This window comes from Adiantum capillus-veneris, chromosome 19 (genome assembly GCF_014529385.1).
Source record: "Adiantum capillus-veneris isolate H3 chromosome 19, ASM1452938v2, whole genome shotgun sequence".
NCBI lineage: Eukaryota > Viridiplantae > Streptophyta > Polypodiopsida > Polypodiales > Pteridaceae > Adiantum > Adiantum capillus-veneris.
The window spans coordinates 34788172-34860260 of record NC_140949.1 but is presented as its reverse complement, the minus strand read 5'-3'; the positions used below and the strand labels follow the sequence as shown (position 1 = coordinate 34860260).

At 43.2% G+C, this 72089-nt stretch overlaps 1 protein-coding gene across 3 annotated transcripts; it reads left to right on the top strand.

The window, feature by feature from the left end:
• Nucleotides 1-14113: 14113 nt before the first annotated feature.
• Nucleotides 14114-59507, top strand: LOC147433814 (uncharacterized). 3 transcript variants are annotated; one of them, XM_086490421.1, is made up of 15 exons: nucleotides 14180-14208; nucleotides 14342-14448; nucleotides 14637-14713; nucleotides 14795-15206; nucleotides 15645-15891; nucleotides 15974-16086; nucleotides 16288-16367; nucleotides 16465-16606; nucleotides 16685-16765; nucleotides 16857-16961; nucleotides 17061-17243; nucleotides 18323-18415; nucleotides 57907-58046; nucleotides 58563-58629; nucleotides 59038-59507. In XM_086490421.1, exons 4-15 carry the CDS (start codon nucleotides 14814-14816, stop codon nucleotides 59152-59154), a joined length of 1761 nt encoding a protein of 586 aa, XP_086346547.1. In that variant the 5' UTR covers nucleotides 14180-14208; nucleotides 14342-14448; nucleotides 14637-14713; nucleotides 14795-14813; the 3' UTR covers nucleotides 59155-59507. The 3 variants fall into 3 exon arrangements, with proteins under 3 accessions (XP_086346545.1, XP_086346547.1, XP_086346544.1); XM_086490419.1 differs by lacking the exon at nucleotides 14342-14448 and having other exon boundaries at nucleotides 14114-14208; XM_086490418.1 differs by lacking the exons at nucleotides 14180-14208; nucleotides 14342-14448 and having other exon boundaries at nucleotides 14618-14713.
• The last annotated feature ends 12582 nt before the right edge of the window (nucleotides 59508-72089 follow it).

The window sequence follows — 72089 nt, the reverse complement described above, 5'->3', positions numbered from 1 at the left end:
CAAAGCCTTGTTAATTCATGTTTTTTACCGAGAGAAGCTCAAGGATGCAGTAAAGCAGGTGTCTTTATTTGGACAGATCCATGCTTCTAGCAGTAATATTTCAGATGTAGATGTCTTCATCAGAAAAGCTATCTCCCCTAGCAAGGATTTGGTACATGATGGAAGGACCCCAAAACGAGCCAGAGGGGATTTTTAAAAAAAAATTGTGGTAGGGGTAGGTTTATTAACTCTAATAGGGGTGCATATTTTGCTCCTCCCCCTATTCAAAACTGGAATGCCACATCACCAGTAGACCCCGCTGGTAGCTGCATGACACCTATAACCTCTAACACCCCCAACTTCCCTGTAAACCTTGGACAACCATCTGCCAACTCCAATGGACGAGTACGACAAGATTTTAATAGAAGCTGCCTCCCGAGTGCTAAATCACTTCTCTAAGCTAATGTTTGATCACTTATGTAGGTTTCAAAGGATGCTACTGGACGTTTATCTCTAGCCCCCTTGCAAAAGAAAAAGGATCGCCTTTTTGTCAACGTTTTGTACTGCAACTCTTTGATGGACTTACCTAGTCTAAGATCTCTTTTTGGGTTGTTCTTTTTTGGATTAAACTTTGAGTTATCCCCTTCATGGGAAAAATGTATGTTCGCACCTGGAGCTTCAAACCTTCCCTAAAGCTTTTACTTTTTAACCAGAAGTGCGGGTTTACTTCCAAAGCTGAACCTTTCTCTTGTAATTGCACCCCTTCTCACCCTAGTTTTGTTCCTAACCTTGGTCATGTTTTGGCTAGTGTGGAGCATCTACTTGTTCCTCAAAAGGTTAAAAGGATACTCATGATGGGGTTAAACCACATACCGTCTTGCCCCCCTGATCTACATGAGGCTTTTAATGAGTTGTATATGGTCTTGTTAAAACTTCTTGCTGACAAGATAGTGGTCTTACCTCCAATTCTAGATTCCAACTCGGTTAAGCAATCTTTTTATGATTATTGTTTGCAATGGTTACCCCAGAAGTTTGGTTATGATGCTGTTGTAGACATGAATGTCATATTCTCCTCTCTTAAACATCGATACCTTATTACATCTGTTGACAAAGCCCCAAACAAACCGCTTTTTGTTTGTAAAGCACTAATACAAGAGCAAATTCAATACAGACTCACCAGTAGTGATTTCTCTTCTTGAACCCTTCTTATGCTATCATAGATATTCTTAAAAGAATGAACTTACCATCCTGGGCTCCTTTACCCTTCTAATGGCATCATTTAAAGTACACAAGAATAGTTTCAGATGGCTAACTTGTGGAGCTTCTAGTATTTATTCAGAAGCCTCGTTGCTTATGGCATGCCTCTTGGAGACTTGCCTACCTATGCTGAAACAAAGAGCTAGGGCACTTAACCAAAAAGCTCTTCTATGCCATAACTCAAGGATACAATCCTGGTGGATTATTGAATCCATGTATGATTGTGTAATTAACCTACCAAAGGGTGCTAGCATATTCTACTCAACAGACATTAAGAAATGTTATGAGAATATCCCCCATAATGGAGATATGGGTCTATCCCCTCTCATTAATTACCTCATTACTTGTGCTTTCCAAAGATCAAATTCTTCCTACATTTCTTTAAGAAACTTCCCTACTTTCTGTCAAGAGGGGACTTGGTCAAAGACCAAATATAAGAACGGTCTCTCCTTCTCCCTTGATGATGTAATTAAGACCAATACTTGGTTGATTAACCATATGTACATTCAATGTTACCAAAAGTTATACCAACAAACTAATGGGATCCCCATGGGGCTTGCATGTTCACCTATATGGTGTAATATTTATTTACATGCTTTGGAGTACAAATACTATGAGAAGATGTTAGTATCTCCAACCACTAGGGCAATGTTAACTGAGTTAGCTACCCCATTTAGATATTTTGATGACATCCTATGGATAGACTGTCAAAGACCAGAATGGTTCATTATTAAGGAAGGCATTTACCCAAAAGAGCTCACCATTCAGGGAAAGAAAGATAAACAAACAACATTCCTAAATCTTTCCCTACCCATAATTGATGGAAAATTCAAATACATCCCTCCAAATAACTCCCATAAAATACATCCATAGAGCTAGCAATAGACCTAGCAATTGGGCACACAAAGTCATCCTTTCACAGCTAAAACCTACTCTGTTTTGCAACTCAAATCCCCTCGATGCATCTATGGACATCCACCAGCTTATAGCTACTTTTTATAGAAATGGTTTTGATAATTCAAAATTTATGGAGATTGATCAGGCAAACCCTACAGGGTTATTGTTACTCCACATTTACTTGTGATCCTAAAGCACTCCTTCACATACTGTCTCTAAATGATGGGCACTAGGACCCCCAGAAGAGAGGGCCTAGTGGCCCCTCTCTATCCCTAGTGCGGGATTGTATGGAGGGATTCACACATCTTGCCTATAAAACATTTGGATTTATAACCTCATGGGCAGGTGCACCAGTAATAAATTATTTGTTACTCTCTTGGTCCATGGGATACTCTCCTTAACACTCTCTCAATTTTTTTTGGAAAAGCCTAGAAGAGGCTTAGTACATAATTATCTCATGCATGCTATTATACGTGTGGGAATACCATCATTTTGGCGTGATGCGTATTTTCTCCCCTCACTTGGCAGATATGCCCTGCGTTTATATGGGGTCTCCTACACATGGTAGCCCCCACAAAAAAATGTTTTTTCTGGCCTGGCTGAGGAGTGGTGCCACTCCCCCACTACCTTATGCATGCTTAGCTATGGCTTTAAAAGAGATGCCTTGTATGGACCCGGTGCAAGAGGAGACGCATTACATTCAAGTGCTAGTGTATGACAATACCACCTTTTGCTTCACAGAGCAGTTGTTGGGCCCCTTTTCATACATACACCACAGTCCAATAGCTATGGAGAGCATTACACAGGTGCCATCCTGCTTTCATGAGGATTTTTCTTTGCATTGCAATTTTTGGTTGACATCTATAACATGTGGGTTTTTCTTTGTGACGCCTGTCTTCCATTTACGAATGGAATTTTTCTTATTGTCTATGATGGTGACAGGTATAGAGGAAATCCTTACCTTAAAAAGCTTCTGCAAGAAAAATCTTTATATGATTTGGAAATGGCATGCTACTGTAGTATGGTCATTTACTGGTGTTTTTATTAATCAGAGATTGTCACCTTTTCTATATCTGTTAATGTGTGATGAGCCTTGGTCTCTTGTAACCTACACACACACACACACACACACACACAGTCTTCTTTTTAGCTGGTTAAAGGGCGGTCCAGATCTCAAGTGTGTATGAGCTTCTGGAATATATGGGTGCAACATGCAGAGAGACTCAAGCCAACACCTCTCTCTCTCTCTCTCTCTCTCTCTCTCTCTCTCTCTCTCTCTCTCTCTCTCTCTCTCTCTCTCTCTCTCTCTCGCCTCCATACCGATGATTACGAAGTCATATGAGACACACAGTGTTTGCATGCATGCGACCTCGAGTATTAAGAACCTGCGTAGAATGATTTGGGTAATCTTTTGAAACTTCTGAAGTTAACATATCGTTTCATTTATTTCCCATGGCCATCAACTTCAAGATTCAGTACAGTCTCTCTCTCTCTCTCTCTCTCTCTCTCTCTCTCTCTCTCTCTCTCTCTCTCTCTCTCTCTCTCTCTCTCTCTCACACACACACACACACACACACACAACACAACACATGCACATGAAGAAACATGCATAAAGTTGTGCTTGGGGAGGCTTGATTGGGAGGGCCGAGGGGAGCACGATGCTGTGGGCACACAATCTATGAAGGTGCCGTTAAAATTTAAATTTATCTTCCTTTCTGAGGCGATGTGAATTGACTCATCATGCGTGATGCCAGAACTTTGAGCGGCTCTCTCTCTGGACGGGTGTTGTCAAACACAGACACACACACACACACATGCACACACTACATAGTAGTTCTCGTGGCACGTGGGTGGTCCTCTCTCTCTCTCTCTCTCTCTCTCTCTCTCTCTCTCTCTCTCTCTCTCTCTCTCTCTCTCTCTCTCTCTCTCTCTCTCTCTCTCTCTCTCTCTCTCTCTCTCTCCCCCCATCAGGTTTGGCTGGATGCGGCCGGAAGTCTGTTGTATGAGTTGGTACCTTAAGCCCTTTGTAATCCCCCTTGGAACAACATGTTTTAGCATGTCACCAGATATATGTAATGTTGCTTCTTTTCTAATACAATCCTCGATCGCCTTTTATGAAAAAACAATAATCATCTCTCTCTCTCTCTCTCTCTCTCTCTCTCTCTCTCACACACACACACACACACACACGCACACGCACACGCACCCACAACACACAACACACAACACACGCACATTAAGAAACGTGCACAAAACTGTGCTTGGGGAGGCTTGATTGGGAGGGCCGAGGGGAGCACGATGCTATGGGCACGCAATCTATGAAGGTGCCATAAAAATTTAAATTTATTTGCCCTTTCTGAGGCGGTGTGAACTGACTCATCATGCGTGATGCCAAAACTCTGAGCGGCTCTCTCTCTGGACGGGTGTTGTTAGACACACGCACCCACTGCACAATAGTTCTTGTGGCATGTGGGTGGTCCTCTCTCTCTCTCTCTCTCTCTCTCTCTCTCTCTCTCTCTCTCTCTCTCTCTCCCCCCATCAGGTTTGGCTGGATGTTGCCGGAAGGCTGTTGTATAAGTTGGTACCTTAAGCCCTTTGTAATCCCCCTAGGAAAAGCATGTTTTAGCCTATCCCCATGTAATGGAAATGGCCTAGGAACTTAGAGAATAGCGGAATTAAGAGATTAGAGTGAGCAACTTTGAGAGCATAGATGGTGAACTTAATTGGTAGTAGCAACTTAATCATAACACTTAATTAACTAGGCATGAGCAATACCTTTGCAAGAGAGAGAGAGAGAGATTTTAGAGAGTATGACAACAATTGAGGACCGGATTTATGTGGAGCTGGTCCCCCCTCCAAAAGGCATTTGTATTATAGATTCTCTCGTTAAGAGAGACTTGGTACAATACAATCTTTGTGTTCCTTGAGACCTCTTTGGCAGTATGGAGATGGAAGCTTCATACACCAAGCTTTTGCATAATATCAACAATCAATCTTAGCTTGAAAACAATCAAGAACTCGTGAACATCATTAGTCTTTGTGTTCCCTAAATCATTTGAGTGCATGAGGATGTATACTTTTATGCATCAACTTGTGCCTAAAGCAACAATTAATCTTCCTTGCAATACAATTAATCTACTTGCATTAAGTAACTAATCTACTTGCAATAAACCATTAGCCTTCTTGAAATAAGCATAACATGCACTTTGTGGAAAGCATTAACTATCCCAAGCTTTAGTCCCAAGACCTCAAACACCTTCGAAGGTGGAGAGAGCTAGCAGGGAATGAGGGTAGGGAAGAGGAAGAAGAAGTATTCCATAGGAGAAAGAAATAATTCCCGAGTTATCATCACTCTTCTTGCTTAGCATACATAATAGCATAGTAATGAAGATAGAGAAGATGGAAAGCTTGAGCATTGAAGCATATCTCTTGGTTGGATTTGCATTCCATAGCCAAGAGTGTTGGTGTAGGCTCTCAACTTCTCAAGGAGCTTGGAGAAGGAGATGGAGCTCTTGCACCTTGCATACCACACAATGAGAGTGTTTGTGAGTGTGTGTGGGTGAGTATACCCCCTAAGCAACCCCCTAGCTTGCTTGGGTCGACCTACCCTTGTAGCTCATGCTTGAAGCTCATTGGACCCCTCCAGGCCTAGCCAATCATAAGTAGGAGGCATTACAAGCAGCAAGGGTAGCCTTGAGACAAGTGTCCCCCTTTCCCCTTTGAGAGAGAGGACTTGATAAATGCAAAATCAATTAATTAAATTCCCTAAATTATCATTGGACCCCTTGGGCGGCCAACCAATAGGCTTTAGGTACACCATGAGGGCAACATGAGGAGGAACTTGACAAGTGTCACTTTTGCTTTCTTTGTACCATGCATGCCTTGTGTGAGTGTGTGGGTGTTCTCTCTCATCCCCCCTCATGTAGGGCTCGCCCCCTCCTTGTAGGGATTGAATCTTTGACTTTTTGACACCTCAACCCCTCATGCATAGGCCCAGTTCCCACCACAAGCTTGGCCCTTAAGCACTTTAAGCTTGGGCTGGGTTCTCACCTCAAGTGCAACCCTAACATCTCAAGCATTTCAAGCACCTCAAGCACCTTAGTCATCAAGCATGACAAGCAGGACAAGCACCTCAAGCTGAGTCGGGTTCCCGCGCCTCAAGCTCAGCCCTAGCTTACCTAAGGTCAAAGGACTTTTACACACATTATTGGAGGTCTTCAATGAAGCTAACCCTAAGGTCTTATGCTCCATTGGTTAGCCTTGCTCTTTGATAGACCATCTCTCATTTGGGCTCCTTTACCAATGGTCCCGTCTTGAGATAGATCTAAAAGCACATGTCTATATCTTAACCCTTGTTCCCGTTTATTCTCCCACATTAAGTGATCAGTTTAATATGAGAAAATCATTTGGGTTGGTTAGATATTAGTTTTTATGACATTACCTCCCTCTTGAAATCATAGTCGTCCTCGACTATGAGGTAGATATGGTAAAGTCTCACCCATTAGTCCATTGGCCTTAGCGGGTAGAGGATCCATTTTTACCCTACGACATCATTCCAGAGTGGATGACTAATCCACTTGGTGCTTGAGAGACATTGTCTGCCGCAAGCATGTCTGCTCTTTTTAGTCCATATCATACTTCTAAAATAGAGTGACAAGTTCTACTTGGTGTTTGGGAGACGTAGTCACCACAAACATGATCCTAAGTATGCATACTTCTTAAAATTTGTGCACGAAACATAAAAAGAAAGTCTTATAAGACAAAAACATGGATCATTTAAAATGCATTTCTTTTACATTTGCTTACTCTTTTGTGTCTTTGTAAGCATCATTAACAAGGTTCATATTATCCTTAAGCTATGTTCTTTGTATGCATTTAGCATCTTTGAAAGGATAATTCTTAACTTAAATAAGATATTGTCAGTAATCTTACCATTTCTTAATACCTTGTGTTCCTGTCGAAGGATGAACTTGGGTTGGAGCTCGTTTGCTTCATCTTCGATCTCTAATGGGTCTACATTTATAGCCTCTATTGGTGGATCTCCTTAATAAGGCTCGAATAGGCTCTCATGAAAAATGATATATATGAGCCAATAGTTGGGAAACTTTAATTGTTTAGTAAGACCCAAAGAAAGATTTCTTTTTCTTGAAAGGATAAGGCTCTTTTATGCCTAATGGCAAGAGCCTCTTTTGCCTAGCTAAAAGATGGATATAGCCTGTTTAATCTTCTAAAAAGATTCGTTTTGATCTCGGCTATACTCCTTTTCAATGAAGATCTTCCAAGGTACCTTAAGCTACAAGGGACTTTTGGATCTTCCGTCTTTAGCCTCGAAAGGTACTTCCCCCTTAGAAGTATGTTCATGTTATTAGAGACATACTGTTGTTAGGGTAAGTACTTCTCCCATTTTGAGCATTGATCTACCTCGAATCACAAGCTTTTAGTAGATCAAGGATCATTAGTTTTGTGATTTTCCTTTTGGCCATCCGTTGGAATAGTAGGCCAACATAGGAGGGTTACTCTAGTTCTGATAGAGATTATAAGAAATTAGTGGTCATGGTAGGATTTCTATCCGACACAATTAGATGTTGGCATGCCATGGTCCTTCTATCATACCTCATCTTTTGGTATACCATACATTTTGAAACAAACTCTTGTATGTCCTTGTTTCTTGGTAAGCCAATACAAGTATGCTTTTATTCCTAAAAGAATAAATTCGAATTCCTCTTTGCCCCGCATATGGGAGGAGCATGGGAAGTGAGGAAGATATAGCCTATTGAGGTATGGAAGATAACCATCCTCTAACGTGAGTGGTTCTTTTTCTTCCATTTGTAAAGGCTATTATTATATCCCTAAAGCCTGGGTTAGAAACATATTTAACTATCATAAAATATAGTTCATTGTAAGTTGCTATTGATATCCTATCTACCCTTGGCCATCGGGAAAGTGCATCGGCTACATGTTTGTGCTTGCCAGCAATGTGAGCAATGTAAAATTTAAATTGCAAAAAGAAATTTGCCCACCTCATTTGATTGTCGAAAAGCTTGGTTTGTATCATGGATGGAGTCCACAAGAAGTACTTCCATGTGTCAACGGCATATAAAACAGTTCGTAGTTCCTTTGGTATATGTCTAGCATTCGCTCATTGGATTTGAGTCTTTGAATCTTGTATTCTATGGTATTCCCTTCTTGAAGCAAATTTTTGCTTGAAGGCATGCATCCAAGCATTACATTGGACCTCAAATAGCTTTGAAAGATCCCGTAGTGTAAGCATAAGTTGAGAGATAAGTTTCTCTTTGAACTTTTCAAAAGTATTTTTCTCTCTTTGTAGTCCATGTACACTTAACGTTCTTTTTTGTTAAGTCATGTATTGGACCTGCTATAAGCATGAATTTTTCCTATGAAGCATCTCTAGTATGCACTCATACCTTTAGAGCTTCGCAACTCATGTAGACTCCTTGGATTAGGCCATCTTTTTATTACCTCTACCTTTTGTGGTTCCATACAAATACCACCTTTAGAGATAATGTGACCTAATTATTGAATCTCTTTTGTAAAAATCCACTTTTCTTTTGGTTAGAGGAAAGCCTAATCTCTCTCAAAACTTACCAGTTCATGCTATTGCCTTTTGAACTCCTCTTGTGGAGCTTATAAAGCTCAATAAGGAGGCTTATTAGGCAGTGAGCTTCGTGGTAAAAGCTCCATTGCATGGTCATTGTCCCCTCATTGTGGAGATAGCTCACGGGGGTATCATCAATAAAAACATTTTGGAATCCATTTAGGAATGTAGAAAATTCTAATTCCTCTTGATTCCATTCTTTTTTTATATTATTGTTAGTGGTTGAAACAGTGAATTCATTTACAGACTTTTCAACAAAAATCATGTATATGAATATATATAGATTTTCATTAACTTACGAAAAGCATGCATATTTACACGGTATAGGATGCTACCCGACTCATAAACATGTATGTACATATCTCCTAGCTTAGGAAAAACAAAAGCCTTTTGCTATGAGCATCCTCTTTTGGAGTTTCTAGCATAGAAACTCAAGGCGGCTTGTTGCATGCATTTCTTTGGGGACAAGCACGATAGACATGCCCTTGTTGTCCACACTTGTAGCATTTGTTATCCTTACGATAACACTCTAGCTCTGTTGGAGAGAGTCTATTCTTACCTTTGTAGACTCCTTTCTCCTTAGCTTTGTTATCGGTGTTGCTAGAGTTGCCTTTGGAGGAAGTTTGAGCATTATTCCTTCCTCTAGGCTCATTTTGATCCTTCACTTCCATGGGCTTAGAGTTTCTCTTAACCCCTTGTTAGAAATTGATTTGAGAGGCGACCATAGTATGGTGTATGACCGCCGATATGGCATTAGGCCTTTGTGAGTTGATATACTTGGCCATCTCGTCAAAAAGACCCGCACAAAATTGTTGCTTTTGCTCCTCAAAGCCTATCTTTTTGTAGACTCTGGCCTTGAGAAGTAAATCCCAAAACTTATCTACATACTTCTGGATAGACTCATAGGGAGAGAGTTTCAAGCTTTGCCATTCTGTGAGGACATTTAGTGTTGCTTGCTAGAAATTGTTTCATGATGGAGGCTCTTAAAGCCTTCCATGTCCTTGGAGCTTTCCTTTGGGCTCGTAGGCTAGCCCACCATTGACGAGCGGAGCTGTGAAAATGCATAGATACCTGACGCAGTTTAGAGGACTCCATGAAGACCTCATCACCAAAGGCCACATCAAACTGTTGGATGAATGCCAAGATCTTGTCCGTAGCACCGAAGGTGCCATCATAGGTAAGAAAAGTGGTGTCCTTTCCTCCCTCCTTGAACTTCTTCAGCTTCTTGGACCTTCTCCATACCGGATAGGACTTGCGATGGCCTTTCCTTTTGGGCTCTTTGAGAGAAGAGCCGCTACCTTCATTGGAATATGAGTGACCTCTTTCTCTCCTTTTCCTTCTTTTGGTACCTCTCTTCCTTTTTGTGATAACGAGGAGGAGGACTTTCCGGCAATCTTTCTCTCTTGGGGGGAGTTGGAGATCGTTGAGGCTGCCGTCTTCTTGGAGCCACATCTTCAGAAGTATTGGGAGACTCACTTCTTTCTCCTTCTCTTGGGGAAGCCTCTACAATAGAGACTTCACCTTTCTTCTTGGATGGAGGTAAGCCCGCTAGTAATCGTTTAAGCGCTTCATATGGGTTCTCCTCTTCTCTCACCGTAGAGAGCCCTCTCTTGGAAATCTCTCGAAGAGACTTCTCAGGTGCTCTCTCTTTTGGGGGAGTTTGGAGAATCCCATAACTATGAAGTTGTTGGAAAACTTCACCTTGTAGGGCTGGGTTTCCCATAGCTTGTTGCAGCTTAGAAACAAGACACTTGATAAACATGGGAGCATCATCATTAGCACCTTCATGTGCAAAATCAAAGTTATCAATACTCGTTCTACTCTCTTGATTATTGTCAGCCATGTTAATAAAATTTATGTATGTACTTATTGTATGATTTGGCAATTCAAAACCTTAGTTGCCACTCCTCTTAGCCTTTGAAAATCGGCTCTTAAATATCTACACCCATGGCTCAAAGTGGTTAATTATAGAGAGTAGAGGAGTAGGTCTAACATAGCAGAGTTGCCGAGGGTTAGCTCCTTTCGGACTTCTTATGGCTCAATAATGGTAAAGCCGTAGGCAAGTCTAAAAAGACTCCATTACTAAGTCCAAAGCTCCCGAGGTATGCACCATATCCCACATAGTGGACTCAACAAAACCGATAATATATCTCAGTTCCACTTACCCTAATATAATTAACAACATCAACTATTTATAGGCTACTTAAGGACCTCTCTTCTTAAGCAAAAAAAGAGAAACCAAATGCTCTGATACCAATGTAATGGAAATGGACTAGGAACTTAGAGAATAGCGAAATTAAGAGAATTAGAGTGAACAACTTTGAGAGCATAGATGGTGAACTTAATTGGTAGTAGCAACTTAATCATAACACTTAATTAACTAGGCATGAGCAATATCTTAGAGAGAGAGAGAGAGAGAGAGAGAGAGAGAGAGAGAGAGAGAGAGAGATTTTAGAGAATATGACAACAGTTGAGGACCGGATTTATGTGGAGCCGGTCCCCCCTCCAAAAGGCATTTGTATTATAGATTCTCTCGTTAAGAGAGACTTGGTACAATACAATCTTTGTGTTCCTTGAGACCTCTTTGGCAGTATGGAGATGGAAGCTTCATACACCAAGCTTTTGCATAATATCAACAATCAATCTTAGCTTGAAAACAATCAAGAACTCACGAACATCATTAGTCTTTGTGTTCCCTAAATCATTTGAGTGCATGAGGATGTATACTTTTATGCATCAACTTGTGCCTAAAGCAACAATTAATCTTCCTTGCAATATAATTAATCTACTTGCATTAAGTAACTAATCTACTTGCAATAAACCATTAGCCTTCTTGCAATAAGCATAACATGCACTTTGTGGAAAGCATTAACTATCCCAAGCCTCAGTCCCAAGACCTCAAACACCTTCGAAGGTGGAGAGAGCTAGCAGGGAATGAGGGCAGGGAAGAAAAAGAAGAAGTATTCCATAGGAGAAAGAAATAATTCCTGAGTTATCATCACTCTTCTTGCTTAGCATACATAATAGCATAGTAATGAAGATAGAGAAGATGGAAAGCTTAAGCATTGAAGCATATCTCTTGGTTGGATTTGCATTCCATAGCCAAGAGTGTTGGTGTAGGCTCTCAACTTCTCAAGGAGCTTGGGGAAGGAGATGGAGCTCTTGCACCTTGCCTAGCACACAATGAAAGTGTTTGTGAGCGTGTGTGGGTGAGTATACCCCCTAAGAAACCCCCTAGCTTGCTTGGGTCGACCCCCCCTTGTAGCTCATGCTTGAAGCTCATTGGACCCCTCCATGCCTAGCCAATCATAAGCAGGAGGCATTACAAGCAGCAAGGGTAGCCTTGAGACAAGTGTCCCCCTTTCCCCTTTGAGAGAGAGGACTTGATAAATGCAAAATCAATTAATTAAATTCCCTAAATTATCATTGGACCCCTTGGGTGGCCAACCAATAGGCTTTAGGCACACCATGAGGGCAACATGAGGAGGAACTTGACAAGTGTCCCTTTGCATTCTTTGTACCATGCATGCCTTGTGTGAGTGTGTGGGTGTTCTCTCTCATCTTCCCTCATGTAGGGCTCGCCCCCTCCTTGTAGGGATTGAATCTTTGACTTTTTGACACCTCAACCCCTCATGCATAGGCCCAGTTCCCACCACAAGCTTGGCCCTTAAGCACTTTAAGCTTGGGTTGGGTTCTCACCTCAAGTGCAACCCTAACATCTCAAGCATGTCAAGCACCTCAAGCATCTCAAGCACCTCAATCATCAAGCACTTCAAGCACCTTAGTCATCAAGCATGACAAGCAGGACAAGCACCTCGAGCTGGGTCGTGTTCTCGCGCCTCAAGCTCAGCCCTAGCTTACCTAAGGTCAAAGGACTTTTACACACATTATTGGAGGTCTTCAATGAAGCTAACCCTAAGGTCTTGTGCTCCATTGGTTAGCCTTGCTCTTTGATAGACCATCTCTCATTTGGGCTCCTTTACCGATGGTCCTGTGTTGAGATAGATCTAAAAGCACATGTCTATATCTTAACCCTTGTTCCCGTTTATTCTCCCACATTAAGTGATCAGTTTAATATGAGAAAATCAATTGGGTTGGTTAGATATTAGTTTTTATGACACCCCATCTTGCCAGATATATGTAATGTTGCTTCTTTTCTGATACAATCCTCAAATCGCCTTTTATGAAAAAATAATAATTAGTACACACACTCTCTCTCTCTCTCTCTCTCTCTCACACACACACACACACACACACAACACACACACAACACACACGCACATTAAGAAACATGCACAAAGCTGTGCTTGGGGAGGCTTGATTGGGAGGACCGAGGGGAGCACGATGCTGTGGGCATGCAATCTATGAAGGTGCCGTTAAAATTTAAATTTATTTGCCCTTTCTGAGGCGGTGTGAACTGATTTATCATGCGTGATGCCAGAACTCTGAGCGGCTCTCTCTCTGGATGGGTATTGTCAGAGACACACACACACACACACACACATTGCACAGTAGTTCTTGTGGCCCGTGGGTAGTCTTCTCTCTCTCGCTCTCTCTCTCTCTCTAATCACTCGTACTTCGCCTCTATACTCTCTTCAATTAACATTGAAGAGCAAGAGAACGTCTCACGTCGCGTTCAATGGCGCTCGTTGTGTGTGTGTGATGTTCGTTGTCTGGCCGGGCCGACTCAGAGCACGCTCGCCGGCTCTGTTGGTATCACCTCACTCAGACGAGTATGGCTAGAAGAAGCCATTTGCAGCCATGTGGCCTCCTGAATTCCTCTCTCCTTCATATATAGTATAGATTTTTTTTTGGGAAAATTCCCAAAATACCCCGAGCATTTTGTCATAAATCCCCAAAATGCCCTTCAAATTTTCCAAAATTTCAAAAATACCCCTGGTTGTGAAATTAAATTTCTACAAAGATTAAAAAATTTGTAGCTTTTCATAAGAGGACTCATTGATTATCAATATAAGATGCTAAATCCAAAATTTGAGTTGATAATGTAGGCTTTGGAGATGAATTGCTTCATTATCTTTAGACATAATTGTCTTTTTTTGCGAGGCAATTTGTGACAAGTTACATGCTAAGCATGCAAAACGGATCTCAATTGTCAAAAAAGAATAAAGATTGAAAAATCTTGAACAATCCAACCAAAATAGATACAAGGATATTTTGAAACTTGAGAGGTATTTTGGGAATTTCCACAAATTAGAGGGTTTTTCCCATTTTTATTTCATGCTAGTGAGACTTGGCTCTACATTACAATTGAGCCTTAGTCGCTTCAGGCAGGCCCTTTCACGAGAGTGTGTTGGTCCTTTTGTAAGCTGGGCTTTTGTATGTCAGGATCTCTTTTGTTCGCCTGTTCATAAGAAGCGCGAACAGGTGATGCGCAGCTCTGCTGGCTTCGACTCCAGGCCCTAATCTCTTTTCGGGTTCCCGCACCTTCGTCAAGCCAGGTATTGGGTTTCTTCCTGCTTGCAGATCTCTGTTGAAAGATCTGCTTTACGGATATATATGTCCCAAAACTTCGTGTTGTCCCGAAGACTACACTGCATTCCAACGACCCATATTGTTTTCTGCTGTGCACAGGCACTCAACTAGTGGGCACCATTTTTCACGCTTGCCTGTCCTTGCCTGTTCAGCTTAATAGCCCTCTTGCTTACTTTCCACATACGAGATTGGACAACGGATGTCAGGTTTGAGGACGTGTTGGATGAATTCCGTGTTATTGCCAGAGAGAGAGAATTTACTCACGAATCTTCTATTTTCTCTTTTTTTAGTGTGGTGCACACATAATGCATTGTGCATTTTGGGCAGCAAAAATTACATACATACATAAGCTTTATGCAACCGTCTATCCACATTGTGAACTTTACTTATGCAGTTTGCTACGTACTGCCCAGCAGCACAGTTTACCCTTCTTTGCAGTGACACGTGGAAGCGAACAGTTGAAGTTTTCAAGTAAGACGCTTCTCTCTTATGAAAGTGTTTTTTGGACTTCATATCTAGCAGGTTGACACGACTATCTGGCTTCGTGATTAGGTGGAGCGCAGAGAGAGTCATGTCTATGGATGATGAGACCCTGTATCCCATAGCAATTCTTATCGATGAGCTTAAGAACGATGACATTCAGCTGCGGCTCAATTCTATTCGACGTTTGTCTACTATTGCCCGAGCTCTTGGGGAGGAACGGACTCGGAAAGAGTTGATTCCGTTCTTGAGTGAGAACAATGATGATGATGACGAAGTCTTATTGGCAATGGCCGAAGAGCTCGGAGCGTTCATCCCATACGTTGGAGGAATAGAGCATGCACATGTTCTACTTCCTCCCCTTGAAACTCTTTGCACTGTGGAAGAGACAGTCGTAAGAGACAAGGCGGTAGAGTCATTGTGTCGAATTGGCACTCAGATGAGAAGTGGTGATTTGGTGGATTGGTTTATTCCTCTTGTGAAGGTAAATTCTTGATGACTATATCTTAGCATTGCCAGGGTGTTTTGGGTTGTAAATGCCTCCAGGTTCAATCTATTCGTTGTTGGTGTGGTGTACATGTTTTTTTCGCAATATCTTGGGTTGTAAACTGAACACTTACAGGTTCAGGCCCTGAATATATGGGTGTGTGGTGTACATGCCATTTGGCTGTGTGTAAATGCAGGCATCTTCATCTCTCTTAATGAATCTTTTGAAGTTTTGATGTTGTTTGCTATGGTATCTTCGTTTGCAAATGAGCATTGAGCCTGCAATATTGGGTGCGTGGTTTGCATGTCCATTAGTGTGTAAGCACATGCACGCATCTTCACCAGGTTTAGTGGACCTTTCAAAGTTTGGATGGTTCTATATGTTTATCGCATGCAATTGTTTTTTCTTTATTGACATTCAGGGTGTTTGGTGCAGAGGCTTGGAGCTGGTGAATGGTTCACTGCCCGTGTATCTGCCTGTGGTCTCTTTCATATTGCATACCCAAGCGCTCCTGATGCACTTCGCACAGAGTTACGTGCAGTTTACAACCAACTTTGTCATGATGATATGCCAATGGTTAGAAGATCTGCAGCTTCCCACCTTGGCAAATTTGCTGCTACAGTGGAGGCCATGTTTTTAAAAACAGAGATAATGTCTTTTTTTAGGGACTTGACATTAGATGGTACGGTTCTGCTGGTGTCACTTTATTTTAAGCCCATCCAATGACTAGTCAGTCAGTTTATTTACTCAGATGGGTGTTTCAGTCCAGGACTCTGTCAGGATTCTTGCTGTTGAAGGATGTGCAGCACTAGGAAAGCTTTTGGAACCCCAAGATTGCGTTGCAAACATTCTCCCCGTCATTATCAATTTTTCGCAGGTCTGCTTCACTTGCGAAATTGTTGTTATTGTGTTTATGTGTGTGAGTTTAATAGCCTATAGTGCATTTTGTGTGAGAAGGTTGGTTGGCAATCCTTTCTCTTGCGACTTGCTGCATGAATTTGTAACTACTTTCTACAGGGGTTCAGCATTTGGAGCCTGAACCATTGCTTATGTCTCTTTCTTTCTCTTTCTTTGGCAGGATAAGTCATGGCGAGTACGGTATATGGTGGCCAACCAGCTGTACGATTTATGTGAAGCTGTAGGTCCAGAATCAACAAGGTGGCAGGAAAATTCTAGATTTGAATTTCAAAGTTTTAGGTGACTTGTGCACCTTAGGTTTCAACAGATTATCATCCAAGCGCCTTGACTTTTACAGAGCCGATTTAGTACCGGCATTTGTGCGGTTATTACGTGACAATGAAGCTGAAGTCAGGACCGCTGCTGCTGGGAAGGTCACCAAGTTCTGCAAGATTGTGAGCCTTCCGCTTGCCGTTCAGTCCATACTCCCTTGTGTCAAGGTAATCGTTGTCACCTTGCAAGTACTCAAGTGTGTGAATATGTTTCTTTTCTAAGGCTGAAGTCGGGGTTTATTGCAGGAGTTATCATCAGACTCATCCCAACATGTGCGGTCTGCCCTTGCATCTGTTATCATGGGCATGGCGCCAATTTTAGGAAAGGTTGGCTACTTGCTGCATCGAAATATCTTTTGGTATCTACTGTGGCAGGACCACTGCATCTAATATTCTTGTGCTACTACTAAATGTGCAGGATGCAACCATTGATCAACTATTGCCCATTTTTCTTGCACTTCTTAAAGATGAATTTCCAGATGTTCGCCTAAATATTATAAGCAAGCTGGACCAAGTCAATCAGGTACCAGATTTTTCTATTACTGTATTCATTCAGTGTCCACTGCTGATATGCAGTAAGATATTGGTCAGTTGATGGTTAGTCTTTTGTTTGCGAGTGCAGGTCATTGGAATTGATTTGCTTTCTCAGTCCCTTTTACCTGCCATTGTTGAACTGGCAGAAGACAAACATTGGCGAGTTCGGCTTGCAATCATTGAGTATATTCCACTCCTTGCAAGTCAGTTGGGTGTGGGCTTCTTTGATGAGAAGCTAGGAGCTTTATGCATGCAGTGGCTCGGTGACCAAGTGAGAATATTTTTTTGTTTCTTGAAGTATTGAGCTTGGGCACTGGTCTGGTTTCTTGTCTCATTCATTCCAGTTGTTTCTCATGTGCCCAAGAGAGCCGTTGGAAGAATTTGTTTTAAACACTGACCTGTAGAATGCAGCATAGGCCAAGCTTTGCACACTTTATCTGTGTGCACATGCATTTCATAAACAGAGTGTGCGCACTTTATGGAATCAGATTTCGGGTTGCTTGTTTTGCATGCATATATGCATAAGTCCAGTGTCCCAAATGGTGTCAGGGAAACTCTACTTTGTTCTTGGAATCCTTCAGATTGTAGTTTTTCAACGCCAGACTAGTCCTGATTTGTCATTCTGGCAAAGTAGTGGCATCGTGAGACTTCAATTGCCTCAGAGAGTTCTTGCGAGTTTTAAAATGAATATCATAGAGCTTATGGATTGCAGAGGTCTTAGTCTATCACACTCCAATAATTTTGTGTGAATTATAAGAGCCAATAAGAAAAGCGATGTTGCGTATGATATATCAATAATTCTTTCTGGCCCTAAACTTCTATGAATGTAAAATGATAGATGATTATGGTGCTGAGCATTATTTTCGGTAACTTCACCTTTGCATTGCCGCACTTCCTTGAATGTGTGATCTTTCGTCTTTGTTATTGATTGAATGTGTGTTGAAGAGTAAGTTGACAAGTTCAGCATCAACTCCTAGGTGCGACGGATCTGGAGGGTGGTAGTTTCTGGAGGAAAGTATGTATGATTTGGCTGGTGTTATAGTCTCGTGACCCAAACATTGTACTGTGTAGGGCAGTGGTACCTAGTGGATATTGTGCATGATTTTGCTGGTGTTACAGTCTCATGACCCTGGCTAAGTCACTTTTTGGCACTTTAAGATTTTACTGTATGGCTCAAAACCAGCCTCTATTCTTTGTCAAACTTGGTTAACAAGCATAATAGAGTTCTCCTGGCTTTGCTTAAATGCATCTGACTCAGCATCAATCATTGGTTGCTTTTAGTTGTTTTAAGTAGAATTTATGATGGTTTTCATTGCAGATTTTACAGTTCTTGCTGTCCAAATACTGCAGGTTTTTTCAATACGGGAAGCTGCAGCCAATAATTTGAAAAGATTAGCAGAGGAATTTGGACCAGAATGGGCCATGCAACACATCATTCCCCAGGTTAATTCCTTGTATACTGCTTTACTTGCATGGTACTTGGCATGAGGGAGGATACACAAAGGGCTCTTGGTGAGTGTCTTTATAGTTTTAGTGAAGCACCTCCGGGGCTATCTGATGCACCAATGAGATCCAACCGATGTGGGCTGCGTATGGCCACCGCAGGGAAGTTCTTTGGGTGGTTTTCACACCTGGTGTGAGGGAACTCGAGGGCTGAAGGCTGGCTGCAAAAAACGCAGACCTGAGGTGTTGAAAGGTATTGCCATGCCCGTATTTCCCAGCCTGATGATGCTTTTGACTTGAGAATGTGGACCTTGTTGCACTTGTTCTCGGCTGAGACATTCTTTGGTAGTAGGCTTATCACGTCCATGTGGCAAAAAGCTAGTGTGCACGCGACAATTAACGTCATGGGCATATTTGCATGGTGTTATTGTCTTTTGATCTATGGTGCTATGTTAGTGTTAAGAGGGGTAACTAATGCCGATTACTCTGGCTACCTAGGTCGGAAATCTACATTTGAGGCAGTTAGTAGATTCAAGAAGCGTGTACGCTTTGCAGATGACCCCAACTCTTCTTCACCTTAGACATCTCGGAGAGTTCCTCTTCCTCCAACTCTAGCGAGGGGGATGGGAAGCACTGGAAGCGGAGAAAGACTCGAAAGAGCAAGAAGAACAAATGAACCAAGAAGAGCAGATCTCGTAAAGGATCGCGGAAGCATCGAAAACATTTTGAGAGTTTCGACGAGGACACGTCGTCCTCGGACAATTCTGATTTGGACGAGTCAATGTTTGGAAAGAGGCGGGGATACGGTTACCTATTGTACCACTTTGACAATCTGGAGAAGGAGAAGACTAAGGATTTTTTTTTTGGGGGGGGGGGGGGGGGGGGGGGGGGGGGGAAGGGGCAAGCACTCAAATTCGACACCTTTGTAGGTTATAAAGACACCCACAGAGCTCTTCCTTATATACAACACTTTGACATTGTTTTTTTGGGAGGACGCTTCTCCAAGCACTCTAAAGTGCGAAGAGCGTCTTCTTACTTAAAAGGGAATGCCCAGACTTGGTGGCTGACCCTACTCCTACACAAGGAAGCACCTACAACGTGGATAAAATTCAATCCTGTTTTTACTTCCACATGGCTCACCGAAGAATATGAAGAGGATGTTATCATAGCCTGGAATCATCTTAGGATGACCAAGGAAGATACCCTAGACGACTTTTCCACCGGTCTCTTCCTTTAAGAAAATTACTTTCAAGCAACAAGTTAGCGGTTTTGTTGTGGTTTGCTTAAGGAGATATGGCAATGCTGTGTGTAGAAGAAGGTGGACTCCATCCAAAGACTTATGAGTCACGCCAAACAGGGATTCGGTATGCACGTCGGCACAATGATGTACCCAATGGACATGGTAGTGTTTGCTCAAAAGGGGCCAACTCTGTTCAATGGTAACAAGAAGAAGGGGAAGCAACAAAAGAAGTCGTCTTACAGGGCATAAGCCATAAAAAAAACCCAAGACATGGCGTTCATGGATTCAATAGAATATTTGCAGTTTCTTCTCGAAGAGCTTCGCAACATTCTTTCGCGGCATCCTCAACAGAATCTTTTGATGCTGCAAAGTTTTCAACAATTTTTGAATTACATGTTTCCCCCTTTGATGCCCCACGTGGTACCTCCTGCTCCGGCACCAGAAAGTACGAGAGCTTTTAATCGGTAACCTTGTCAGCCGTCTATTCCGATCGGGGGAGTCTTCAAAAATATGGTGCAGCTATTTGACCTTGATCTAGTGCAACCGCCGTTGTGAAGATTCTACCGTGACATGGCAGAGATTCACTTCAAAACAGTTCACAGTTCACAATTGATTCGACACGACCTGACGGAGTTCCGTGCCTAGAGATATTGGCCCCAAAGACTGGCGCCCTTTTCGGTATTTCTTTTTGTATTAATCTGCAACTCAAAGTACAAGGAGTGGGAGGGGTCTCACTCTCAGACTCTGCGTCCAGATGCTCTGCAGAGTAGGAGCCCAACCACCTATTTATTGGTTTACAAGGGATGTCAAAAGCAGAGCCCCAAAAGCTTCTTTTTAAAATAAAGCATAGCTTCTAAAAGCTTCTCCAAAAAAAAAAGATTGTGTAGGTTTTTGCGTAGAGAAAAATTGGGCAGTGTGAAAAGCGGAAGTCCGTACGGCCAGCCACGTCAACACTTGCTAGGGCTGCAATTCCCGGAAACTCCGTGCTGCCACGTCAGCATTTCTTCGCGTTTTACGGGACTGTTTTCTCGCCAGCCTGGGTGGGTCCGGTCTGCTACCCACTGGATGTGGTGTGTCTAGGGCTATGCCACGTCATTGGTTTGTGACATACCCCCCTCTTGAAAGCATTGTAATCGCCCTCGATTACGTCTGCAAAACAGACAGAAGCCGTCTTAGCAGACACCGACTGTTAGTACCGACGCACTAGGAACACACATCTAGCATATATAACAATCGGCAGTCACATCACAAGCCATCACTTGATATCACATGACAAATCACATTAAAGATTCATTTGGATCTTAGACCATGATTAATCGGCAACGTATTTAGCAATCGCATCTAGATCCTCTCGAGACCTCATAGATGCCCGATTAACTATTCCTTATTGCAATCACGTCTATTAAGATCTTTCAGAGCGAAATGCTATAGTTCCTGCACTTAGACAAGTCAAGAACAAATCATTATCATTTTCATTATCGGGAATTCCAGTTCATAAAGTCATACAGTAGTATACTGTCAGCTCACAGTATCCCTGGAACTCAAAAGAGACATCAGTGACTTTAGTATCAAAAAATTGGGGCAATCTGTTGACAAAGGAGTGGAGCGACTCCCCTCTTGTGCATACCCGGTGCTTCCGCCCAAGCTGAGTTCAGAGTTCTATTTGGAATAGACTATGCTAAACCAAATGCTTCAAGGTAAAGGTTCACAATCTGAGGAGTATTTGCCAGGTCCTCTTGCTCCATCCACTTCGCATCCAATGCGGGATAGTTCTTGAATTTAACCAAGAACCGTCTTTATCATTTTACCCTTTACCTTTCTATCATATCTGTTATGGAACCAATATCTCCTCGTTTTCCTCCACTTCGGGTTGCTCATTTGGCTTCCCAACATCGGGCACATCGCCTTTAAAAGGCTTCAGGAGACTCACATGAAAAGCATTGTGAATCCTCCAAGTATCGGGCAGCTTCTGTCGAAAAGAGACATCATTTATCTTTTCGAAAATCTGGAAAGGTCCATAGTATCTCATGCTAAGCTTTGGAAAAAGCTGCTCTTTTCCCTTTTTCTTTCTTAGGCGTGCCTTCTCAAAACGTCAGAGCACCCAATTGTTCTCCGTTAATTTCAAGTCGCGATGATATCGATCTGCTAGCAGCCTTTTTGTGTCTTTCTTGAGATTTCTGCAAAGCCTCCTGGACCTTGGCAAAAGCCGTGTCAAAGTTCCGTGTGTATTCGTCGCCTTCAAAAATCTTATCTTTTGCGCTTAGGAAGGGTGGAACCTTCGTAGCACCTTCAATAATCTCAAATGGCGCCTTCCCCGTTGAAGAGTGAATCGTGTTATTGTAGGTAAATTCCACCAAGGGCAAATACTTTTCCCATTGAGTCTTCTGATTCGAGATGTAAGACTTCAATAAATCCAATACGATAGAATTTGCAATTTCCGATTGCCCATCTGTCTGTGGGTGGAAACATGACGAGAACTGCAACCGTGTGCCAATGTTCTCCCAAATAGCCTTCCAAAACAAACTCGTGAATGTGGGGTCTTTGTCGGAGACAATTGTCTTAGGCATGCCATGTAATCTAAAGATCTGGTGTCACTAGGAGGTGTATTTTTCCTGTTGCCTTCCGTAAATAAGTATTAGATATATTTATTTTATTTTTACTTGTTTGTCCCAAAACCCTTGAAAAGGTGCAAGTGGACATTGCATGGCCAGTGTGAAACGGCTGCAGCCAAATGGGTTTCTCACATCGGGGATCTAGGTCGGTCATACAGGGACTGCCCGGGCCAGTTAGCACTGAATTCTGATGAGTATGGAAGCTCGTGTGCGCCAAACTGGAATTTGGGCCACTCGTCAAGTCATTGCAACTTTATAAGTTGAAAGGGGCCAGTAAATTAACCCACATTGTAGATGTTGGTCAAATGGTAGTCTTCAATGATGGTCAGGAGACCGATAGGGACGCCATGGAAGCATTTCCCAAAAAATTTAGGGAACTGCTATTTTTGACCGGAAAATGTGTTCGCGTCATTAGCTCTGGAATGACAAGGGGAACATTTTATTGCTCTGCTGCCAAGTCAACTGACGCACCAATTGAGATATTTTTAGCAGGGAAAGCCCAAAGTCGGAAACTGGGAGACGTGTCAGCCTGTGAGCGATTCTGCCACTCTGGGAGGCAAAAACGAGCTGCATATCAACAAAGGGGGTGCCATTTTCAGCCTCAGGTGGATTGTAGCAGGTACAGAAGCTATGGAATGCTTACCTTGCCCTCTATGCACAGTATGGTGACGGGAGTGATGCCCTGCACGCTACATACTGCTCTCTTTCTCCCCTACGTACAGTATGTTATGCCCCACTAGTGGGCTTCTCATTTGACCTATGTACAGTTATGGTGGTTTATGCGCGTTTGCCAAGGCAAGTGAAACCGGCCTGTTCAATCCAAAAAGGGCGGTAGACTTTACTTTAAACCTTGATTTAGCTTTCACCCATTATTAGTCGTCTATTTTACCTGTACTTTCAAGACACATCAAAGGGGAGAGGGATACAGGCTGCTAAATTGCACCTGTATGAGTAGACAGACACCAGATTGGCCCCTAACTTAGGCGCCCCTTTCGGTATTTCTTTATTATTCAAAAGAGGGAATAAACGCTGTGGTTCCTACAAGCTGCCCCGCACAAACTCGGCTGAATTTCCACTGTTCCAGCCCGATTTCGGCAGCATAACTGTACTAGAACCCTTCACGGTCAGTATTCCCACGCATTGACCGACTTTCCCGACGCATACGGGCACTTTGCAAAACCTGGCGAGAATCTGCAGCACGCTGAATTCTCTGTTTTCAGCCCTGAAAATGCGCCAGATCGCCTGTACAGCGGTCCCCTTGCGTCCCCGAACCTCCTGGGGGTATTAGGGTCCGTTTAGGGCCAAAACCCTAAACCTGCAAAAATACACAGCAGGCTGTAATTCACTGTTTCGGGCTCCGTTTCGCGTGCCGGTCGCATCCCTAGCAAGTCCTCGAGCTCCCGCACCTGTAGGGCTACTTGCCCTTTGAATCGGACGAGATTTCTGGCGTGAAACCTCTCCGAATTCACCTGTACCTGCGGGGGGATTAGCCGCTAGCTAATCCAGTACCTGTGCAAGAGGCTCTTGCCTCGGCAATCGCGCATGAACCCACACAACTGTACATTGGTCAAATGAAGAGCCCACTAGAGGGGCATAACATACTGCCAAAGGGGAGAGAGAGGGCAGTGCGTAGCGTGCAGGGCATCACTCCTGGCACCGCACTGTGCATAAGAGGGAAAGCAAGCACTCCATAGCTCTTAACCTGTGACAGAGACTTGCAAAATGAGCCTCCCAGCTATAAATCACGTTTTTGCCTTCTCTATAAGTAGTAAACTGGCCTCAGAGTGCCAAGTGTCACTCATTTGTGCATTTTCCCGCTTTAGACCCTCGGGTCTAAAAATATCTCACCTGCAGCCTCTGTTGACTTGGCCACAGAGTAACAAAATGATCCCCATGTCAAACTGCACGTAATGACGCGAAGACATTTTCAGGTCCCAAAATAGCAGTTCCCTAAATTTTAGGAGATGCTGCCATTATATCTTTCTAGGTCATCCGACCCTCTTTGTACACTGTGGCCACATCCAAAACTGAAATGTAGCCTCTGTAGCAAAGGATTCCACTTTGGCTAGTCAATGACCCCACTTGGCTAACCATAGTCCTTGTCCAACCTTAGTGCTCTCTTGCCCTCAGGCCTGGACTCCCTCTGGACAGTTCCACACTAGCTATGCAATGCAGGGCAGTTAGATTTCCCGAGGGGTGTTTCCAAAAAGTGAAAGTAAATAGATAATAAGAAAGAAATCAACAAAAAGGATAGATAGTAGTCACACGCTGGTGACATACCCCCCTCTTGAAATCTCAAACGTCCTCGTTTGCATCTATGTCGTCCATGCTTACTGTCAACACTGATGTATTCAACACATGTCGACACATATACGACACATACATGCTCATTGTCAACCCTGGTGTATTCAACACCTCGTCGACTCATGTATTGCCTGCGTGTGAACCCTGTCCCAATGACATAGTGGTAGCTTCGCACTCTGCCATTGCTTTGAGTCACTAACTTTCCAATGACAAAATGGTAGCTGCTCATTTTGCCACTGTCTTATAGTACACGTTGGATCCCGTAACACTTTCGAGCATACCCAAACCGACAGTTTAAGAATGCAGTTACACATGTACTCTTCAATAGAAGCAATCACTGTATCCTTGACAGACTGACAAGAAATACTCACTTCTATAGCACTAACCAAACTTTTGGACATTCCATAAGAGCAATTGCCAAACTGACAATCTGTACAGCTCTAACATTCATGTAACAGGTATTTCATTTGAGCTCACTTTAAATACCATGTACATCATTTGTTTCAGAAGCCATTGTCACACTGACAATCCATGTAGCTTTGAAACTCAAGGGGTCAAGGTAGGTTGCAAATCGAAGGCTTCCAGGTAAAGTGATAACACAGTTGGTGACTCTGCAAGTTCACCTTCTTCCATCCACTTAGCATCCATTGGTGGATAGTTTCTGAACTTTACCAAGTAACGCCTAGCAACCTTGCCTTTCACTTTCCTTTCTTTGTGTGCCAAAATCTGTTCAGGGACCAAGATCTCGTCAAGTTCCTCGACTTCCGGCTGATCTTCAGCTGGAATAGCTTCTGGCACATCACCCACATAGGGTCTGAGAAGACTCACATGAAACGCATTGTGAATCTTCCAACTGTCAGGCAATTTCAGCCTATATGCAACATCACTGATTATGTCGCACACTTGAAAAGGCCCATAGTAACGCATGCTGAGCTTTGGAAACACTCTTTCCTTGCCCTTCATCTTCTTTAACCTTGCCTTTTCAAAGCGTAAAAGCACCCAATCACCAAGTGAATATACCACTTCACGACGGTGACGATCAGCTACTTTCTTTTGCTTTGCCTGAGTCCTTTCTAAGGCCACTTTGACCTTCTTGTACATTTCATCCATGTCCTGAACATACTTATCTGCTTCAAATATCTTGTCCTTTGTATGCAGTATGGGAGGAACTTTCTTGCCACCTTCAACTATCTCAAAAGGTGCCTTGCCAGTTGATGAATGCACTGTATTATTGTATGCATACTCCACCAATGGCAAATACTGCTCCCACTTTCCTTTATGCTCTGACACATAGCACTTCAGCAGATCTAGGACAGTAGAATTTGCCTCTTCTGACTGCCCATCTGTTTGAGGATGAAATGACGAAGAGAATTTGAGCGTGGTGCCCATATTCTCAAACAAGCCTCTCCAGAACAAACTTGTCATGCGTGGATCACGGTCGCTAACAATCGACTGTGGCATGCCATGATACTTGAAAATATTGCTCATAAACAAGCGTGCCATCTGATCTGGCTTTATCTTCTTCCTGACAGGAATAAAATGAGCCTGTTTGCTGAATCTGCAAATAATGGTCCAAATACCATCATTTCCTGTCTGCGTTCTTGGAAGATCAAAGATAAAATCCATAGCAATACTTTCCCATGGTTTATCTGGAATAGGTAGGGGTTGCAATAACCCTGGTGCCTTTTGCCTGTCAAACTTGACCTTTTGGCATATTAGGCATTCTCGCACAAAGGCATCCACATCCCTTCTCAATGTAGGCCAATAGAAGAATGTCTCAACCGCTTTAACTGTAGCATCAATACCACGATGCCCTGCATACGGTGGGACATGACTCTCTTCCATAACTTTGCGTCGCAATGGCTTTGTGACACACAATCTGCCATGCATCATCATGGACCCGTCTTTAAGAAGATAGTGTTCATGACGTTGTCCATCCATTAGTTGCTCGAAGACCCTTGCAAAATCTTCATCATTTGCATACTGTTCTCTCATATCATCAAGTTCATGATGATAAGGAATCGACACAGCTGAAATTTGTGGCTTTCTTGACAAGGCATCAGCCACAATGTTCTTCTTGCCTTCTACATGCACAATCTGAAAATGGAACATGGACAAGATATTTGCCCATCGCATATGCTTCTCAGATAACTTTGTCTGTGTCAAGAAGTATCGCAAGGTCTGATGATCCGTTTGGACAACAAAGTCTGCACCTAGCAGGTAGTGTTTCCAACTTAAGAGCGCATGAATCACAGCCAGTAACTCTTTCTCATAGACCTGCATGGTCATCTCTGGCCCTTGCAAAATTCTGCTCTCATAGGCTACTACCCTGCCATCTTGCATTAGCACAGCACCAATGCTACTACCGCAGGCATCACACTGGACAACAAATGACTTCCTAAGATCTGGCAACACAATGACTGGATCTGAAGTCATCTTTTCCTTTAAGAGATTAAAAGCTGAAATCTCTTTCTGTGTCCATCTAAAGGTGACTGCCTTCTTTTGAAGAGCATGTAAAGGTGAAGCAATCTCAGCGAAATTTCGGATAAACCTTCTGTAATAGGAGCATAGTCCCAAAAAGCTTCGGACATCATGCACCGTCTTCAAATTTGGCCATGACTTGATCGCTTCGACTTTTGCAGGATCCATTCTGACACCATCCTTTGAGACAATGTGTCCCAGAAAGTGAATCTCTTCCAGAAAAAACTCACTTTTCTTTGCATTGATGAGCAACCTATGACTGCGTAGCTCTTTGAACACAATGGCCAAGTGATGCCTATGCTCCTCTTCATTCTTTGAATAGACTATCATGTCATCAAAGAACGTACCAACAAACTGCTGGTGTGGACGGAAAATTCTGTCCATCATCCTATTAAACGTAGCAGGAGCATTTGTGAGACCAAAGGGCATCACTAAAAATTCGTAAAGGCCAAACGTTGTTCTAAAAGCAGTCTTGTGCACATCCTCTGATCTAATGCGGATCTGATGATACCCACTCTTTAGATCTATCCTGCTAAACATAGCTGCTCCTTCTAATTTGTCCATAATATCATCAATTCTAGGTATGGGAAACCTATTCTTGATGGTATTCTTGTTTAGTGCACGGTAGTCGATGCACATACGCCATGAGCCATCCTTTTTCTGCACCAACAACACTGGAGAACAGAATGGAGATGAACTGGGCTGAATCAGCCCCTTTTCTAACAGCTCCTGTACTTGGCCCATTATCTCTTTCTGCTGAGCCGCACTAACCCTGTACGGAGGCTTATTTGGTGGGCTACAGCCTGGCACCAAATCTATCGCATGGTCCTCGGGTCTCTCTGGCGGTAATTGAGACGGTAATGAATCGGAAAAACAGTCACTATACTGTTGTAAAAACATTGACCTTTCTTTATCTAGCACAGATAAATTTGATTCATCACAATCTGACACTTCACGTGCAAAAACCAAGTACGCAGAAAGATGCTTTTTCATTACAGAAGTAATAGCAGAAGCTGATACAGTAGGAATAGACTCCCCTTTAAGCTTTACATCCAGAATGTGAGTCTTTCCCCTGCTCTGTACAGTGATCTTTTTGTTGTAGGCATCCATGATTCCCTGTACACGAAACAACCAAGGAATACCTAACAACACATCACATCCGTCCAGTGGCATGATGTAAAATTCTTCAGCATCTACATAGGACTGGATATGTAGACGCAACTTTCCAATGATGGGTGTCACAGCCTCTGTATGGCCAGGACATGCCAAACCTGCCTCTGCTGTATACCCCATCTCTTCAGGTCTGATTCCCAACTTTGAAGCCAATTCTGGGGAAATAAAGTTGGCTTTGGCACCTGGATCAAAGAAGATAAGCACTGTTTGATCCCTAACCTTTCCCCATGCTCTGCAAAGCTCACTTGCATCTGAATTTGGCTTGTCGCCCACCATATCTGGCACTAGACCAGCCATGGGCTTCTTTCCTTTCTTGTCTTCCTTGTCTTCAGAATCAGCTGGCCTTTTCTTTGTAGGACAGTTGTAAGCGATGTGGCCAGGCTGCTCACATATAAAACATTTGTTCTCTGTCCTCAGGACCTTCTTTTGCTCTTCTGACTTGCGAGGAAAACGTCTTTTCCATTTCTTTGCTGGTCCTTTTTCTGATTCAGCCGTAGCTTTGTCTTTCCCTGTGTTGGCTGACTCCTGAGTCCCTTTAGGAGCCTCATTGGGAACGTGCTTCTTGGCTGAATTTTTCTTGCCTGATCCTGCCTTGACGCCAGTGTTAAATTCACAATCTTCTCCCTTGAGCAAACCATTGCCAGTGTTTGCTACCTCGATGAGCTGCGTCAAAGTAGTGACTTTTGTCTTCGTGCAGTATTTTCTCAATCCTTTGGGTAGGCCACAACAGTATTTTTCTATCTGTTCTGTCAATGGCACAAATCTATAGGAAGTTACTGGAAGTAGAGCTTTCCAAAACTTCCGATTGTAATCATCCAGATTTCTGCAAGTGGCAGCATTAAGCTGGTGCCATTCTGTCATGACATCTGCTTCGAAATCATCAGATAACCATGCTGCTGCAAAAATCTGCTTGAAGTAAATCCATGTGGACGGAGCTTGCCCTTGAAGCAATAAAGTTGTCCACCATTGTCCCGCATTCCCTGTCAAGAAAGTGGCTGCCTTGCGGACCTTTGAAGCCTCTGTAAAGTTTCCCCCTGCATAGGCCTTGTCAAACTGCTGGAGGAATGAAAGAGCCTTCTTCCTGTCATCAAACCCTGTAAAGGTCGTGAATGACACTCCTTTGCCACCTTCTTTGTACGGAGTTGGCCTCTCCAGCGGCGTTAAATTGTCATATGGAAGTGACTGAAACATGGGAACACTATTAAGGTTCATCTGTGTTCCTTGGCCGCTATTAACTTGACCTAGAAATGCCATATTTGGCTGCTGATTTGTAATTCCAGCCATACCAAAATTTGCTTGTGGCATCCCAAATTGTCCCTGAGTGCTTTGAAACCCTGGTAGCATGCCTGTGACACCATACATGGGGTTAGGCATCATCGTTTGAGCACCCCCGAACACTGTTCCTGGCATGTAAAACTGATTTCCAGGTGCATGACCAGCCATGCTCTGAAATACCGATCCACCTCCAAAATAGCCAGGGTGTACTGAAGGTGGTGGGAAGACCTGTTGCATAGCCTGTAGGTTGCTTCCCTGCCCATTAGAACCAGCTATAGGCTGCTGAAAGGTGGCGGGCTGAATTGGTACAGCTTGAAAAACTGGCATCTCAGCCACCTGTTCTTGCACCTTAGGCATACGTTGTGGAGACTGCATGTTCTCCGTCAAGTGTACAGGTGTTTCCATTGACTGTGCGGTATGAATCACCTGTGCTCGAGCCTTAACAGGCTTTTGAATATGATCCAGTGACCCAACTTGCTGAGACGGAACAGGAGGTTGCAGAAAGGCTAAAAACCTCGGATTCTGCATTACTTGTGTAAACATAGCCACAGCAGTAACCAACTGGGTCCTGAATATATCATCATCAGTCTGTGGTGGTCTTGAGGACTCACCCACTTCATGTGTCTGTTGACCCTGTGAAGAGGAAACCTCTTCAGTCACATCATCTGGTCTGTCAGCCATAATTACAATTCCCTGTGTCTCGTCTATGATCCCCTGTGTCTTCAAGCCGAAAACTGACCAAGGCTCACTTCTATGGAAAAAAGTGATTTAATCCCGTCGATGGAACCATGAAACCGGCCTGTTCAATCCAAAAAGGGCGGTAGACTTTACTTTAAACCTTGATTTAGCTTTCACCCATTATTAGTCGTCTATTTTACCTGTACTTTCAAGACACATCAAAGGGGAGAGGGATACAGGCTGCTAAATTGCACCTGTATGAGTAGACAGACACCAGATTGGCCCCTAACTTAGGCGCCCCTTTCGGTATTTCTTTATTATTCAAAAGAGGGAATAAACGCTGTGGTTCCTACAAGCTGCCCCGCACAAACTCGGCTGAATTTCCACTGTTCCAGCCCGATTTCGGCAGCATAACTGTACTAGAACCCTTCACGGTCAGTATTCCCACGCATTGACCGACTTTCCCGACGCATACGGGCACTTTGCAAAACCTGGCGAGAATCTGCAGCACGCTGAATTCTCTGTTTTCAGCCCTGAAAATGCGCCAGATCGCCTGTACAGCGGTCCCCTTGCGTCCCCGAACCTCCTGGGGGTATTAGGGTCCGTTTAGGGCCAAAACCCTAAACCTGCAAAAATACACAGCAGGCTGTAATTCACTGTTTCGGGCTCCGTTTCGCGTGCCGGTCGCATCCCTAGCAAGTCCTCGAGCTCCCGCACCTGTAGGGCTACTTGCCCTTTGAATCGGACGAGATTTCTGGCGTGAAACCTCTCCGAATTCACCTGTACCTGCGGGGGGATTAGCCGCTAGCTAATCCAGTACCTGTGCAAGAGGCTCTTGCCTCGGCAATCGCGCATGAACCCACACAACTGTACATTGGTCAAATGAAGAGCCCACTAGAGGGGCATAACATACTGCCAAAGGGGAGAGAGAGGGCAGTGCGTAGCGTGCAGGGCATCACTCCTGGCACCGCACTGTGCATAAGAGGGAAAGCAAGCACTCCATAGCTCTTAACCTGTGACAGAGACTTGCAAAATGAGCCTCCCAGCTATAAATCACGTTTTTGCCTTCTCTATAAGTAGTAAACTGGCCTCAGAGTGCCAAGTGTCACTCATTTGTGCATTTTCCCGCTTTAGACCCTCGGGTCTAAAAATATCTCACCTGCAGCCTCTGTTGACTTGGCCACAGAGTAACAAAATGATCCCCATGTCAAACTGCACGTAATGACGCGAAGACATTTTCAGGTCCCAAAATAGCAGTTCCCTAAATTTTAGGAGATGCTGCCATTATATCTTTCTAGGTCATCCGACCCTCTTTGTACACTGTGGCCACATCCAAAACTGAAATGTAGCCTCTGTAGCAAAGGATTCCACTTTGGCTAGTCAATGACCCCACTTGGCTAACCATAGTCCTTGTCCAACCTTAGTGCTCTCTTGCCCTCAGGCCTGGACTCCCTCTGGACAGTTCCACACTAGCTATGCAATGCAGGGCAGTTAGATTTCCCGAGGGGTGTTTCCAAAAAGTGAAAGTAAATAGATAATAAGAAAGAAATCAACAAAAAGGATAGATAGTAGTCACACGCTGGTGACAGCAAGAGCCTTCTGAACAGGAACCGGATTAGCTGATTGCTAATCCCCCACAGGTACGCACAATTCCATCACGAAAGATTGCGAGTTTGGAGAGTTTTCTCGCGTGAAAACTCGTCCAATTCACAGGGGAACTGTCCCATTGCGTGCGGGGGCCCTTGGGACACGCGTAGGCGTGTTCGCTCCGCTAAAAACGATCCGAAACAGGGAATTACAGCCTGCTGTGTTTTTCTGCAGGTTTAGGGTTTCGCACCTAAACTGCAAGGGAACATCGGGGGAGCCTCGTGAGAGCCTTGGGATGCGTGTAGAGGCTTTTGGGCTCCCGGCAGTGAAAAACAGAGAATTACAGCCCGCTGAATTTCTGTGACAGCTCATCAGAAAGCTTCCAGATATCGAGGGAATCCCTCCTAGACAGGTGTTTTTGACCTACAGGGGTTTTTGCGCCATTATGCTTTCGAAATCCGGTCGAAAACCCGCGTTTTCAGCCCTCGCCAGGTTTGGACAGCTTTGTGAAAGCTTGTGCTAAGTGGTCGGATCGTCTACCTTAATTTGAATAAAGAAATACCGAAAGGGGCGCCAGTCTTTGGGGCCTATAGGGTGTCGGTCTCGTGTGCGCAATGACATTCTAGTCGCTGGACGCAACTGTGTTCTCTTCCCTTCCCAGTGCTCTGTGTAAAGTTAACAGGTAATTGAAATAGTACCGCCCTCTACGTTGTATAGGCCGGTTATATGGTTCCATCGACGGGATAGTCACTTTTTCTTCAAAAAGTGCAGCGTGGATTGTTGTGGGTGAAAGCAACACAGAGCTTGTCGATATGGCAGAGAAGAGAGACCAAGTACCTGAAGAAGGATCTTCCTCACATGGCACAGAGAAAATTCCTTCAACTCTTCAAGAAGAGGACAGGTTGTTTAGAACTCAACTGCGTTGTTGCATGGAAATGTTTCAGCAGTTGGCTAACAACCCAAGGATGCAGGAATTCTTACAGGCTCCGACACAGGGTTTTCAGCCTCCTACACAGGGCATGACTCAGCCGTTGCAAGAAAAGGAGATTTCCAATGCGCAGAGGACTCATGATGCTCGAGGGAAAGCCCGTGTGGTTGAGCAACTAGCGGTGTCCAATGATCCAAAGCAACTTGCTTTAGCTGGACAGGAACCGTTTGTGAATGGTCAAGGGAGCAATGAACAGGCTATGCGTCAGACCCTTCCATTACCTAATACTTATCCTGGTTATTTTGGAGGTGGTTCAGTCTTTCAAGCTACGGTTGGACCTTCCACAGGTTATATGCCAGGGAATGTGTTCGGGACAATGCAAACAGGCATGGGTAATCCTATGTATGCGAACATGGGTGTCCAACCAGGTTTTCAGGGTGCCTATGGCCAGTTTCGAGTGCCTGGAACACAATTTGGTATGGCTGGTTTTTCGCAGCCATACGTACAAAATGCAGATATGACAGGGAAAACAGTTGATGCGAGTGCTGGAATGAACACTCATGGAGCACCACTGCTAGAGGCACGTGTTTATGATAATGTGGCTCCTTTGAGTCAGCCTAAGGATTACAAGGAAGGTGGGCAGGGAGTGAAGTTTGAAACTTTCAGAGGAAGTGAGGACCAATTAAAGGCTTTGATCTTCATACAGCAGTTCGATGCAGCTTATGCTGGAGGAAACTTCACGGAATCTTCAAAGATACGCAAGGCTGCCACTTTCTTGAAAGGGAATGCGCTCCAATGGTGGACCGCATTGTTGAACCAGGGTCAAGCCCCAACATCGTGGATCCAATTCAAACAACTTTTTGCGCCTGCATGGTTGACAAACACTTTTGAAGTGGATGTAATGACAGAATGGCACGAGTTGAATGCTAAACAGTGTACGGATCTGGAAGAGTACAATAAACGGTTTTGGGCCGCACTGTTGCCAGTCACCTATTACAGGTTTGTGCCTTTGTCAGAACAAATTGAGAAGTACTGTTGCGGATTGCCCAAGAAAATCAGGGACTACTGCACAAAGACTACTGTCATGAATATGTTTCAATTGATAGAGAATGCAAGAGTGGCCAGCAATCTGTCGAAGGGAGATTCCGATGGATTTAATAGCCACAAGAAAGGGGCCCAGGGCAAACAGTTTTCAGCCAAGGGCAATGTTGCAGCAAAGCCTTCTGAGTCTCTTGCAAAGAAGCCCTCCACTGAAGAAGCTGATACGTCCAAGAAGCAGTCTAAATCTTCTTCGGAACGAGGACAAGGACAAAAAAGGCATTTTTCTGGCAAAACTTTTCAAGAAAGGAAAGCTCTTAGGGAGGCCAAGAAATGCTACATTTGTGAACAGGAAGGACACTTTGCAAATGAGTGCCCACAGAAGAAGTCACAGGATAAGGATGACAAGTCAGACCATAAAGGGAAGAAGCCAAAGCCGAGTGCAGGACTTGTTCCAGATTTGGTTGGAGATCAGCCAAACACAGATGCCACGGGGCTGTGCAGGCTTGGGGCAAAGTTAGAGACCAGACAGTGCTGGTTTTCTTTGATCCAGGAGCCCGTGCAAATTTCATATCACCAGAATTGGCATCAAAGTTGGGCATTCGTGCAGAGGAGATGGGTATGACAGGCGAAGCAGGTTTGGCATGCTTAGGACATTCAGAGCCTATTACTCCCATTCTGGGAAAGCTTCGTCTGCACATTCAGAGCTATGTGGATGCGGAAGAATTTCATATTATACCGCGTGAGGGCTGTGATGTGTTATTGGGTATCCCATGGTGTTACAGGTTGCATACTATGGTGGATACTTACAACAAAAAGATTACCCTTGTACATAGAGGAAAGACTCATGTCCTTGATGTAAAGCTTAAAGGCGAGTCTGTTCCAGTTGTTTCTGCTTCTGCTATTTCATCTGTAATAAAGAATCATCTTTCTGCGTACTTGATCTTTGCAAAAGAAGTACCTCAAGTTGTATCTAATTTGTCTACCTTAGATAAAGACTGGTCAACTTTTTTGAGTGGTTTCAGTGATTGTTTTTCGGACTCTTTGCCAGGGGAGTTACCTCCTGAGAGATCTGAGGATCATACTATAGATCTTGTGCCAGGTTCTAGACCACCATACAGGGTTAGTGCAGCCCAACAGAAAGAGATTATGGGTCAGGTCAACGAGCTTTTAGAGAAGGGGCTGATTCAGCCCAGCTCATCCCCTTTTTGTTCGCCTGTACTCTTAGTGCAGAAGAAGGATGGTTCATGGCGCATGTGCATTGACTATCGCGCCTTGAATAAGAATACCATCAAGAACAGGTTCCCCATACCGAGGATAGATGACATTCTTGATCGGCTTGAGGGAGCGTCATTGTTTACAAGAATAGACCTAAAGAGCGGGTATCATCAGATACGCATTAGACCAGAAGATGTCCATAAGATTGCGTTCAAGACAACATTTGGTCTCTATGAGTTTCTTGTCATGCCATTTGGTCGCACAAATGCTCCTGCCACATTTAATAGAATGATGGACAGAATTTTTAGACCACATAGAAACTTCGTGGGTACCTTCTTTGATGACATGATTGTCTACTCAAAGTCTGAAGAGGAGCATAGGGATCACTTGACCGCAGTTTTCAATGAGCTACGCAAGAATAGGCTACTCATTAATGCGAAGAAAAGTGAGTTCTTTTTGCAAGAGATTCACTTGCTTGGGCACATTGTTTCAAAGGATGGGGTACGCATGGATCCCGCTAAAGTGGAAGCAATTAGGTCATGGCCAGACTTGGAAGTCCATACATGACATTCGAAGCTTTCTAGGCTTATGTTCCTATTACAGGAGGTTCATACGAAATTTTGCTGAGATTGCTTCTCCACTCCATGCACTCCAAGGAAAAGGAGTTACTTTCAAGTGGACAGCCAAGGAAATTTTAGCGTTCAAACACTTGAAAGAGAAGCTGACTTCAGATCCGGTAATTATTTTGCCAGATCTTTCTAAACCTTTTGTGGTTCAATGTGATGCGTGTGGCCATAGTCTTGGTGCAGTTCTGATGCAGAATGGCCGAGTAGTCGCATATGAGAGCAGAATTCTTTTGAAGACTGAAAGGAACTTGCAAGTCTATGAGAAAGAATTGCTGGCAGTAATTCATGCTCTCACTAGTTGGAAACACTATTTGCTAGGGGCTGATTTTGTTGTCCAAACGGATCATCAAACCTTGCGATATTTTCTCACACAGACGAAGTTGTCTGAGAAGCACATGCGATGGGCAAACATCTTGTCAATGTTCCATTTTCAGATTGTGCATGTGCAAGGGAAAAAGAACGTGGTGGCTGATGCGTTGTCACGAAAGCCCCAAATTTCAGCAGTGTCAATTCCGTACCATTGTGAACTAGACGAAATGAAGACACAATATGCTGAAGATTCAGATTTTGCAAGGACATATGACCAGCTTGTTGATGGGCAACATCATGAGCACTATATGCTTAAGAATGACTTTCTCATGATGCATGGAAAGTTATGCGTTACTAAACAGTTACGGCCAAAGATTTTGATGGAAAGTCATGCTCCACCTTATGCTGGGCATCGTGGAATTGATGCGACAGTGAAAGTGGTTGAGGCATTCTTCTATTGGCCCGCTTTGCGTCAAGATGTTGACACATTTGTAAGATCATGCTTAGTATGCCAAAAAGTCAAATTTGACAGACAAAAGCAACCGGGACTGTTGCAGCCATTGCCGATCCCTGATAGGCCATGGGAAAGTATAGCAATGGACTTTATCTTTGATCTTCCAAGGACGCAAATAGGAAATGATGGGATTTGGACTATCATTTGTAGGTTCAGTAAGCAGGCCCATTTCATTCCTGTTAGGAAGAAGATAAAGCCAGAACACTTGGTCAAGATATTCATGAGCAATATCTTTAAATATCATGGGATGCCTCAATCAATTGTGAGTGACAGGGATCCACGTATGACGAGTCTTTTCTGGAAGGCATTGTTTGAGAACACGGGCACTACGCTCAAGTTCTCTTCTTCGTTTCATCCGCAAACTGATGGACAGTCAGAAGAGGCAAATTCTACTGTCTTGGACCTACTCAAATGTTATGTCTCAGAGCACAAGGCAACTTGGGAACACCATCTCCCATTGGTTGAATATGCTTACAATAACACTGCATACATCAACAGGTAAGGCACCATTTGAGATAGTGGAAGGAGGAAAGAAAGTCCCACCCATTTTGCAGACTAAGGACAAGATATTTGAGGCAGACAAGTATGTGCAAGATATGGATGAAACATACAGGAAGATAAAGATTGCTCTTGAGAAAACTCAAGCTAAGCAAAAGAAAGCTGCTGATCGTCACCGTCGTGAACTTGTATTTTCACTTGGTGATTGGGTACTTTTGCGCTTTGAAAAGGCCAGGTTAAGGAAAAGGAAAGGCAAGGAACGCTTGTTTCCTAAGCTCAGTATGCGATATTATGGTCCTTTTCAGATTTCAGAAAAGATCAGCGATGTAGCTTACAGGTTAAAGCTACCAGAAGGCTGGAAAATACATAATGCTTTTCATGTCAGCCTTCTAAGGCCCTTTGTTGGTGATGTGCGAGAGAATATGCTTGATGAGGAACAACCCCAAGTGGAAGAATTGGATGAAATCCTTGGTCCTGAACAGACATTGGCACATAAAGAAAGAAAGGTTAGAGGAAAGGTTGCAAGACGCTAGTTGGTGAAGTTCAAGAACTATCCATCATTAGATGCCAAATGGATGGAAGAGTCTGAATTGCTTGATTCACCTCAGCTATTGCAATTGTATCTTGAAGCCTTTCAAATGGAACCCACAGTGACTTGATGCAACCTTTTTGGAGCAAGACAAGAGCATGGTTCATGATGCTCAAGAGAGTAGTTAAGCAATTGTATCTACTCTTTCCATACAGAATTTAGCTAGAGAAGTTTGTGCTCAAGAGTACACTAGAAGACTTCTATGCTTGATATATGTGTCGTAGCCAGGTTGGTGGGATTGTTTAATCGTCCAACGCTACATTTCCGGAAGCATCTTGGATTCCCATCATAGAATATATGTGATATCAAGAGATATCTGTATGTATTATTGGCATGCAAGCGAGGTCGCTTGTAGTATTTCAAGGGTGGGGTGTGTCACCAGGAGGTGTATTTTTCCTGTTGCCTTCCGTAAATAAGTATTAGATATATTTATTTTATTTTTACTTGTTTGTCCCAAAACCCTTGAAAAGGTGCAAGTGGACATTGCATGGCCAGTGTGAAACGGCTGCAGCCAAATGGGTTTCTCACATCGGGGATCTAGGTCGGTCAGACAGGGACTGCCCGGGCCAGTTAGCACTGAATTCTGATGAGTATGGAAGCTCGTGTGCGCCAAACTGGAATTTGGGCCACTCGTCAAGTCATTGCAACTTTATAAGTTGAAAGGGGCCAGTAAATTAACCCACATTGTAGATGTTGGTCAAATGGTAGTCTTCAATGATGGTCAGGAGACCGATAGGGACGCCATGGAAGCATTTCCCAAAAAATTTAGGGAACTGCTATTTTTGACCGGAAAATGTGTTCTCGTCATTAGCTCTGGAATGACAAGGGGAACATTTTATTGCTCTGCTGCCAAGTCAACTGACGCACCAATTGAGATATTTTTAGCAGGGAAAGCCCAAAGTCGGAAACTGGGCGACGTGTCAGCCTGTGAGCGATTCTGCCACTCTGGGAGGCAAAAACGAGCTGCATATCAACAAAGGGGGTGCCATTTTCAGCCTCAGGTGGATTGTAGCAAGTACAGAAGCTATGGAATGCTTACCTTGCCCTCTATGCACAGTATGGTGACGGGAGTGATGCCCCGCACGCTACATACTGCTCTCTTTCTCCCCTACGTACAGTATGTTATGCCCCACTAGTGGGCTTCTCATTTGACCTATGTACAGTTCTGGGGGTTTATGCGCGTTTGCCAAGGCAAGAGCCTTCTGAACAGGAACCGGATTAGCTAATTGCTAATCCCCCACAGGTACGCACAATTCCATCACGAAAGATTGCGAGTTTGGAGAGTTTTCTCGCGTGAAAACTCGTCCAATTCACAGGGGAACTGTCCCATTGCGTGCGGGGGCCCTTGGGACACGCGTAGGCGTGTTCGCTCCGCTAAAAACGATCCGAAACAGGGAGTTACAGCCTGCTGTGTTTTTCTGCAGGTTTAGGGTTTCGCACCTAAACTGCAAGGGAACATCAGGGGAGCCTCGTGAGAGCCTTGGGATGCGTGTAGAGGCTTTTGGGCTCCCGGCAGTGAAAAACAGAGAATTACAGCCCGCTGAATTTCTGTGACAGCTCACCAGAAAGCTTCCAGATATCGAGGGAATCCGTCCTAGACAGGTGTTTTTGACCTACAGGGGTTTTTGCGCCGTTATGCTGTCGAAATCCGGTCGAAAACCCGCGTTTTCAGCCCTCGCCAGGTTTGGACAGCTTTGTGAAAGCTTGTGCTAAGTGGTCGGATCGTCTACCTTAATTTGAATAAAGAAATACCGAAAGGGGCGCCACTCTTTGGGGCCTACAGGGTGTCGGTCTCGTGTGCGCAATGACATTCTAGTCGCTGGACGCAACTGTGTTCTCTTCCCTTCCCAGTGCTCTGTGTAAAGTTAACAGGTAATTGAAATAGTACCGCCCTCTACGTTGTACGGGCCGGTTATACGAGTGGGTATGGGTAAAGGCTGTAACAATCCCTGTGCTTTATGCTTGTCAAACTTGACGTTTTGGCATACCAAGCAACTGCGTACAAAATCGTCCAGGTCCTTCTTGAGTTTCGGCCAAAAGAAGTATCTCTCCACACTTTTCAAGGTGGTAGCAATGCCGCGGTGACCCATAAATGGTGGATAGTGGCATTCGATTAAAACTTTTTCCCTCAACGGTTGTGTAATGCACAACATCGTTTTCTTCATCAAGTAGCCATCCGAATAGAATTTCCTGCTACTACCGCCCAATTCCATATTCGAGTAATAATATCTGCTGTGGCATACTGATTGACCATATCCTCGAAGCTCCTATGATGTATTGCGGAAATAGCTAGAACCAACTGCTTTCAAAACAAAGCATCCGCCACCAAATTCTTCTGTCCTTGCACATGGACAATCTGGAAGTGAAACTGTGACAAAATGTTTGCCCACCGCATCTGCTTTTCCGATACCTACTTCTGTGACAAGAAGTAGCGTAAACTCTGATGATCTGTGAATATCATAAAATCGGCTCCGAGTAGGTAATGTCGCCACTGAGTAAGAGCATGGATAACCGCCAAAAGCTCTTTCTCATATATTTGTGCTGACAATTCCGGCCTTGAGAACAATCGGCTCTCGTAGGCAATGACATGGCCTTCTTGCATTAGGACCGCACCCAGACTACGACCACAAGCATCACAATATACTTCGAATGACTTCTGCAAATCCGGCAAAATCAAAACTGGTCCTGTAGTCAATTTCTCTTTCAATGTCTGAAAGGCAGTCACCTCTTTGGGTCCCCATGAGAAAGGGACTCCTTTTTGTGTCAAAATTTGCAAAGGGGAAGCAACCTTTGCAAACTTTCTAATGAACTGCCGGTAGTACGAACATATGCCCAAGAAGCTTCTAACTTCATGGACATTCTTCAAATCGGGCCAATCACGGATAGTCTCTTGACCATGTCCATCTGCACTCTTGTTGTTGCTGAGACAATGTGTCCCAAAAAGTGCATCTTTGGTAGGAAAATTTAACTCTTCTTTGCATTGATCACTAACTTTAGATCCCCCTATGCCTGAAAGACCTGTATGTAGCAGATGTTCTCTATGTTCTACCCTCATCCTTGGAGAAGACAATAATGTGATCAAAGAAAGTGCCCACAAAAGATCTGTACTCTCTGAAAATTCCGTCCATCATTGGGTTAAAGGTTGCTAGAGCATTGGTAAACCCAAAAGGCATCACCAAAAACTCGAATAAATCGAAGATCGTCCGAAAAGCTGTCTTATAGACATCTCTTGGCACGATTCAAATCTGATGATATCCGCTCTTCAAATCGATCCGGCGGAAACAAGAGGATCCGTGTAGTCGGTCTAGAATATCATCGATCCTAGGAATCGAAAATCTGTTCTTGATGGTGATTTTGTTGAGAGCTCTATAGTCAATGCACATTCTCCAAGATTCGTCTTTCTTCAAAATCAACAACACTGGAGAGCAGTAAGGTGAAGTACTTGGTTGGATAAGACCCTTTCCCAAGAGGTCTTTCACTTGGTTTATAATCTCTTCATTCTGGGCTCGGCTCACTCGGTAAGGTGGCCTGTTCGGTGGTGTGCAGTAGGGATAGACTCGCCCTTAAGTTTCAGATCAAGTACAATGGTTCGGCCCTTTTCTGTAGTTAGTGTCGTTTTCTTTGCCCGATAATCGACCACGGCGTTGTTCTTATGGTACCAAGGGACTCCAAAGAGAACAACACAACCTTCCAAGGGCATTATGTAGAAGTCCTCGTACCCCAAATACCCCTGACAATGCAAGTGAAGTTTGCCAATGATAGGTGTAATATCTACGTCCCTGTCGGGTGCCGCTAGAACTGCCTCTGCTTGTGGCCCCATCCAATCGGGTGTGATCTCGAGCCGCGCCACCAACTCAGGTGAAATGAAGTTGGCCTTGGCTCCTCCATCAAAGAAAATCAGGGCTTCTTGATCTTTCACTTTGCCCCAAGCTCGACGAGATTTTGTACTCTCATCAATCGTGCTTGGGTCAGTACCCCTGCAATCTGGAACCAGTCCTGCTTTTATCTTGCCTTTCCGTCCACATTCCTCAGCTGCTTTTGAACTCTCTGGCATTTCTTCATCTTGTTCTTTCTGTGCCTTTTTAGGGCACTTCACGGAGATGTGTCCTTGTTCCTCGCATCCAAAACACTTCCCCTCTTTAATGTAGTTGGCTCTTTCCAGAGGAGTGAGCTGGGGTTGTGCATCCTTATCTTTATGATCTTGGGGGACTCTTCTTCTTTCTACTTTCATTTTTAGAAGTTTGTTTTGTTTTTTGCGTCCTCATCTGTGGGGTAAGTCAAATTGCTTGAGTGTATCCGTTTCGCATGACTCATCAGTTCTTGAATAGAATTTGACTTTTGCTCTAAGCAGTGATCTCGGATCTTCGTAGGAAATCCCAAGGTAAATTGCTCAATCTGTTCTTTAAACGAGATCTTCTTAAATGAAGAATCAGGCAGAGAAGAGCTCCAAAATCTCTCGCAATATGCGTCCAAGGTATCTTTCTTGGTCATCCGGAGATGGTTCTAAGCAGTTTGTATGTCGCGTTCCTACTCCCGAGTCAACCAAGAAGAAATAAAAAGCCTTTTAAATTTCAGCCATTTAACTGGCGCTTTCTTGTTCAATAGAAGAGTGGACCACCATGTTCGAGCATTTCCCTTGAAGTAAGAGGTAGCCCTCCGAATCTTGGAGTGCTATGAGTAATGCCATCCAGAGAAAGCTATATCAAACTGCTATATGAAGGCCAAAGCCCTCGAAGCATCTCGGAATCCAGAAAAAGTGTCGAATTTAATTGACTGTCCGGACACCTTCTTTAAATTCTCGAACTTTCTTGCTTTTTTAATCCTCCAGAAAGTCATACTGGTTGGCTTTATAGAAATTCTTCTTCTTTGCATAAAATCTGTGATCATGGAAGTCTGAACTATCCGAAGACGAGTCCTCTGTAGAACTGTCAGAAACTGGGCGAAACATAGGCTTCTTTGCCTTTTTCTTGCCCTTTCCGAAGCTTTGCTTTTTGCTTCGCTTTTTCCCTTTCCTATCTTCTTCGCTAGAGTCAAAAGAGTTGTTTTGTGAATGCTAAGAAGAGCGAGTTCTTTCTAAAAGAAATTCACTACTTGGGCCATGTAGTATCTCACAACCAAGTGAGAATGGACCCTGATAAAATTCAAGCAGTTATAGAATGACCTACACCAACTACAGTACATGACGTACGAAGTTTTCTCGGCCTCTGCTCCTATTATCGGCGTTTCATTCGAGCCTTTGCGGCCATAGCGGATCCTGTCTATGATCTGACAAAGAAGCGGATTGTATTCCATTGGGGACCTGGACAAAAACAAGCTTTTGAAAAGCTTAAGTATCTACTTAGTCATTTAGTAAGCAAGCACATTTCCTTCCAGTCAAGAAGATGATCAAAGCTGGCTAGAATATTCCTAGCTCAGATTTTTAAACAACATGGATTGCCAAAGACTATTGTTAGGGATAGAGATCCTCGCATGACTAGTCTATTTTGGCAAGCATTGTTCGAGAACTTAGAAACTAAGCTTGATTTTTCATCAGCTTATCATCCTCAAACAAATGGTCAAAGCGAAATCGCTAATGCCACTGTTTTAGACCTCCTCAAGTGCTATGTTTCGGAAAGACAATCCATTTGGGAACAATACTTAGTGTTAGTTGAGTTTGCGTATAATAATACCATACATTCCTCAACTGGTAAAACTCTCTTCGAAATTATTTATGGGACGACTCGTACTTCCTATTATGGTTACCAAAGGAAACATCTTTGCCGCATATGATTTTGTGCGCAATATTGATACTACCTACTAACAAGTAAAGCAAGCGATTCTTCGTACTCAAGAGTAGTAGAAGAGAAAAGCAGACAAGCACAGAAGGAATTTCAATCTTGAAAAAGGACAATATGTCCTACTTAAGTTTGAGAAAGCTAGATTGAAAGGCGGGTCGGAAAAGGGAAAGTTGTTAAACTTTCCCATAGATTTTACGGCCCTTTAAAAAATACAGATAAAATCAATGAAGTGACTTTTAGATTGGATTTTCCTTTTCATAATTCTTTTCATGTAAGTCTCTTTCGACCATATGTTGGTCCTCCTCCACTGGCGCCAGTATAAGAAGATCCTCCAGAAGTCGAAGAGACTAAGGAAATCCTTCTACCAGAACAGATAATACACCGCTCGGAGAGACAATTAAAGTCCGGGAGCCTACATCGAAAGTATTTAGTCAAGTTAAAGAATTGCACCCCTTTAGATGCAAAGTGGATGACTAAGTGCGATCTCAAAGACTACCCAGACATCTTGCACATTTATGTTGATGCTCTACAGTTGAGGTCAACTGTTTAGAACCAAGAGGGATGTAACAATGTCAGACTTTGTAAATAATTAATTTATTTACGAGAAAATATTTATCTAATTAGTTGTGTGCACATCAGAATAGAACTAGCAATTCTAGGGCCTCAGGTGCGCCCAAACTTGGGCTAGAGCACCTCAGGGAGACCCTAATAGAAAATACCTTGAAGCCCTAGTGATTGGGAAATCGTGTCTTCAATAAGGGGTAGATAGTAGTCTCAGATTTTAGGCTCAAAAAATGACGCGCGTCAGTGCGAGCACAGAATGAGATGGGGTCCTTAGAACAGTAATTCTAAGGCTTGCATTATTTTTAATTAGGATAAGTCAGTTAAACTAATTCAAATTGTTTGTGCCGGACCAAATGGCCGGACAAGTGCGAACAGGTAATGCCAAATCAGTGCCGGTACGGCATTGTGCTGGGAAGTAGCTAACGTTTTCATTAGTAGCATCCTTGTGTGCAGCTGTGAGTTAATTTGCACATTTCATTAATAGCCTAGTAACTTTTAAAATGTGAAAGTTTAATGGTTTTAAAGTTATTAAGTAAGTGTGCCACTTGGCACACTTACCAATGCAAAGTGACTCTCTCACTCTCACTCTCATCCTTCCTTATGCTCTAGCGCCTCCTCTTCTGGTTGGCTATATAGGAGCACCCCCTTACCCTCTTCACAGGTTGGCAGTGCACCTGCCCCCCCTAAAGTGAGCATGTAACAAACTTGGACACCCCAAGTCAAGATTCTACCGCGACACAGCAGAGATTCACTTCAAAATAGTTCACAATTCACACTAGAGTCGACACGGCCCGGCGTAGTTCCGTGCCTAGAGATATTGGCCCCAAAGACTGGCGCCCTTTTCGGTATTTCTTTTTGTATTAATCTGTGTTCAAAGTACAAGAGAGTGGGTAGGTGCTCACTCTCAGACTCTGCGTCTAGATGCTCTGAGAAGCGAGGCCCTGCTGTCACAAGACGGGCACCACGTGCCAATAGAAAAGAACAGACTGAACAGACTTTTAGCACTTCAATAACAACAGAAGAGAGAGAGAGAGAGAGAGAGAGAGAGAGAGAGAGAGAGAGAGAGAGAGAGAGAGAGAGAGAGAGAGACGACACGCGACACGGAGTGGCGGAATTCCACCCCAGAGAGTATTGGCCCCAAACCTTGGCACCCCTTTCGGTATTTCTTTATATGGCATCAACACAGTACAAGCTGGTACTCGAGACTCTGCACCTTCGTACTGAAGCATATGCCAGAGAATGAGCCCTAACCTCATATTTAAAGGCCCTTGGCCTAAAAAGCAGTTTACAGTAAAAAGCCTTCAAACTTAAAAGCTTCTGGTCCAAAAGCAAAGCAAAAAAGTTGCCAACGTAAATCACGGAAATCTGTAAAGCCTGCCACGTCATCAGTCAACACAAAACACAGAAATCTGTACAGTCTGCCACGTCATCATGCCAACGCAATTTTCGGAAATTTGCCACGTTGCCCTTAGGGTTAGGGTTAGGATTTGTGCAATTTTTAGGGTCAGGGTTTCCAGAATTAGGGTTTGCAGGTTTTAGGGTTAGGGTTTCCAAAATTAGGGTTTCAACAGTTAGGGTTTCTGGCAGAAATTAGGGTTTCCATTCTTTAGGCTCTGACACGTCAACAGTTTGTTACATCTCCCCTTGTTGAAAGAGAGTAATCGTTCGCGATTACAGCATATCTACAAAACAACTCAAGTTAGCTCAAAAATTTCCGAGGGTCATTCCGAGGGACATTCTGAGGGACAATCAATTTGCTCTTTTTTATTAAGGAGTTAGCTTCTCCTTTCGGCTGTTTTGATCAAGGAGTTAGCTTCTCCTTTCTGCTCTTTTGATCAAGGAGTTAGCTTCTCCTTTCGGCTGTTTTGATCAAGGAGTTAGCTTCCTCATTCGTGCAGATCGGAACTCTTGATATTCCGGCGTAGTAAAATTAGCCATCACACCCAGACCGTACTGATCTTCCACGGGTGTCTTGATGCACTAAAATTACATACCTTGGCAATCTCATCCAATTAGGAATATTCAGTAATTGACTCATCACAATGCAACACAAATGCTCACATATGCATGCTACAAGACACAACAAACAACGCCGCTGAGCACTCCCCCGAGACAAACGGTCTGCGGTATGAAGCTACTCAACGACTACCTCGTCACTCCCCCCGCAAATAACCTAAAAAGGTCCAGGCCATGAGCTCAGAGGACTATACAACCAAACACTCCCCAGACCGTAGTCTGCGTCGCTTGGAGGATCAAGCATATAACCAAACGCTCCCTAGGCATCGGCCTGCGTCGTTCGGAGGTTTTCTAGCATACAATGAAACGCTCCCCAGGCATCGGCGTGCGTCGTTCCGAGGTTCAAACAATATCAAGACAATATTTCTCACTCCTCCACTCGGGAGTAGAAATCACCAATCAATGAAATCAGTATTGAAACCAAATATTTCAAATCCGCACCAAGACAGGTTTAAAACAGATAGCATCCATTTCAAACAAAGTTCAAACAAGACTTCACATTGTGAAGTTTTCGTCCGAGTTACGACCAATTGATATTGTGCTAATTCTTTCAATCTTTTGCGGTGCGTATGCCCTATCAACTATCTCATTTTTGTGCTAATTTTTTCGATTTAATGCTTCTTTTAGTGCTAGGCTTCATTATGGCTGAGTCTGCCCTTGATCTCTGGAGTCATGACAGAAACTCAGTACGCTGAACTTTGTGTTGATGTATGCTCATGTGTGTGTGTGTGTGTGTGTGTGTGTGTGTGTGGTGTGTGTGGTGTTTGGGAGCATATGTTAGTACTTAGTTCTACACCCACTATTGGGCATTGACGACGTTAGTGGGGATGTCGTGGTATTTAGTCAATACTATGCATGATGGAGCTGATGGTTATATTGTCTTGTGGGTGACTACCATGGGTCTGTACCTTGCACTTTCCTTTTAAGGGTGAATCTGGGCCTATCCTGGATTCATCTAGGTATATTTTTTAGTCGTATAGCGGACATGCAGACTTCACATTGTGAAGTTTTCGTCCGAGTTACGACCAATTGATATTGTGCTAATTCTTTCAATCTTTTGCGGTGCGTATGCCCTATCAACTATCTCATTTTTGTGCTAATTTTTTCGATTTAATGCTTCTTTTAGTGCTAGGCTTCATTATGGCTGAGTCTGCCCTTGATCTCTGGAGTCATGACAGAAACTCAGTACGCTGAACTTTGTGTTGATGTATGCTCATGTGTGTGTGTGTGTGTGTGGTGTGTGTGGTGTCTGGGAGCATATGTTAGTACTTAGTTCTACACCCACTATTGGGCACTGACGACGTTAGTGGGGATGTCGTGGTATTTAGTCAATACTATGCATGATGGAGCTGATGGTTATATTGTCTTGTGGGTGACTACCATGGGTCTGTACCTTGCACTTTCCTTTTAAGGGTGAATCTGGGCCTATCCTGGAATCATCTAGGTATATAATACTTTCTCAAACAATGTTCAAAAGTATCTAAGTAGAAAACAACTAGAGAGGTCATTCGGGGTTTTGTTCGGACAATCGAACTTTGAGGACAACGGGCTTGCCCTTCTGCATCACTGTGATGGTTCGGTTCCGGACCTGGAGAGTTGTATCATTCTTGTCGTGCCAGGGCATGCCCAAGAGAACGTCTCAATTGCCCAACTTCATAATATGGAAATCGGCTTTTCCATGATAATCTTGTATAGTCATTGGAAGTGCACCAATGAGCGGTACCACTTTCTGAGTTTGCCCTGTGGCTAACTCAGCTTTAATTTCTCCATCCTCTGCATCATAATCAAAGTGCATCTGCTTCAAGAATTCTGGATGGATGAAGTTCTCCATAGCTCCGGGGTCAAAGAAAATAAGGGCTTTCAAGCCGTTGACTTTTCTTCATAATTCATTAAAACTCTCGAGGTGTATACCATAAATATCGGATACTAGTCCAATAGCAGGTCTAGGCTTCTTGGCCGGAGGTGGCTGCGGGGTTCTGTCTGTTGTGGGAGCAGAAGGCTGCACTGAGGACGTGGAGGGTCGCTTAGGACATGTATTGAACGTATGCCTTGTTTGGAAACATTTGAAGCATCAGCCTTCTTGTAACAAGGCGTCTCGTTGAAGTTGTGTCAAACGAGGCCGTTGAGGTTGGTTTTCTCGGGATTCTCGAGAATTTGTTCGTTGTTGCCCGGAGTTCTGGTTAGTGGCCGAAGGTTCTTCTATGGTAAACTCCAACTTTCCTTTCATGAGCTTGTAGCCGACCGCAGCATGGTCCATAAGCCCTTGCATGGTAGAGGCTTGCTTGGAGAGACAATATTCCTGCAATGGTGATGGTAGTCCAATGGTGTAGCGCTCGCATTGGTCCTCCAAGGGAATGTCCTTAAAGAAGGACACCGGAAGGTACACGTCGAGAAACCTTTGGTTATAATCGTCCATGGTTTCGGTGGCAAGCATTTTCAAGTTGCCCCACTTTGCCAAAATCCGGACGTCAAACATTGAAGTCATGTAACTACGCGCAAAAACTGTCTTGAAAGCTTGCCAGGTCCTTGGAGCATGCGGTTGTGTCGCGATTGAACTCCACCATTGCATAGCATTATCTCTAAGAGAATCCCGCTGCTCGAGAAATCTTGGATTCTTCTGTATAGTTCCCCAAAGCATAGATGTTGTCGAATTGTTGTAGGAACTGCAATGCTTTCTTGCGATCTTTCACCCCGGAAAAAGTGAAAAATTTGATTGTCGTGCCACCATCTTTGAAATCTTTGGGTTGGTTAGGCGCATGTCCCGGGTATGGATAATAAGGGTATCCATATGGGCTCCAAACATTGTAGCCTATTGGCGGTGGTGGTGGGGGTGGGGGCAATGGCGGTTGCACTGGATCAGGGTCAGATGGCTGCACCATATTCTTGAAGACTCCCACGATCGGAACAGACGGCTTAGAAGGTTGCCGATTGGAAGCTCTCGTACTTTCTGGTGTCGGAGGAGGAGGTACCAACTGGGGCATCAGAGGGGGTAACATGTAGTTCAAAAATTGTTGAAAACTTTGCAGCATCGAAAGATTCTGCTGAGGATGCCGCGAAAGAATGTCGTGAAGGTCGTTGAGCAGAAATTGCAAATATTCTGCTGAATCCATGAATTCCAAGTATTGGGTTCTTAATTGGCTTATGCCTTGTAAGTCACTGCGGTGAAGACGGGAGTGTGCCCGTTGCGCGATGAAGTGAGGGTGGGAGTGGCTAATAAGTCCGGGTTCGAGGGCGAGGATACCTCCCAATAAAATTCCAATAACTCTGTCTCTTCTTTTGTAGGACCGGTATGCTTTTAGAAGTCCGGGTTGGAGGGCGAGGATACCTCCCAATAAAATTCCAATAGCTCTGTCTGCTCTTTTGTAGGACCGGTATGCTTTCAAAAAAGCACACGCCTAATGCTCTGATGCCAGTGTCACAAGACGGGCACCACGTGCCAATAGAAAAGAATAGACTGAACAGACTTTTAGCACTTCAATAACAACAGAACTGAGAGAGAGAGAGAGAGAGAGAGAGAGAGAGAGAGAGAGAGAGAGAGAGAGAGAGAGAGAGACGACAGGTGACACAGAGTGGCGGAATTCCATCCTAGAGAGTATGGGCCCCAAACCTTGGCGCCCCTTTCGGTATTTCTTTATATGGCATCAACACAGTACAAGCTGGTACTCGAGACTCTACACCTTCGTACTGAAGCATGCCAGAGAATGAGCCCTAACCTCATATTTAAAGGCCCTTGGCCTAAAAAGCAGTTTACAGTAAAAGGCCTTCAAACTTGAAAGCTTCTGGTCCAAAAGCAAAGCCAAAAAGTTGCCAGCGTAAGTCATGGAAATCCGTACAGCCTGCCACGTCATCAGCCACCGCAAAACGTAGAAATCCGTACAGCATGCCACATCATCATGCCAACGCAATTTTCGGAAATCTGCCACGCTACTCTTAGGGTTAGGGTTAGGGTTTCCAAAATTAGGGTTTGCAGGTTCTAGGGTTAGTGTTTCCAGAATTAGGGTTTCAGCAATTAGTGTTTTTGGCAGAAATTAGGGTTTCCATTCTTTAGGCTTTGACACGTCAGCAGTTTGTTACACCTGCCCACTTATTTATTGTTACAAGGGATGCCCAAAAGCAAAGCCCCAAAAGCTGTCACCTTTAAAAACTTTAAAAATAAAGCAACTGGCCCAAAATCTTTGCTAAAATCAGCGAGCGGAAAATTAGGGATTCCGTACGCTATGCCACGTCATCAACAACCACGCAAAAGCAAGAATTCCGTATAGATGCAACGTCAGCCTGTTAGCGCATTTTGCGGAGCAAATTTTGAAACTGCCGTACTGTGGCCTGCCATGCCACTCACCATTTGTGACAGAGCATGCTCTACGCACCAGAGCTCTCCGTTGAAGCTTGAGAATCAGCCCTTGTGGTGTATGTGGAGTCTTAGAGCTCCCACACCTATAACAAGGTTTCTCTTGATCGGAGGCTGTTGTGGGGGAAGATTCAGCGCGAAAAGTAGAAGGAAACTCTCTTTCTTTCACGCGTAGCTGTTGCAAATTCTCTGTTTTCAGCCCCTAGTCACCTCTATCAGGGTGAATTTCAGCAAAGTATTCATAGAATCTAGTTCTCCTCTACCTACACTATGCGTACACAAAGTTTGGTGCGATTCCATCGCGAAAAAGGTCTCTATTTCGGCATTGGAACGTGCTCAAGTAACATTTTCAGGTTATGTGCAGAAAATTACAGCAAGCACATGTGCGTGTATTTTGCGTGTTTCTCCCTTGTTTTTATCGCAAGAATGATTATGCTTAAAGGGACACAGTTAGCGGAAGGTAGACTCTCATTTTTGAGAGCTTCCTTGGAGTTTTGTAGAAGATAGACTCTCTTACGAGAGCTTCCCAAAATCTCACAGCAGAGGGAAAGTCCTCTCAGTAGTTAGAGAGTAGTTTTCTCACTCTGTCAGTTAGAAGCAGAAAAGAAAGAATAGAGGACGGGCTTTTACCTCGTTCCTGTGCTTGTAAAGATTCTCCCTTAGTAATAAAGATATTCTCTTTAATGGGGGGGGGGGGGGGACCAACCCATCTTCTGGTCCCCAATGAAGTGTCAAGCTCTCTCTCTCTCTCTCTCTCTCAAATTCTCTTGAGTATTTGAAGTGCAATTAAAAATTCAATTTATGCTTCTGTATTTTTGTGACATTGTGCGTTACACAGCCGTTGAGAGAAAAGGTTTTGACTGAGTGCCATTGTCCTCCTTTTACGGGTCACCGCGGCATCGACACCACCTTGAAAGGTGTGGAGTGTTTCTTCTTTTGGCCGAGGCTCAAGAAAGATGTGGACGACTTTGCACGCAATCATTTGGTATGCCAGAAGGTCAAGTTTGACAGGCATAAGGCACAAGGATTGTTACAGCCTTTACCCATTCCCACCCGCCCCTTTACCCATTCCCACCCGCCCCTGGGAAAGTATTGCTATGGATTTCATTTTTGATCTCCGGAAGACACAGAGTGGGCATGATGGCATTTGGACTGTCATCGACAGATTTTCACTTCATTCCAGTGAAGAAAACAGTCGAGCCGGATCATTTAGCGAGACTGTTCATTTGTCAGGTGCAACGGAATAAAAATGGTGAAGATCTAGTTTTACACTTCCACAAAATCCTTTCCTTCTTTCCTTGCGTTAGTGAATGTTTTGTACTTCAATGAATGTTCCTTTTATGTTCCCCTGAAGAGAGGGGTTGAGAGAATGCAATAGAGATGTGTAGAGGGAGAGAGAAAGAGAGAGAAGAAGAGAGCGACACCCGATGGGGGGCCCAACCAACCCTCTCAAGGGCCCTCCACACTGTTACCGATGTGGTATTTGCTTTAGATTGCGTAAATGGAATCTATACACAATACAATACCTCAATGCAGACTCTATCGACTCGATTAGGGAATGTCGCCGTGGTAACTCCTCAAGATGAGGCACCTCCGGGGCTGATTTGATGCACCTTGGATGTTAGGTGTAGCGGAATGATTGTTTGCGCTTTGCTCAAGATGAGTGCTCCGAACTGTGCTCAAGGTTCCTTTTAGTTGTTATGGAAGGGAGAGGCTTCCGTTCTTAATGGAAAGTGCTATGATCACAACAAAGTGAATGGACACTGTGCGTGCAAGTGTATGAGACTGAAAGATAGAGAGACGTTGTAAAACCCTCCTCCGAAGGCCCCACTCTTGTCGGCGAGAGTGGTCTACTATTGATTGCACAATCTGGTACAAATGGTATGCATGTGACTGATGCAAGTCTAGGCTATGACGACGGGGATGACGAAGTCGACCTAAGGGCTGAAATCTGCAATCTTTCTACTGCTGTCCAAAAACACTATGGGCTGAAATCTGCAAATGTTCTATCTGCTGAATTCTGACTCTATGTCGATGACGATGTCGATGATGACAATGCGACGACGACGCGTCGAAAACGCAGATGCTGAAATCTGCGTTTTCCGGGCTGAAACTGTAAACCTTGTGGAAACTGACCGTGCGGCGAGGAACTGCTGCGGGAAGGTGAGATCTGCGAGGTTCGGGACTTGATCTGCGAAGTCTAACTGTTGAAAACTGAAAACGCTGATGGTTCTGGAGTTTCCATCGCGATGATGGTGCAAAACGTCGGGGCTGATCTGCAACCAAAACCGCCAGGGCTGAATTTTGGTGTTTCTGTCGTCGGGATTCTGCAAGGCTGATCTGTTGTGGTCTTGTCGCCGTGGCTCTGCAAATGCAAAACGTTGGCTGATCTGCGGTGGTCTGATCCAAAAACGTTGGACTGTTGCTTGGGAGCAAAAACGCTAGGTCACTTGGGGGGTTCTGTTGGGGTTCTGCTGAGAAGGTGCCTGTTGAGCATGTGCTCCTGCTGCCTCTTCTGCCATTTAGTGCTAACTTGGGTTTGCGTATATACAAACTTAGCAAAAATTGCCCTGCCTACTTTTGTTGGAAAGTCAATTAAAAAATAATAAGTGATAAATACCAAAAATAGGGAAAATAGGCTAAATGCACTGGAAAATTCCCTTGATTGAATCTGATGGATTCTGAAGGGAATACCGATGATCATGCTGTGTGCAACCAGAGGATATGCATCTATGCTAAGTGACTGGGCATGCACGGTCTATGAATAGACTCACAAAAGTGCCAGATCACTTCTAATCTAGACTGGCTGGATTGACTGAACCCTGATCATGCTGTAGCTTGTCCACGAACACATAGGGTTGGATGTGTCACGTGACATTGGATCCTTCTCGATGTGGAAATTGCGGATGACCACCACGGGCTGATTTGCACTTCCGATGTGAGTAGGATGATAGGCTGAAAACGCAGATCTTGACGAGGCCGATGATGGACAGCAATGGAGCACTCGATTTCGGTGAGGTAATTGCCGAGAGGAGGGATCAATGGCTGCAGAAGTACCGGACCGCATCCGCCAATGGGAACCGCTACGGATCTCTTGCACACCCGGAGAGGGATGGGCTGAAAACTGAAAAAACGCAGGGCTGATCTGCTGCTGCTGCAACGCTTGGCCTGGAAACCAAAAACGTTGGCTGTTTTGCTGCTGTCTAGAAAACGCCAGGGGCTGAAACTGAAAAACGCTGGTTGTTGCTGCCTTCCCAAAAACGCTAGGGCTGATTGCTTGAAAACGTTGGCTGAATTAGCTTTCTCCTAGCGCTAGCACCATCTGGTATAAACTGCTGGCTGAAGGTTCCCCTATATAGGTGAGTTTGTAGGCTTGAGTATTTATTAAACCTTAGGTAGGGCAAGCGTCCACCAATTTTTCCCAACAATAAATCATAAAATGATTTATTAAAAATTGGTCCAAATCTGGTGAGATTGTCGCACATCTGCCCACTTGGGAATCCGATTGATGCGCAGTCTGTCACGTCGGACTCCTCTAACCTAGAACTACATGCTCGTCATGCCAGATGCCCACCGTAGTGTAATAACATCTATCAAAACGCGTATACAAACCTAATCTAATGGATTTGTCCGGACATGCAGGTCCTGCGAACAGGCTCACAAAATTGCCGGTACTAATCTTCCTAGGATTCTAGACATCCCTATCTAGGAAGAAGGGGAAAACTGGCTCTGGAAGTCGATGAAGTATGTTCACGTGGCACACAGAGCCATGTGCATGTGACATCCCCTCTTGCTTAAGGTGAGGTACGGGTACCGATCTGCATGGCCTCCTTGTATGAGGCTAGCAAATCCGGGTAATCGATGAAGAATTCCTCGTCCACCCACTCCGCTTCATGTGTCCCTTGATCCTTGAATTTGAGGAAATATTGTCGTGCTTGCTTCTTTGTGCCGTGCTTGAATCGATGCAAAAGGATTTGCTCGGGCTCCACCACCTCGGCTTTATCAACAATCTCCGGTTGGTCCTCGTTAGGAACGCTCCGTGGAGGATCACCCTGAAACATTTTAAGCCAATAAACGTGGAAAACATTATGCATTGTCCAAGAAGATGGCAAACGTAATTGCATGGAAACATCATTTACCTTTTTGACGATTGGAAATGGACCATACATACGAAAAGAGAGTTTAGGACACCTCTTACCAACTTGCTTGACATGCCGCACTTTTGAACCACCTAAAATCCCTTGGGTAATCTTTTCATCAGGTGTGAGGTGAGGCTTATCCGATTTTCCTTTACCCTTATCCTTAGATTTATCGCCCTTAGATTGAGATTGAGAGGTAGAAGTAGATTGAGAAGAATTTGGAGAGTTCTTTTTATTGCTGCCATTTCCATTAGAATTCTTGTCCTTTTCCTTAGACGAGTGAGGAGAGGAAGGAGTACCATTACCTGAGGCCATCTTAAGCTTACCCTTGTTGTGCTTCATCTCTTGGAGTTGAGCCAAGCGGATTGCTTCTTGCAATGTCTTTGGATCACCGGCCTCCACGTCAAACTTGATTGAGTGGTCCAATCCAAAGAGAAAAGCCTCTAACCTCTCCTCATCCGATTTTCACAATTGTCCACCTAGCTGTGACACACGGTTAGCATATGACATCACCGGTTTACCTTGTTGAGACAAAGCCCGAAAATCCTCCTTCAAACGCTTCAAGTATTGTGGAGGGAGGAAGCGAGTCTTGAGATCCTCCACGAACTCCTCCCAACTAAGGTCTAGAGGGGGAACGAGGTAGGACTCGGCATGGGCAGCCGTATGGGACACCTCTTGCTTCTCCATCCATTCATCCTTCCAAGTGATGGCATCACCCGTGAGATGCATGGAAGCCAAGAGAACCTTGTTATTTCAGACTTTCTAACAACCGCAAAATAGGATGTAAATTGATGCAACCTCGAGTAAATGACAATAGCATCCATCTTACCGTCATACTTATTGAACGTGATCTTCTCGGGAATTGGATCACTTGTCGTCCGTGTAGCAATGGTTGCCTCCGCGATGGTCTTGGCAAGCTTTTCATAATCGGGCTCCGAAGATGGGGGATCGGATCGCACCGCCAAGGTGGTGATGAGATCATGCATGGAATCCCTTTCTAGCCTACGAGCCTCGGCTTCGGCCGCCAATCGACGCTCCTCACGCTCCGCCGCTTCCACACGCTCTTGTCGCCGAGCTTCGTCTTGCCGCATCATCATCTCCATCATCATGCGCATCATAGCATCCATGGGATTTGATGGCGAAGGTGGAGTAGTTGAGGGAGGGCTTGGAGGATCCATATGTGGCTCTTGCCCGCCTTCTTGATTTGTGGAGGTATTCATACCGCTACGAGTGTTGACCATGCAAGGATTTCTCCTCTTGGTTCAAGGAAGCTCGCAGACTAATCTTCGGGAGACTATCTACCCCCTCGTCGGCGCACCCCACATGCAACACCCGGTATACAATTGGTTGCTATTTTCCGACGCTGAAGGTGCACGGCTCTATGCGCAATGGCAAGCCTGTTGTTCCAAGAGTGGGAGGAGTATACACCGAAGGGCTGCCAACACAACCAAAAAACACGAGAGAAAAAAACTTGTTGTGGATTAGCGGATTAGTGCAAAATCTTCAAAGCTCTGATACCAATGTCAGGTGCAGCGGAATAAAAATGGTGAAGATCTAGTTTTACACTTCCACAAAATCCTTTCCTTTTTTCCTTGCGTTAGTGAATGTTTTGTACTTCAATGAATGTTCATTTTATGTTCCCTTGAAGAGAGGGGTTGAGAGAATGCAATAGAGATGTGTAGAGGGAGAGAGAAAGAGAGAGAAGAAGAGAGCGACACCCGATGGGGTCCCAACCAACCCTCTCAAGGGCCCGCCACACCATTACCAATGTGGTATTTGCTTTAGACTGCGTAAATGGAATGTATACACAATGCAATACCTCAATGCAGACTCTACCGATTCTATTAGGGAATGTCGCAGCGGTAACTCCTCAAGATGAGGCACCTCCGGGGCTGATTTGATGCACCTTGGATCCTTCTCGATGTGGGAATTGCGGATGACCACCACGGGCTGATTTGCACTTCCGATGTGAGTAGGATGATGGGCTGAAAACGCAGATCTCGACGAGGCCGATGATGGACAGCAATGGAGCACTCGATTTCGGCGAGGGAATTGCCGAGAGGAGGGATGAATGGCTGCCGAAGTACCGGACCGCATCCGTCAATGGGAACCGCTACGGATCTCTTGCACACCCGGCGAGTGATGGACTGAAAACTGAAAAACGCAGGGCTGATTTGTTGCTGCTGCAACGCTTGGGCTGGAAACCAAAAACGCTGGCTGTTTTTGCTGCTGTCCTGAAAACACCAGGGGCTGAAACTGAAAAATGCTGGCTGTTGCTGCCTTCCCAAAAACGCTAGGGCTGATTGCTTGAAAACGCTGGTTGAATTAGCTTTCTCCTAGCGCTAGCACCATCTGGTATAAACTGTTGGCTGAAGGTTCCCCTTTATAGGTGAGTTTATAGGCTTAAGTATTTATTATACCTTAGGTAGGGCAAGTGTCCACCAGTTTTTCCCAACAATAAATCATAAAATGATTTATTAAAAATTGGTCCAAATCTGGTGAGATTGTCGCACACTGTCCACCTGGGAATCCGATTGACGCACAGTCTGGCACGTCGGATTCCTCTAACCTAGAACTACATGCTCGTCATGCCAGATGCCCACTGTAGTGTAATAACATCTGTCAAAACGCGTATACAAACAATTTATGCAAGAGGGTTTCAAACTGGAAAACCTAATCTAATGGATTTGTCCGGACATGGAGGTCCTGCGAACAGGCTCACAAAATTGCCGGTACTAATCCTCCTAGGATTCTAGACATCCCTATCTAGGAAGAAGGGGAAAACTGGCTCTGGAAGTTGACGAAGTATGTCCACGTGGCACACAGAGCCATGTGCACGTGACATCATTGCACAGATTTTCAGACTACATGGCATGCCTGAGACAATAGTCTCTGACAGAGATCCCCGATCACGAGTTTGTTTTGGAGGGCTATTTGGGAGAACATTGGCACACGGTTGCAGTTCTCGTCATCTTTCCACCCGCAGATAGATGGGCAATTTGAGATTGCAAATTCAGTTGTTTTGGATTTATTGAAGTCTTACATTTCTTATCAGAAGACTCAATGGGAATTTTTTTTGCCTTTGTGCAATTTGCCTACAATAAGACCATCCACTCTTCGACGGGGAAGGCGCCATTTGAGATCATTGAAGGTGCTCGGAAGGTTCCACCCTTTCCTCAGCACGAAAGATAAGATTTTTGAAGTCGACCAGGGCCCCATGGCCGGTGCTTCATAAGTTCTTTCAGTTGGTCGGTTCAGTCTCTCTTGGTTACTCAAGCCATTTCTCTTCTAGTTGGGCATGCCACATCATCACTTTGTGACATTTCCCCCTCTTGAAAGAATTGTAATCGCCCTCATTTATGCCTGCAAAAGCAGCCGAAGGACGTGATGGGTTTGCTAGAGATGCTACAGCATGTAGGTGCACTTCTATGTATTAACCAATCAACGCATTCTTTTGTATGGTGGGGTGCTGTGCTTGTGGAAGTTAAAGTTTTGTTTTAGAGATGATGCCGTTTATTTGTGGTGATTGCAGTATTCACAAATATGATCCTTACTTTGTTTTGAACATTTTTGTCAGGTTTTGGAGATGATCAACAACAGTCACTACCTGTATCGAATGACGATCTTAAATGCTATCTCGCTTCTTGCACCTGTGATGGGAGCTGAGGTCACTTGTCAAACCATGCTTCCTGTAGTTGTGAACGCAGCAAAAGACAGGTTTCCTCCTTACTGGCTGTTATTAACTTAAATAATAGTCTAATTCTTTTACTGCTATTTTTGCACGCAAGAGGAGCGGGTGGTGTCAGGCTTTGCTCAAGTATTCTCGCAAGACTTAGATAACTAGTGAGCTAGATAGGACCTTGTTGCTTATTGGACCTTGTTGCTTATTGAACCATATTGTTCAAAAGGTGTCCCTAGGATTCAAGAAGCCATGTTCGCATCTGTCATGAACCAATAGACATTGTGGAGGTTCCATATCTTTGTATAATTGGCTGATCAAACTCTAAGCTTTGTTAGATTCCCCCCCAAATTTATGAAGATGGACCATGTGGAGTGTTCTGTACTTAGTGATTTCAACAAATGACTGCTGTCACTAATTTCTAACCCAACAGGTGGTTTACTCCTGCATCTCTTAACCAATATTTTGGATGTTTGTGGAGAGATTGTCTTGGTACTATGTGCCCAATTTGCGTGTCAATCAAATACTCAGAATGGTCTTAGTTGATGCTGCAGGGTTCCAAATATCAAGTTCAACGTGGCGAAAGTGTTGCAATCTTTGATACCGGTTGTGGATCCAACAGTAAGCTTCCTTACTCTGCTGCCATGGTTCTCTAACCTGCACATTCTATTTTCTGGATGCTCAAGTATATGTTAGCTGCTTAAAAACTAGATTTTGATTGTTGGCTCTTATTTTGGTCTAGCTTTTATATAACATAAATGTAGCTCACTGCTGTTCTTTTGATTATTCTGAGCCTTTGAAATCGAAGATTTCTTGATTGACATTTCCTCAAGATCAATTACATGCAACTTTTTTCCAATCAACAGCCTTTAGTTCAGAACTTGCATACATCACAATCCTTCTGAAGTCTTCTGACAACTCACATTGGAGTTCTTGTGATATAAGCTTATTTCTATTAATGGTCTTGTTATTATATCCATTTTTCTGGATAATGTGACCATTTATCGTATTTGTTTCATTATTTGGCAGGTAGTTGATCAAACTATCAGACCTTGCTTGGTGGAACTAAGCGAGGATCCGGATGTGGACGTGAGATATTTTGCTGCTCAGGCCTTACAGAGTTGTGATCAAAACATGTCAACCTGATTCTTGGATGGAGGGTCTATCCCTACCCTTAGCACATTGATTTTAGTCTTCTTTGTGTGTAATGCATACCACCACTTTTCTTACCTATTTGTTTGCCAGAACATTGGAATACAAAAGCATTTGAAGCCCTTGGTGGATGTAGATTCGTTTTTGCCCCTCGAAAACGTACTGTAAGAATTGCAATAGTCCTGGTGTCTTGAAGGTGTAGTAAGCTTGGCAAGAATCCTTCACACTAGAGCTGTCAAGATATTTGGAGCATCTCATTTAGAAGCCTGGGTTGGACTCCTGCAAACTCCTTCATGCTTTCATTAATGCTTTTAAATTGAAGAGAGATTGTGGCTGCATTGGCTCCTTGCGATTGTGTTTCGTGTGGAAAGGCTTAACTTGTGTCTGTGAAATTGTGGAGAACCGTTTAACATTAGCTTGAATTGTTAGATGTGTGCACGCAGGCATGTGCATATCCCCTTACATATGTATGTATGTATTTATGTGCTCGAGTGCACAGTGTCACTTGGGCACAAACATATCCTTGAGATAGAGTTGGGTCCATCATGTTGCCTGTGATTTCTTATTATTGCCACGATTGCCCTGGTAAAAAACTCGTCTATGACAATGGAGGACTACTTGGATTTTGTTGGATCGCATATGTAGGCCCAAGAGAATGGGAGGGGAAACGATCTTTAATGTACAGACCTTGGTTTAAAGAAATAGGTACTTGTGAGCTAGATACTTCTTGCAAGATGTGGGTATGTTGGATGGCAAAACTTGGATCTATGCGCCTTGGTGGCATGTTCTTATTGCCGATCAACCATTGAGCTGAAATTAACAGTGCTTCTAGAGATCCTTGATAAGGTCTTTGTATCCCAACGGTAAATCAAATGCAGTTGAACTCCTTTCAAACCGAAATTTTGGCTTCCTTTTGAGTGGTGATTTTTGTGGAATCAACAAGCTCGATCAAAGTTGGATAGGATGGTAAGATTGAGTCTAGTCTCAGTTGTGGGGGAAGTTCTACATGCACAATGGATAGCGATGTGAATAAAGGACATTGATGTCCTTCAGGGTACACATTATTTTTCCCGTGCCTTCATGTTATTGTGATTTATGGACATGATTCTTAGTCTACCCGGTATCCTTTTCTTGAATGGACTCGGCTGCACCTTGGTAGGATTGGCCTTTGGAACATGCTTCAAAAAACTAGATATATCACTTATTAAGGATCATGAATGGTTGGTGGAAAACGGCAACTCCATATGGGGAATATAGAGCAAGGACAGCTTGGTAGAAACCCACAATCAGGATGGGATGGGTGAATACTTCTTCCTTCAAGTATAGATCTTTGTTTGGCGGATGCTAGCAGGTTGTTTTCCATTAGTTGCTTCCCTTTCTCAGCATAATATCTCCAAAGGTTCCAAATGAAGTAAGTATGCTTGCAAGCTATATATGGTTTGTTTTGTGCCACTCGTTTTGCTAAGTCTCCACATGTACACATTGGGCTACTTGCAATATGGACATACCTCCCCCCGGACTTCTTGTGTAGATGTTTCTACCATGAATTTTTCATGTATGCTTGTCTTCATGATAGTGTGGTGCACAATCCGGGTTTCCATAGTTATTGCCAATTTTATTCTATTGGAAGCTTGAATTGATGATACTCCTAGCCGATAATGCACATTGCTTGTTTTGCCAAGTAACACATCAAGTATGCTTCGTCAAAGCTGCGAGTGTCTCTCCCTTTCTATGTATTTGGAGTTGTTGGCATGATTGGGCACTCATGAATGCGTTTATCTCTGATCCTCATTTTGTAGTGCACAACTACATTTGTCATCTTAAAGGATATCTCTATCTCTATTGGTAGTTTCACAATAAAGAGCACTCAGGTGTTCTCACAAGGAGCTCTCTTTTCCCATTACTTTTTGTGATTTTCCTTTACATGATCACACACACACACACACACACACTCTCTCTCTCTCTCTCTCTCTCTCTCTCTCTCTCTCAAACAACACCTAGAGGGAGATATAGAGAGAATATAGTAACATCTTTGAAAGGTTCAACTTGGCCTACAAAACAAACGAAGGTATATGTGTGATACATTGTGTGTCATCTAGAAAGGCAAAGCTTAATTGGAAACAACATATTATAATTAATTGAAAAGCTTGTGTTAGGGCTCAAGTTGGACTATACAATGAGTGAAGGGGTGGAACCGTGGGTGATGATCATGATGGATGGAGCTCTATTGCTAGGGGCTTGTAATGATTAGCTCATGTGCATGATATGCAATCTCGCTAGCTCAATCCTATATCACACTCCTTGAAGAATATGCTTGGATCTAATCTAAGGAGGGCAAGGTGCTTTGCAATCAATCAATGAAATTGGTCTCTAATTGTGTCATCTTTCAATTAGTTTGTAATCTCCATCATCTCTCATTGGTAGAGGTAGTAAAAACTAGGTGCTGTGCTTCCTATTGACTGTGTAGGTCTCTGCCCTCTAAAGAGTGACTCGTTGTGTGCGGTCGGAGATCGAGTGGATCTTGGAAAGAATGTGGTGATCTATGTCTGTTGCCCTCTGCTTGGTGTTGTACGGGCCTGTAAAGAAAGATCTTTGTGTTGTGAAGTCTCTTTGTGGCGTCAAATGTCGAGTATTAGCCTCCTTTGCATGTGCGCTTAATCTGTTGACTCAAAATGCTTACGAATGGAGTGCGACTCTCAAAATAGGGTGGGGTAACTGTCCCTGATGGCGGTGTGTGCCTACCCTCAATTATACATATCTTGAGCGAATTGTGTAACTTGTCGGTAGTCGCCACCTACTACTATAGCTCTTTGGCAACTATCAAAAAACATAATATCCGTTCTATTGCTAGTCACTATTGCTTCCTTCTGATTGCAAGTTACAATAATTCAAATGCTTATCTCCCACCCCTTGTTCTTTGTCACTTTTGTGCTCATTGGCTTAAGGCAAATACTTTCTTTTTTGTGTTACTTGCTCATAATCTTCTTGGTTGCTACTAGAGTATCCATAGGTTGAGTGTGAGTCTCCTAAGACACTCCCACGCTTGGAGGTTTTAGATCCAGTCTACAAAGTACCATATCAATGATATGATTATAATAGACATGTCTTCTCATTTTTGAAACATTGTGAGTCGAGATGTTTTTAACTTATAATTTGATATGCTTAGCTAGTCATTACTAGACTGATGGAGATTAAAGATAGTCTTGTTATTAATAATGCTAAATTTTTGTTGTATGCAAAGGTCACAAGCATAGATACACATAAGAACTTACTAGATTATGTCTATATAAATAAGTGCTAAGAACACTTATATAGACGATCTATTAAGGGACGCATATAAGTACATTGCTCCAAAGGCATAGTTTATATTTTTTTATTATTAATAGACCGACATAGGAGGAGAACCTTTGGTTCATACAACCCAAGTGTGTTTTAATCTAGTATAGAGGACTAAGGTGATACAAGGTTTCATTTTTGACTCGTAAACATGGCCAAAAAATAGATGTACTTGGTTTACCTACTTATACGTACAAAATGTTTCTTTGTCCTATGGGTGGGATTAATGTAGGTTCTACAAGTGTGACATGGACATGGAAAACCATCAACACGATGGGTTTCTAACCTTGTGCTCTTGTATGGATACAAGTAAAAGCTCGATCCTTCTCCGTCATGCATTGAAATTGGTCTTGAAGCTTAAAAAATGTGTCGTATCTCCAATTGCTCCACCTTTCCTCCTTAAATTGTGCACATCCTCAAATTCCGTAGATAAAAAAATTGTACTTGCAATAATGGAATTGGAATTTTCTATCATCCTTGTTATTCACTTTGTTCCACAATTTTCATATGTCATCTTAGCATCTAACTTTGGGTTTTTTTTTTTCCTTTGCTAGTTTGGGCTCCTTTAAAGTGTACTAGGCTTTGGACTTGCAATTAGAAAGTTTCCTATGAGTTCATCGTAGAGAGTTTAGACAAGGTTCCCTAAATGAGGACTTGTTAGTGCAATCCCTTCCAACTATAAGCTAATTGGGAATTGTTTGTTCACCTGAGGTAGTCCTTGATTGCTGTGCCTCATCATGGTCTTGGATATTTTAATGGTTATGACCTTAGTTTTTTTTGGGACTTAATTTAGACCTTAAAACTTTTATCTTGTTTGGATATTGTGTTCAATGTGTTAGGGAAAGGAGGTTCTTTCTTGAAGTTCCATATGTTCCTTAAGAGAGTTCTCTCTTAAAGAAGCGACGTGTAGAAAGGTATGCCAAAATTTGACTATAAGTGGAGAGAGTATCTTCTTGCTTCATTTGCAGATGATTCCATGTAATCAAACTCTTTGCTTCGTACTGTGGTGCCAACCAAAGACATGGGAAAAATCTCTTGAAACCCACCCAATTGCAAGGTGCTTTTTTTGTGTAGGTGAAGAGTTGACGATCATGAGAAACAACTTGGGTATGTCTAGCTAAGGTTGAGTTTTGAGCTCACTCACTCAAGCCAGACCTTATGAACGTGTACATAAATTTTGACCAACATGATGCACGCCAAACTTGGTATGCCGCGGAAGAGTTGTATCGTAGATGAGAGTTTCTCCACCATATAATCTTCAATAGGCTTGCCATTCAGTGGTGGTGGGAAGCGTGGGTAATTCAGCCAGGTTGGTTGCTTTTGCTTGATAATGGCGTGCTTCTTCCAATTGCGGATCCTTGGGACGGGGCACTGCACCGGTTCTTGCCTAATGTCCATTGGTGCATTGGTGTAAAGAATTAGATACCTTGGGTGCCGATTCAACTAAATGTCGCACCACTTAGGATGTACCATTGTTGGATCGGCGACAAATTCCTTGAGTAGTCTCTCTTTGATTTGCAACACTTCAAACTTGGTTAGAGGGTCAGGGAGAGCTTGCTGATGCCACTCTTCATTGATATTGTCTATTGTAAGAAGGTTGACATTGATATAATGAAGAATCTCTCCTCCCATTGCATGGCATCCTTCCATACTTGCTCAATTTCATCTTCTACTTGCCTTTTAAGCAAGGTTTCTTCTTCTGTAGTCAAAGTTATTGGAGGTTTAGAGGGGTCGGCTTCATCTTGTGTAACGAGAATCTCTAGGAGATTTGCTTCTGTGGCTCGTGCATCTTCAAAACTTATGAACTGTAGAGTGTCTGTATCTCCCATTCCGTTCTCTCATTGGTCCTCCCCTGAAGTAGATGCTTGAGCTTTGATTGTTTTGTGAGCTCTCCCAAGCTCCTCTTTGAGATGTTGTAACTGCTTTTGATAGCTTTCTTCTCTTTGCACAAATACTTTGGAGCGCTCTCGACGTTGCATTTGCTTGAGCTTGACTTCCATTTCTAGATCTTTAGTCTTTTGCTCAAAGGCTTTGTAGGTTTCATCAGTATTTTGCAATGTAGCCACGATGGGATTTGTTTTTAGCTGATTGAGTAACTGAGTTTGCTCTTGGCATCTAGACTTCGACTGTGCTAATTGAGCATTGGCCACATTAAGCTAGACCTCTACTTTTTGAGCAAAAGAGCTTGTATTTTGTAAGGCCGTGGTACCTCAAGCCTCGCCATTGTGAGATTTAACTGTTGTTGGAGGTGGTGGATCTTCTGGTGGCGAGCATAAACTTCATCTCTCATTCGCTCCACATCCTCATGCAAATTCATCAATGTCTTCCAAGTTCTCGTCTTGTCGAGAAGTACTTGCTTCTTGTTGGTGTGATGGTCCTGCCATCTCTACTTTTGGTAGCTCCACTTGCGGCTGATCAACTGGTTTCTGTTCAATCTGTATGGGATCTTTCAACACCTTTAGAACATCTGTTTGATCTTCAAAAGATTTCTCAAGATGAGGTTGTGGTACCTCTTTAGGAGGCTGCTCTTCATGTATTGTAGGGGTGGCGATGATTGTGGTTTCCTTCTTTTCTTCAGGCATTGTCTCCTTTCTATGGTCTATGCCTTGGCCTACTCTCTTTGAGTCTCTTCCTCCTCATAGAGCGAATCCAACCCAGCCACCAGTAGGTCATCATGCTGATGATACATGGTGGTTGTGGTTTCCTTCTTTTTTCAAGAATGTCTTCAAGAATTGTCTCCTTTGAATGTGTCATTTCAATGGTCTATGCCTTGGCCTACTCTCTTTGAGTCTCTTCCTCCTCATAGAGAGAATCCAACCCAACTAGTGGGTCATCGTGCTAATGGTACATGGGGTTTTTAGAGCGGATTTTTATTCTCTTTGGTTTGGGTTGTCATTTTCCCACAAAATGCCCTCTTTTGAGCTCAAAGGCTGTTGCTTCTCTTTCAATTTTGGTTGCCCTTTGTGTCGGCTCCTCGATTTGTACTGTGGGACGTGGTCGCTTTTTTCTATCTGTCTCTTCGACCTTGGCCTTTCCCTTTTCCTTTGCTCTTTTCTCTAGAGCATCCTTTTCTTCATCTTCTTGGTCTTTGTCGTTCTTTGGTGCCATAGATGTGGTGGCCATTTCCTGGTCTGATTCCTCTTTGGATACTTTGACAAGTCTGCGCCTTAATCTTGTAGAAATAGGTGGTGCCCTACGCGGTACCTCTTGTTCCTAATGATCCATCTTGCTAGTAGCCAACCACAAGTTATGCTCACGGGCTGGTGGTAAATGCTTTGCTTGGCCTATAGCTTGATAGGCTATTCTGGTAAGTACCTTTGGTGCCCCCAAGAATGATATTTGCTCTGGATTTTTAACATGTGTTAAGGTGGTATGGATGTACTCGGCATGGTGGACATCAGTAGACCCCTTCTTCTTTCATGCCTAGGTAGAAGTAGATGCTACTGCATGATTAAGGCAAGTATACTGAGGTGCCCTCTTTGTGATGAAATGGAAATGTTGGTGATAGAGCTGAAGCGCCCGCTGGGCGCCCACTCCCACTCTTTGGCAACTTCAAGGCATCATCTATTTGCTCCTATGTGATGTTTACTTCCACTGGGGTGTTGTTAAGATTATAATTATGGGTCGACCGTCTTCATTGATGCTGTGTATCAGCTCATATGATCTCTGATAGTCGACTCCGCATGGTTCCAGTTGGATATAGTCTATAAGGCCTATCTTTTTCCACCGTTGGTTTGACTATACCCTCTTTTGCTAGGTTTGTGGCCTTGACACTTTTGAAGGTCTCATGGTGTATAGTGATGTGCTGGTGCTCCAATTGGTCTTTAGCAAGCCAGGTAACATTAGCTTCCTTGAGAGATTGTTCCTCTAGTCAAAATGGTGGCAACTCTGCCAACTTGGTCTTCATACTTTTCTTCTTGGGAGCCCCCAAGGATGATGAGAGAGATCCTATCATGAGAGTTTCAGGAAGTGTTTGTTAGACTTTATCCAACCTTTACTAACAAGTAGAAATGCTATTACAATAGTTGAAATGCCAAAAACACAAAATCTATCTTTGGTGCATCGAAGATGCAGATGTGTGCATATGATTGCAGATTTGTGCCATAGTGAATGTATAGGTTGTGTTGATGCTATAGGTGTTATGTATGAAGTCGGATGGCTTTTTGGGTTCTGTGGTGAAAATTACAAGCACATATATGTTCGCTTTTTTTGCAATTAGAGCTTGTGCTTGGTTCTAGGAGTTAAGATGTGTCAACTTTGATGAAACTTGATATGGAGCTTCACATAGATCATGTGAACACATTCATAATGAAAAATGATGTCTTTTGTGTAGCTGAAATAGATGCCAACTAAGCTCTGTGGAAAGTTTCAGCTCAACTGGTGGTCCAAAAGTCCTTTGTGAGCACCCTTTTGAGTAACTTTGACAGAAAAGTTCAACGTAGTTAGTGCATGCTTCATGTGAGAGTGCAAGGTTTATACAAAGTGTGTGGAGACTATGGAGATCATGCTTGTGCAATAGATGTGAAAAAATAGATTTATGTGAGAAATATTATCTTAGGCGCGCCAAAGATAACTTTTGCCTGATTTAGCAATTTTTGCCCCCAATTTGCTATATATAGCTTCTACTAGTGTAGTGACCGTCAAATGTGGCCTCGGCATTGTGTTTTGCACTTGGTGTTAATTCCCTTGAAGGTGATGGTCCCTTCTTGAGTAGAGTTGGATTTTGGGCTACCATCTTATGATGGTTGACCCCCAGATGGTTAGTGTAGGTAGACGTAGTTATTAGAGTGTCCCTTGAGGTTTGAAGTTAATTGAGTCAGTAATTTACACGGAAGTGCAAAATGTCACTTTGCAGCAAAGATATGGTTATTTTTGCATAGCCTGATGAGGAGATCTCCAATGGACCCCAATTCTCTACAAATCTTCTACATGATTCTAAATTTAAGTAGGTAAGATATAGTCCCACTAGAGCCTCTATCTTCGGCGCGCCGAAGATACTAGGTCAAGAAATCTACTTGCAATTTCACTTTTGACCCCACCCATGTGTTCACTTACGTGAGAAGAGCCCATGGTTCAAGTCTTGTGTGATTTGGAAGCACGATATGGCTAGTACAAGTGTGCTTCTTCCTGCAAACTCCTAGATTACCCTGTCTTTCCGTCCCACCTATGACCTTGGTGGTGGACAAAGTGGTGTTCAAAATGATTCATGTCATAGTTAGGAACTTACCCCTCATGGCTAGAGTGAGTAAGAGTTGACAAAACGCGTGTAGAAGCTCGCAAAAGATCACCAAAATCCACTAGGTAGTGCTCTCTGACAAAGGTCTACAATGCAAATGAGGGTAGAAATGGTCTAGTGGACTATACATACCTGAACTTTTCAAACACCCTCCATCTTTTATCTAACCATTGAGTCAAGTAGCTCTCACAATGTATCCCCGGATCGAATTTTTTTGAAAAATGACAACCGGAGGCCTTATTGTCAAAAGTTGTCCAAAGTAATCAATACATTGGAGTGACCGCCAATCAATTTGATCAGACTAGCCCCATAATTTTTTTGGTTGTTCGATTGAGCTTCAAGATTTGGTGTTTCAAATCAGATTCCAATTTTGATATTCTTGCATATTTACTTATTTATTTTGACTTTTATTAGCTTTTATTAAACACAACATTGAACGAAATTATTATAAAATAATTAGAAAAATTTCATTCCAAACCCAAAAATACAAAAACATACCTAATTTTAGTGCTTGGCTAAATTTTTGTGGATTGCTCCATTTTAATCATTTTTTGGGCCAAAACATCCACAAAAAGGGTAAAAATTATAATATTTTGGCTTTTTGGTGATATTTACACTATATACACACACCTACGGATTATCATATTACATATTCCCCATTTTTCTTACTCATAAGGACATTTTATTTTTTAGTTACAAAAATCTACACGTTAACGTTCAAGCACTTCAAAAAACATTGCCCTTTTCCTAATCTACCTCAGATATCCGGGTCCGCATTAAGAATGCCTCCCCCTCTCCTTGTCTATGTCCCTCAGGTAGCAAAGTGTAGCCCAACTTGTGTAGTGCATGGGCAACGAAGTCGTGTCTATGCATAGCTGTGGTTGGCTCTACTATGCTATTGAAGGCAATGCAATTTGAAACACTATGCTGTGAACGAGGTGGGTCTTGAGCTATATTCTCAAGGGTTGTCAATGGCAAAGTATCTTGTCGGGTAACTCTCTTAAAGAGTAGACCTTGAAGTAGTTGCGCTCGTTCCTTGATAGTGTTTTGTGCACATTGCGCAGCGCTGGTTCTCAAAGCGGTTGGCACTGTAGTGGATGGTGTTGTTTTGGTAAGGTTGAATCTTTGGTACCCATTTATACATAACTTCTCATGGATTTTCCTTGAATTGACATTCATAAATAGTCTTTGGTTTGGGCTTGGCTTCAGGTTTCTGCTTAGGTTTCCATACCCATTGAGCTGGCTGTGACTTTGACATCCGTTGTTGCAGTTGGTAGGAAGGTCTAAGTGAAGACTTCTTCTTAAGCTTATTCAACATTTTTTTAGGCACCCAAATCTTCTTAGGATTGTTGGTGATTTGGGTTTTGGGTACCCAAAATTGCATGGTTCCTTGCATGCCGTTATATGAGGATGGATTCAATGTCGAATAATGGGCATTCGATTTGAGTTGTTCCTGTTGTTGGGTCGCGTCAAAGTTTTGAGAGAAACTTTCCACTCTTCACGGCTATGAGAAAATGATACTCTTAAATGTACACCCTTGAGTGTTAATGCCAAAACCTTATCATCCCAATATTGGACAACTTTATAAGTTCGCATCCATGGGACTCTTAGCACCATATCTTTGTTCCTATGCTCATCATGGATGCAAATAAAGTTGTATGGGCACATCAAGCCATGCAAAAAGATGTCGAGATTATTCAACCCCAATGTTGGTTTTAATTCTTTATGACAGTCCTTGAATTAAGTTCTGCAGTATTCCAGAGGTTGGGTTGTCGATATTTTGTAGAATAGTTGACATCGTTGAGTCGTACACCTATGTCGATTAGTGCTTTGAATTTGAATTCATCTTTTAGGGTCACTGTTATTCTCATATCTAATCCATCCAGCCATTCATCATCTGTCTTTACTTCATCGTCGTCAGCAAAGTAATGATGGTGAATCTGAAGGGTATTGAATGGAAAAACTTCAGGGATTGGTTGCATTGTTGCTTTTTGCTTTAGAATCCAAATGCATGCCTCTTCTTGAGCTTCTTCAATCACCTATTGTCGTTTGAGCTTGCGTTCTTTTGCTCCACGCATTCTTTGTACGAAGTGGTTTGCTTATTGCATCGAGTTAATGGGTGTAGGGTGAACACACTTGTACAAAAATGAATCTATTGTGCTTCACAGTTGTATATTCTAGCTATAGTCATAGCCACCTTTGGACACCTTTGGTCACATTGGCCTATAACTATGAGATTTTTGGGGTACAGTCATGTGGCCATCCGTGGATGCTTGCCCATAATTAACTCTACTCTTCATATAAGAATAAAGGTAACCCACATTTACTCTCATGGTGTGGTATTTTTCCCAATTGCTCTCTTGTCCTTCTTCCCCTTCTCGCATGCACACACAAACACACGCTGCACTCTTCACTCATTAATCAAATTAGTAGCACACAAGCTTGGCTAAAGTGTTGCAAGATTTTATTGCCAGGAAAGATGTTCACCTAACAACATTCAAGTCATAATCTACTTTGTCCATCAATTCTATGTGCACTATATATTGGGCAAAAACATAAACTAGAAAGACCGTCTAAGTGTTGTAGGTGCTACTCACACTTATACAATGAACAAAGTTCATCTCCTCAATGAGGATAGCCAACTACTCCCTTGGAAGCAACCAATTTTATTTCCCAAAGAAAATGAAGTAATTGTAAATATGGCCAACCAATTGACTGGGCAAGCCAAGGTGAGACCACCTATATGCTTGAGTGCAAGAACTTGAGGGAGGACTCCAAGAAACAAAAAGCAAGTTGGCAACACTTCCAAGGTATATTGTCAAACATGGGGCTTTGTCAAACAAAGACAAAGGCTCATCTGGACACTTTTTTTCTACTCATCCAAGCTCTTCTTTTTTCAACACTGATGATTTTTGCTTCTAGATTCAGCAACACATGGGATGATGAGAAGATTATTTCTAAGTGACAAGGCTCAATTTTCAAGGTTTTGCTAAAATGTGTCCTTGGGGTCTCTAGAAGTCCTTGGGCCCATTATAGATTGAAAAAATTAGGTCTTTTCCTAAAACAACTATGATCTCAAATTGTTTCTAAATAGGATTTTTTATTCAACTTTAGAGTTACTCTTATGTTTCGAGGTCCTCTAGTAGACTAGGCCCACTTTTAAACCAAAAATGTTTTTAGAAACAATTTGAGAGTTAGAGAGCAGTGTTTCTCACTCTGCACTTCTCATATTAGCTCTAAAATGTACCCAATTTTTTTTCTAGACCATGCCCTATGCTAAAGAAGATAATACCCCACCTTAAAATTTGAGAACAAAGCACAGAACAAGAGCAAAATTAGGTTAGGCAAGAATTTTTTTTGTTATTTTTTTGTTTTGATGTGCAAATAAAGAAAAAATACGTAAACCTTTTATCACACACTAATTTGACACAAAATTTCTACTTATCCTACTCCTAAGGAGGGAGTTATCTCAACCATGAGAGATTTTGTGAGAACTTGCCCTCTCTTTTTTGGATGTGCTTGAAAACATAAAATCCTAATCTAAATCCGTTGTTTTTGCAACCAACAAAGTTAATCTAATGGATAAACACCTAAATGAAACATATACATGAGCTGACTCTTTAGATTATAGTAGCATTCCCTGAAAATGGTGACAAAAAAAAATTGTGCGATCATTGATACATCTACCTTCTAAATCATTAACTTACACATAGTGCAACAAGCATTTGATCTACTCTACCTATTAATAGTACTTGTGAAGAGTGTATCTATGGTGAATTCTTAACCCTACTCAATCTACAAAGCGCGCCCGCACTCTCTCTCTCTCTCTCTCTGTCTCTCTTTCTCTCTTGCACACATAAACGCAATAGAGAGATCACTCCTTTGTACACACACTCCACAAGAATGTACATAGTGTCACAAACACAGTGGGAATGCAAGAAAGAAAGATATAACCAATAGAACATAAAAGAGAGTAGAGAAGGAGAGAAACTCTTCATTGTCTCAACAAAGATTACAAACCGAGCTTGCTAGCTATGGACGATTGAGCTTGTTGCCAAGGAGAGGAGAGCTCTTGCTTAGATATAAGGTCAAAAATGCCTTTCATATTCTACAAAGTGCTATTTATACCTAAGGCTTTAAACTAGTTGTCTGATTGGACATAGTTAAAATACTTGTTCCAGACATAAAATAGGAGCTTAGGAGGTACCAATTGGAACTTATATGAACACCATATATCATAAGAACATTACATCATTTATAGCATTGCCATTCGACCACTCAAAAAGTCTTTGAATAAATCCATACTATTTCTGTAGAATGCCTAGTTGATGCCCACACAACTTTTATCTCCCTCTCC

Excerpts from the sequence above, each read along its gene's own strand:
- LOC147433814 (XM_086490418.1), top strand. The coding sequence starts at position 14,631 with ATGCAGTTTGCTACGTACTGCCCAGCAGCACAGTTTACCCTTCTTTGC. Across the intron at positions 16,368-16,464 it reads GTAGGTCCAGAATCAACAAG|AGCCGATTTAGTACCGGCAT; the intron begins GTGGCAGGAAAA and ends TGACTTTTACAG. Across the intron at positions 16,962-17,060 it reads AGCTGGACCAAGTCAATCAG|GTCATTGGAATTGATTTGCT; the intron begins GTACCAGATTTT and ends TTGCGAGTGCAG.